The 72,089-nt window shown below is 36.5% G+C and overlaps 3 protein-coding genes, 2 long non-coding RNA genes and 1 pseudogene across 5 annotated transcripts in view; 3 read left to right on the top strand and 3 right to left on the bottom strand.

The window, feature by feature from the left end:
* The window catches only part of LOC116174420 (methanethiol oxidase-like), a 7,417-nt gene extending 7,387 nt beyond the window's left edge, over positions 1 to 30 (top strand). Inside the window, exon 7 of the mRNA XM_031492337.1 lies at positions 1 to 30. This exon is cut by the window's left edge and continues 107 nt beyond it. The gene's annotated coding sequence lies outside the window, so the exon portion shown is untranslated.
* A 3,154-nt stretch (positions 31 to 3,184) lies between these two features.
* LOC116174191 lies at positions 3,185 to 5,273 on the top strand (annotated as a pseudogene).
* A 3,541-nt stretch (positions 5,274 to 8,814) lies between these two features.
* LOC116174677 (methanethiol oxidase-like) lies at positions 8,815 to 16,299 on the top strand. Its single transcript, XM_031492623.1, has 6 exons — positions 8,815 to 8,977; positions 14,580 to 14,728; positions 14,781 to 14,978; positions 15,032 to 15,495; positions 15,541 to 16,092; positions 16,143 to 16,299. Exons 1-6 carry the CDS (start codon positions 8,965 to 8,967, stop codon positions 16,189 to 16,191), a joined length of 1,425 nt encoding a protein of 474 aa, XP_031348483.1. The 5' UTR covers positions 8,815 to 8,964; the 3' UTR covers positions 16,192 to 16,299.
* Positions 16,300 to 21,582: 5,283 nt separating this feature from the next.
* LOC116173952 lies at positions 21,583 to 22,955 on the bottom strand. Its single transcript, XM_031491692.1, has 2 exons — positions 22,721 to 22,955; positions 21,583 to 22,671 (listed from the first exon to the last, which is right to left on the bottom strand). The coding sequence occupies exons 1-2, from the start codon at positions 22,901 to 22,903 to the stop codon at positions 21,610 to 21,612; spliced, it is 1,245 nt and encodes a 414-aa protein (XP_031347552.1). The 5' UTR covers positions 22,904 to 22,955; the 3' UTR covers positions 21,583 to 21,609.
* A 5,129-nt stretch (positions 22,956 to 28,084) lies between these two features.
* LOC116173917 lies at positions 28,085 to 28,852 on the bottom strand. Its single transcript, XR_004145989.1, has 2 exons — positions 28,320 to 28,852; positions 28,085 to 28,264 (listed from the first exon to the last, which is right to left on the bottom strand). It is a non-coding gene; the product is annotated as an uncharacterized LOC116173917 (long non-coding RNA).
* Positions 28,853 to 30,696: 1,844 nt separating this feature from the next.
* Positions 30,697 to 31,011, bottom strand: LOC116172925. Its single transcript, XR_004145806.1, has 2 exons — positions 30,922 to 31,011; positions 30,697 to 30,871 (listed from the first exon to the last, which is right to left on the bottom strand). It is a non-coding gene; the product is annotated as an uncharacterized LOC116172925 (long non-coding RNA).
* Between the last annotated feature and the right edge of the window lie 41,078 nt (positions 31,012 to 72,089).

Here is a 72,089-nt window from a genome sequence, read left to right on the forward strand (position 1 = left end):
ATTTATTAAAATTGTAAAGCATAACAGAAATATGGATATTTTGGTATTTTTGTATATATAAAATATTACAAAAATGAGTATAATTCTTGTTTGAATTGTAATTTCAAAAAAACTGTTCAAACAATCAAATTTCATGGAATTCTCTTCATTTTAGTTGCACGGCCAAGAATTGCAAGTGTATTTTTTCGAATTTTCAAAAGACTAATTTCAGATTCGTGATTTTCATATTCAAAAACTGCCAAATACCAAATTTCGTCGAAATCAGAATTTTTTCGCAGCCCCATGTAGGGCTGCCCCCTTTCTAGGTATGAATTTTGAAAAAAATTTTGCAAAATCGGAAAGGGCGTACTTCAAAATCTATTGAAAGACCTGCCACAAGTATTTGTAACTCTACCACAGAAGTCCACCACTTTTTTGAGAGTGGCGCCCAAACGAAACACGCTGGACCCTCGGTGGATTTGGAAAAAATGCTTGTTTTAATCCCCTTTACTATCAATTGTTAGCGCATTTTTTAAGAATTAAAAAAATGAGCTATTGTTTGCGTTTTGTTCGTCCGTCCGTCCGTCCGGACCCACTTCTACCGGTTTGAACTACTTCTAGGGAATGGTCCTAGAGTCCTGGAATTTTTTGCAGTAGGTAGCCTATAGTCCTGGAATTTTTTGCAGTAGGTAGCCTATCCTTTGAAGGTGTTGCAGACAGGCCATCAAAAATTCGCTGTCTAAAAGCCACCCCCCCCCCCCCCGAATTCTTTTCTGAAAGGCTGTTTTTGAAAGTAAAACTTTTACATACAACAACCAATTGGTCTTAGATTTTGCATACGCATTCCTTTAGTGATGCCAAGTTAAACTCTAGGAAATGAGAGAGAGGGGGGGGGGGGGAAACACATGTTCTACCCTTCATGGTATTCTAATGAAAGGTTTCATCGAAATAAATTGGTTTGTACAAACTATAACTCTCCCGTGCGACTCTTTTTCAAGATCAGTGAGCGACGGGGCCTGAGGGGGGCAGGCGTTAAAAATTTATTTTATCTCTCATTGTATTCTAATTACAGGTCTCAACGAAAGGAAACGTTTTCTACCAACCGCTGCCCTTCTTTCTGTCCTCTTATCAAAGTACGGGGTGGAGGGAGAGGGGGGGAGTGGAACAACTAGTTTTATCCTTCATGGTACTCTAATGAAAGGTATTAACGAAAGGAATTAATTTCTACCAACCATAGCCCTCCTACCCGACCTCTTATCGTGATCGGGTATATTCCCTTATACCTCAACAACGGATTGTCGGAAGAGGGTACTCACAAAGGGTGATTGAGACGTCTGCACAAGAGTTGTGCACCATTTATACTTGTTTTACATACTTATATGCAACACCCTGTATCTCTATTCCGTGGTGTCTTTAACCTAAAATTTGGCGTTTTAGAAATAGAGTATTTTGGGTATTTGACGTTTATAGTAGAAATTGGTTTTGACTTTCATGGTATTCTAACTATAAAAGTATCACCTAAAGCAGTTGTTCTATCAACTACCCCCATTCCCCCTTATCCATTATCAGAATGGAGAGTTGGGAGGGAGGGGGTACTGGTTTTACCCTTCACGGTACTCAAATGAGAAATCTCAACGAAAATAATTACTTTCAACCAACTAAAGTCCTTCTCTCCGATCCTTTATCGTGACCGGTTATAATCCCTCAAATCATAAGAGCGAAGTGTCGGAAGAGGTACTTATCAAGGGCGATCTGGAGAAAATACATCCATTGATGAAGTCAAAAGTTTAAGAGCGAATATCTCGAAAACGACGTGTCGGAGAGGAGCGTAATCACAAAGGCAAAATGAATCCTCTGGACGAGACATATTTATTGATGAGGTCAAAACGAATATCTCCAAAATGAAGTGTCGGAAGAGGGTACTCATACTGAGCAAGTGGACACTTCTGCTGGTGTTGTATCTGCCTAATCGCAAGTTATTACGAAACCTTGATAATAATCGTTCTTGTAAATTGCTCAGATATATCTGATTTTACTTACGCGGCTTCTGTCGTTGCTGAAGAACATTACCTACGACTATTTTTGTGATTGCGAAGATTTATTTGTAATTTTGCTTTTGTTTAGGTATTTATTGAGTATTAATTACGGTTTAGTATTCGATTTGCCTCCGTGTCAGACGTTAGAATTGCTATCGCAATATTTTTAGCGGCGCGCTATTCATTACCCCCCTTATTTGTCTATTTGAGCTATTATCTGTTAAAGATTAGGCAGAACGCGCCCTTTTGAGTTTACAATGTTGCGACCTGAACGTCAAGGGTAATTTTTTTGATTTTCGACGACTCCTTGATATAACTTTTGATCACATACTGGTTTTCGATTGAATCGAATTGTAATCACTACATTTGCTTAATATTCACTTAATTATAGCGTCATTGTTCTCGGAGGAAGCCTGTTTTGATATTAATACTTTCTCCGTCTACGTGTTGATCCCCTTTTTACTAAAAACTTATTTAAATTTAAATATTGACATTTCAGATCTAGATATTACAGCCTCCTCTTTGTAATATTTTTATCATTTATTAAATCACTCTCGATTGTGACATCAATCTACCCCTATCAAGTATTTTATTTCTTTAGCTTGTCAAGACCAGAACACGGATCTCTTAGTCTACCTTGTTTCCCCCTTTTGGTAAGTATTCTCTTTTAAAATTTACTAAAGACTAAGTGATGCCTATCCGGTTTACTATTATTACTTCACCCTTTTGCTTCGTTTTTGCTAGTGTACAACAACTCCGATAGTCACCCTGACCCACTTCTACTCTTCCTGAGCTTACCGTGTGCTTATCTCAAGGTAATTTTGTTACATTTGGAGAAGCTTCAGTACTTGTAGATTTAGTGTGGCAGCTGGCAGCTGGGGTCAGTCGTGTGGATGTAAGTTATAAAGCAATAAGAAACACTAATGATATAATCATGTACCGTCGTTAGTGCTTTGCTAACTTCACGGATACTCAAAAGGCTGTTGGAATGTCTAGTCTACGGACGATGTGAAAACTTGTCTACGTGTAACAGAGACTTGCTATAATAATATAACAAGAGACTTGCTATAATAATATAACAAGTCTCTGATATGTAAAGAGCCCTTTCATCACCTACTAAGAAGATAAACATCGATAAATTATTTATCTTATTATTCTACTTTAATCAGTGAAATTCTGTGTGTATTATTCTAATAGGTTCATTGGTTCCTTTTATCAATCATTATACAGTAATAGATAAGTGTACATGGTATTTTTCTACATTTTATAAACATTGTGTGGCGTATCATCATCAAAATGACGGAAAAGGGTAAGGCAAATTTAACACCTTATACTTACAGTATACCTTTTTGTGTAATGGTTGTGCTAGGTCCTGGATATCCAACCGCTTTAGATGCTATGAAAGGTCCGCGTGAAGAAATTCTTTACGTAACGTGTGTCCAACCGCAAAATAAAAACAGTAAACATGACCTTCTAGCGACGATCGACGTGGATCCCAACTCTCCCACATACTGCAAGGTATATGACAGCACATTAAGACCCAGTGACCCATTCTTGTCATAGATCATACACAGAACGTACACTCATCATGCGAACGATGAGCTGCACCACTTTGGATGGAATACTTGCTCCAGCTGTTATAAAACGAAGGGATGTCAAGGTTCAATTCCAAAGCGGGACAAACTAATATTGCCTTCCATGAATTCGAAGAGAATCTACGTAGTGGACACCGGCAAAGATCCCAGACGTCCCGAAATTTGCGAAGTTGCGATACGTCCGTATTGTAACAAGATGATCTTAGTACAAATTTTAGACAATTGAACCGTTTCAACTCAGCGCCTTAGATCTGTCCTATCCCCACAACACTCACTGTCTTCCATCGGGCGAAATCATGATATCAACGCTGGGCGATAATGAAGAAAACGGAAAGGGCGACTTTGTAATTCTTGAAGGACTAACTTTCGAAGTAAAAGGTGAAATAAACCAAACTTAGAGGCGGTTTAGTAGTTTAATCGGTAGGTGCGTGGACCAGGGGAATGACGGCAAAGTTTGGGTATGACTTTTGGTATCAGCCACTGCATGACGTGATGATTGCGTCCGAATGGACCGCTCCAAAGGTATTTAGGCGCGGTTTTTGTTTTCAAGACGTCGTAGACGATAGCGTCTACGGCAGGTGTTTAAACGTTTACTCTTGGAAAAAGCGCGAATTGACTCAGGTTATTGATCTTGGCCGAGACGGATTCGCCCCACTCGAAATTAAGTTTCTCCACAATCCTAGGGAGTCGCAGGGTTACGTTGCCTGCGCTGTAAACGCGAATGTGTTCAGGTAAACTCCTCCTGTCGGATTAATTGAATAGACATTGCCTTAGGTTCTACAAACGGGACGATGGAACTTGGGATGCCCAAAAAGTAATATCCGTTGCACCTAAGAGAGTGTCAGGTTGGACTGCGGAGTACATGCCAGGCTTGATGACTGATATTGTCATTTCTTTGGACGACAGATAACTTTACCTCAGCAACTGGTTGCATGGCGATGTTAGACAATACGATATCACTGATCGTGAGAACCCTAAACTCGTGGGTACGTTCACCCTGCATACAGACAAACGTACAAATTATGGATGTAGGTCGAGCATTCCTGGGGGGGATCACTTGTAAACGATGGTCCGGTTACCATTCTAAAAGATGAGGATTCGCAACCCAATCCGTTGTGCTTAAAGGGTAAACGTATGCATGGTGGACCGCAAATGCTGCAATTATCCTTGGATGGCACACGCTTATACGTGAGCTCAAGCTTATACTCCTCGTGGGACCGCCAATTTTACCCAGACATGGTCGAAAAAGGAGGGTACTTGGTTAAACTTGACGTGAACGTTGCAACTGGAGGAATTACGTTGGACGAGGATTTTTTGGTGGAATTTGATGGAGAACCTGATGGACCTCTTTTGCCCCACGAAATGCGGTAGGTTCCTCCGATTTCAAAAGGTTGAAGTAATTGTGATGTAATTTTAGTTATCCTGGTGGAGATGCTACTTCAGATATTTGGTTAGTGGATGATTGTTGACTAAGCATCTACGTTACACAATATAAGTAAAATTAATCTTGTACTGCACTGTATTGAGACAATGATAATTACACTTGTTTATTATACCACTCACCTCCTCCCCGACTTAGACCTCCTAGATGATAATGTTAGGACCGTAGATTTTACGTTATGTCTTGTGGTATTTTAAGTTAAATAAAACATCGTAATGCAAATGTAATATTTCAACTGGATAAGTTTCCCCCATAACCTTAATTTCAGGTTTAATGATCCCCGACATAGGTGTTAATGAATGCTACACTGCTTGTTTGGGTTCCCCAATAAGGTCTGGTAAGGTTCAACCTTACGAACGGCTCTTAAAGTGGAAGCTTACAAACAATTTCAACGACTACTCATCTGAACCAGTTGTACTGTCAGCACTCAGGGATGATACACTATAGTCGTGTTTGCCAGATCCATCGATCTAATGCAGGACGGCTAACACAGGTAAGTAAGATGGCAACGGTATGTAACTGAATATAAATATTACAGATCTGGTAAGTAAATAATAATGAAACGGAAATAAACTAAAATGACTTCCGGTTTTTCGGTCGGGGAGTAGTCTGGGAAAGTCTGAGGAAGAGTCTAGGAAAAGTGTCCTTTTGAATTACAAAATCATGTTTTTATAGGGACAAGGAGCGGTACGAGACAAGTGGGGAAATAAGAAGAGGTTTAATTTCAAAGGATAGGGCGACATCTAACGGAGGAATTTTACAACACATAATACAGGGTGTTTACAAATAAAATGTTGAGAATGTTGGAGTTGCACTACTGCCATAACCTCTGCTACTTTTCGGAATATCTTTATAAATTGCCCCGGTTTCAGGGCTATGGCTACCCTTCCTCGGATCCGTCGTTGTCTGCGTGTTAACCATTGCTGAGTATCGGCCTTCTTTTATGGTGGAACGATGCAAAGGTTCAATTCCGGTATAGGTATCCTTATTATCGCAAGCTGTCCTATTGAAAGTTTATTATCCCTCTCTTGTTCTGGGCCCCCAACAGGCATGCGCCCAATTACAGAGTGGCATAATGCTATTTAGAGGTCCCTCTGCAGAAGGTCTTAAGTTGGTCTATACTACTCCGGTATTTACCTTACGAATTAGGAAAACTGCAGGAAAACCTAATTCGGAGTAGCCGGTAGAATGCTCGGAACTGGTCTAAGGTAATTTCCATCTCCGCCACAGATGAAAAATTCACCTCAACCCAGGTTCGAACACCCGACCTCCGGATTTATAACCCAATGCTCTACCACTGAGCCATAAAGCCGGTTGTTACTTCCTTGGCCGTAGGTAAAACTACTATCCTACTGGAGGTGGTCATTTCTCCGCATGTGTCTATGATTTCTGGGGTAAAAATGCTGCCACTTGCACCGGAAATAAAGGTAATCATTCTAATGGGTCTGCGATGTTCCGAAAATCTGTAGTCAACCTGTCGGCTTCACCAGAGTTAAGTGTTGGTGAAGGTAGAAAGGCGGCGGTTCTGAGTTGTGGTGGTGTGCAAATCACTTGAGGGTGGGTGGGTCACATCGAGGCTACCAAATAATTTTTTATCCAACTCTTGCACCTTGTTAGCAATTGGTGATACCATGGATCCACTCGACTTTGGATATGTTGCCATCGGAGTGTTTTGGAACTTTTGCTAGCCGGCTAAAGTTCCCCGCAGGCACAACACGGTACAGATTACAAAGTGGCGCTCGAGCAGAGATGACAACAGGCGACATCTAACGGAGGAATTTTACAACACATAATACGTGGTGATTACAACTAAAATTTCGGCGTTACTCCTAGATTTTCTGACCAACATAAATTACAGAATTGGTACATTTTTCGTGAGCATGAAAAATATGATCTCCTGGTAGTCAGATACGTATGCAACATTTTTCTACCAGATACTCTATGGATTAGGGACAAAAACACCTCCTCGTACATTATATTCTCCAGATACAACGGGCGTTTAAACGAAAATTAAGCCTTGAGACGATTCTTTTTGAGTATAAAAGAACAGAAAAGAAGACCCCCTCATGGACAATGTTCTTCTGGTAGTCGGGGAACGTTATAACAGTGATCTCGTAAATTAGGAGCAGAAAAACCTCCCCGCACATCACATTTTTCTAATACAAAGGTTGAGGTTCCGAAATGATGCTTCTTTTCAAAAGGAAAAATCGACTGTAATTTTGAGAAAACGTCGACTAATCGATAAACGTAAGTTATTTGAAATTTTTGCACTGAATAAAAACAGGACTCGATCGTTTTGAGGATTTTGGGTAGCAATTTATGCTCAAAGTTATTTTTACATTCCTGAAGAGGTCGACCCACGGAAGTGGAACAGATTTCTATATTTTTTATGAATGAGAAGCGAATCCAAATAAAAGATTTTTTCTCATTAATTGTGGAAAAGTGGAATTTTGAGTTCATTGATACCATCCTTTTGTGTGGGTTAAATTTTATTTAGCATCCAGAGATGCGTAAATCTTGTGAATCGAAAAATGTACCATGCGTTGGATTAATTGCAAATATTAAAAATTCTAGATTACTACTTAGATTTGAAATGTGATCATTAGACAGAAATTGAAATTTTATTTTGCTTTTGTTGCATGAATATTTCAAATCATGAAAAATGTAAAGAAAAGTGAAGTTGAAACGATTTTATTTTCACCATTCTATCCCAGTAAGCTAGTTTTCATGAGTATTTATTTAAGAGTGATCAAACCAGAGCATCAGGGTTTGATTTTCAGATTATAAGGGGAAATAAAGAAGGGCTAGGGTCAGAGCCGTGAACGTAATTATTTCATTGCAAAAGATTAATTGTTACAAGAAAAATTTTACCAGTGCCGTAGAGATAAAAATTTATTTTATGCGAGAGAGGCTTGCAACCTCTGCAAATGTAATTAAACCGAAACAAGTGGCAGCCAGGGAAAATTTACCACACTTCTAACAGATACTTTGTGAATTAGGAGACTCTTTACACGAAAAATACGCCCAAAACCTACGAGACCAAAATTCAATTAATTAATAATTAATTGGTGGCTCTGGTTTTATGTACGTTAAATTTTGTCGTTATGAAGGATTTACTCGTGCTAGCTTAATTGCGTTACAAATCAGTTAGTTTAGGTTTGTTGTACGAAAATTTCTTTCGAATTGTAAATTATCTTCTTAAAGTTACATTCTATTTATTCTTGCCGATATTGTATCGACAATTCATTTTCGAATCCAAATTTTACTTCTACTTTTTAACGTCATTTGAATGATTTTATTTGTTGTGTTATTTACACTTTATCGGTCGACCAAAATTTTTTTTAGTACACCACTGGATTTTACGTAAAAATATCTAAAATAATTTCTTTTTACCTTTTTTCTATCTTACATGGATAGTAAGATATAACATCCCGAAAAGTGAAACTTTTCGTTTTCACCCTGTATCTCAGAAACAAACGTACCTAGATTGATTCTGTTCTACAAAAAAAATGACAAAGCGTCGCAAAAAACGCAAGTCTCGTTAAAAACAGCTGAGGCACACGACAGTCTCAACCAAAATAGGACGCACTGTATACTATAATTTACATTCTCTTATTTTGTACTTTTGTGCTCCAGTATGCTTCTGTGGAGATACCATCAAGTGATGAATCTTTCAACTTTCACCATACATTTGAATGTATGCCCCACTTTTCTCAATTAATTCGACGGAAATCGTTCCATACGAAGGCTAGTTAAAGTTTAATAGATAACCGCTAACAACAGTTATCAAGACGTAGTGTACTCATACTATCATTATTATCGCACTGTAAATGATAATATACAAAATTCAATGCTTAATTTAGTGTACGAGCGTAGCTAGGAAGAGGGGTCATATTCAGTGGCTTTTTTTACAATGTCTCCAAGAGGTAAGTTAATCAAAACTTAACTTGAATTATGTTTGTTTAAAAATGGTGTACCTTGAAAATTTGATTAACAATTAAAGAACGCTTATTAACAGTAATTATTAAGTGAGTTCCTCAGTCTATGAGTACAATACACAAGACTAACTTATTCTACACATGAAAGGATATTTATAACCTATAGATGAGTAAACATATACAAAGTTCAAAAAAATAGAAACTATGTGAATTCGTTCACAGTACAGATCATTTAACAATAAAAATATAATTAAGGCCTCCATATCACAACTCTTGTTTTTTAAATTGCGAAATTGTTTAGTCACGTTTGTAAGTCTATTAAATGCTTAAATCCGAGGTTTTAGAATAAGCTGGGGATCTATGTAAAGTAATTTTTTTCAACTGCGTTGATTAGCAACAATATCTAAAATAATTACAAGTCTTGTTTACGTCGAACTATGGTAATGAAGGTAAAAATAGGTGTTAAAAATCAATTATTCAGTAGCAGAAATGAATACAAAAGGATTGCGTAACGGGTAGTGTGCAATATCTTTTTACTTTGAGAAATAAGAATAAAAAGAAAAACATTTATCAATAAATGCGGTTTATATTTTAAAAATTTGTTTGGAGTGCAATTGACAAATCTGCAACTAGGCCAATTTGATAGATGGAACTCTCTAGGTCCATATCTACGCCCTTGGTGTCCTTTTTGCACCCGTATATTCCGGTAGTTGTTTTGTTAACTCTTACGTAGGGATGATTTCAATAATTAGCATTGTTTTATTTTTATTATATTTTGTAATTGTGTGCCACATATCGTCTAGGCCCTTTCGGTCAGATAGTTAAGAATTCCTACGCGCTTACCCATACTATTGCTACCTTACGCGTAAAAGTCATTTGAAAACAACTTGTGATTCGTGTTTAGTACAAATCAAGAGAAGGAAGTAGAAACCTTTATATATATATACAGGGTGTTTTTTTGGGAGCTTTAGTTAAAAGTTTCTGGGAAAGTAAAATAGGTAGGTTTTTGAAAATTTGTACTTAGGAGTTACTCTGAAGGCCGAATCGATGTAAAATATTTTTGAAATGGCCGCACTTCCGGAAACACCGGAAGTAGATAGTAACTTCGTTATTTTAAATGGCAACCCCTATTTTATTATTGCATTTTTGGATTCTACGTGAAATTTCACTTCTTTTGATACCCATATGTCGTATCTATCATTTATGGTTTTTAAGTTATTTTGACTTTAAGAAAAAAAATGGCGGATGCAGATGGTACCTTGATAATTGATTACTTGAAAACGGTTGTAGTCATGGCAACCTAATTTTATCAGTGAATAGAGAATGAATAGGGCTTTCTTTTAGTGCACTTAAAACAAAGTTAAGTTGCATACAACCGCACCTATGGAGATCCAAATTTAAGAAACTTCAAAGTCTATAAACTCAGTTTTTTTTAATGGAATGACCATGTTCTTAATATTGCATGAGATAGAGAATCGAAATTGGCATATTTTGACTATACATGTTCCTATAGCTATCTTTAACAGTTTCTGATTTATTCCCATTCCATTGAATTGATCTCGGAATTGATGCCATTTTTTTCGCATTTTCTTTTTAGTAGTTGGCCATGATTTTATAACAATCGAATTTTAAACAAATCAAGGAATGGATTCTTTAATACCATTGATTCTAGTTCTAGTCTAAATAATTCATTAATAAATAACTCATTTATTAAGGATATAGGACGGAAAATTTTTGAAAAATCTAAACAGAGTCGTTCAACTGAATTTCTTAAACAAGTCTGGAAATTAAGAGAGGTAATGTGATATTTGTTCTAGCAACAATTCCATACCAAAAATGTTTCAACGAAGTTTTTTATATTTTGCATTGAATTTAATATGTTAATCTTGCATTTGCAATTCAATTCATTTTCTTAAATATTCTCTTGTAGAGCTTTGTATCACTTGTGCTTCAACGGTTTGTAGTGCATTAGGGGTACAAAATTTCCAAAATTCATACAATTTCGTTCCAGTTTTTGAATGAATGTACGGAAAGCACGCGCCGCGATTCTGCCCATTTCACCATAAATAACAATTAAATTCCAAAATAGGTGAAACCACTGCGAGTCATTTTTCGATTTTTGAAAAACTTATGTTAACCTATAACAGTGGGTGATGGATTAGTGTCACTAGATTTGTTTAAAATTCAATTGTTATAGAATCATGGCCGACTACTAAAAAGAAAATCCGAAAAAAATAGTGTCAATTCAATAAAATGGGAATAAGTCAGAAACTGTTAAAGATAGCTATAGGAACATGTATTGTCAAAATATGCCAATTTCGATTCTCTATCTCATGGAATAGTAAGAACATGGTCATTCCATTAAAAAAAACTGAGTTTTTAGTCTTTGAAGTTTCATAAATTTGGATATTCATAGGGGCGGTCGTACGCAACTTAACTTTTTTTTAAGTGCACTAAAAGAAAGCCCTATTCATTCTCTATGCACTGATAAAAATAGGTTGCCATGACTACAACCGTTTTCAAGTAATCAATTATCAAGGTACCATCTGCATCCGCCATTTTTTTTCTTAAAGTCAAAATAACTTAAAAACCATAAATGGCAGATATCGACATATGGGTATCAAAAGAACTGAAATTTCACATAGAATCGAAAAATGCAATAAAAAATAGGGGTTGCCATTTAAAATAACGAAGTTACTATCTACTTCCGGTGTTTCCGGAAGTGCGGCCATTTTGAAAATATTTTACATCGATTCAGCCTTCAGAGTAACTCCTAAGTACAAATTTTCAAAAACCTACCTATTTTACTTTCCCAGAAACTTTTAACTAAAGCTCCCAAAAAAACACCCTGTATATATATATATATATATAAATTAAAAGGGAAGGAGTTCAGAATAGACCCTTGAGGAACACCTCACTTTGGTGCAATTTTCATTGCAATTTTCATGCGCAATCCACTACACAAACTGATACTTAGTCCATTGAAAAGTTACATTTGGGGTTGCGTTTGTCAGAGGACGCAATTTTATTTTTTAGGTATCAAGGGGGGTTGGTTTAAAGTTAAATCCGAGTTTGTGGGCTTTGATACCTAAAAAATATAATCGCGTCCTCTGACAAACGCACGCTAAGCCCAAAAAAATTTAACATTTCAATGGGCTAACTGATTAAATTTATTTATAATTATAATTTGTATAACTCGGAGAAGAATGTAAGAGGCTTTGCAAATTTGTAGGTTTAGGTGATTGTTACGCTTCCGTGGCATCTTTCTCCTTATAATTGATAAACGAGACTGGCTGCTATTCTTTATCAACTATCAAATATACTGTCTCACAAAATAAATCGCAAACAAAATAAAGTACAGGCAGGATCTGATTTTGTAAAGGCTTCTTAGTTACACTTACAGGGATTCATAAAAATTAATTTTTTGTCAAATTTGACTACTCGTTGAAGATCAATTTTGAAAGATGGGCGAGGATCTGAATCAGGAGCAAACTTGGCTTCAGGTTTTTCTTGAAATTTAATAACTTTTTTAACACTAGAATAATTTACCAATGTTCCGTAGTATGGAAATGTCAATTTTCCCCTTGTATACTTAGGGTTTTACCTCTACACTACACTAATTAATCGTCTTTACACTTAGTACCGGTTGCCGTTTAGTCCAGAATCTTATATTGCCCCGTATAAACAAGAGAGTTGCACAAGTTTGGTTAGTAAACTTAGTATAAACGCAATGAAAGTTCTATACCTTTGACCCCAATGCTTTCGTGGTAAAATTTATTTAAACGTGGTCACGCTGATCATCATGCAACGCGTCGCGTGTTAAAAATGCACACATTTGCCTATATTCACGATTGAAAATAAATCAGCCACCCTGTAGATTCCACTTTATATTTGTTTTACTCGGAATGGCAACGCGAAATAGATCTAAACGCACACATAAAAATTTCGTTGAATTGACGGCACCTTTTTTTGGTTCATTCGTCTTGAAGGTTCAGAAGAAAAATCGCTCTCCCAACCAATTTTTCCTAATGCCGTTTCCAGTTGCAAAAACTAAGCTTCAGCTCTTTTTTTTATACATGTAAGGGTTCGTCCCCCATTCACCTTAAGAACGATGTTTAGAACCGGCTCCACTGTGGCATTTTAAGTCTTATCTGCTTTCACACTCGCTTTTGATCTGAAAGGGCTTCATTTTAATGCATTTTAGTTCCGTTCTTTTTCACTATAAAGCGGTACACGTATATCATTTCGAAACCAAATCATTCCAAGCCTAAAACGACCACCTGTTACAATATGTAAATTCATGTCAATTTTCGCAGTGCAAAAAGCCCATTTGTTTTCTTCACATTTAAGGGTAGTTTGTAATTATATTCCCATATCTAAAATAAGTGTTTTTTATTGTTAGTTGGCTTGATTGGTCAGGAACGAGAATATTTTACGTCACCAGTACCACTTTTTTTAACGGGCCCCTGGTCATCGTGGAAAATAGTCGATGGAGAAAAAGAGGGATTAAATAGAGGTTACTTGGGCACTGGGTTGATTTCTTCGTATAGGAATTTTGCTGCTTGTGCAGGTTCATTCAAAGTGTTCTGCTGGAGGAGGAAGGTAGTAGCATTCGTGCCTTCTCTGTACTTGGAAAGGTAATGTCACGTATTCTTACAAGAGGAAATTACTTAACAAACTTTCCCAACTACTTTCTGTATTTGGTGGCGATAGTTGCAACACGAATGATATTTTGTAGCGCCTAATGTGACAACCGATCATATTTTCTTGGTGGCGGAAGAAAACTGGCACTCGGGTATCTTTGCAGAATTTTTTCTCAACGCTACAGGCTACTCAGATTTGCCGGATTCGTCCGTTTCTTTGGATGTTTGTGATTTTTCACTTTTACAGATTCATCAGATTTTTTAGACTCTTTCTTTCATTATTCGAATTTGACGATTCCTTTTGAGCTTTCAGTCCTTCTGATTTTCTGTTTCTTTACGGTTTTCATATTCTACCGGTCCATAGAATTTCTAATTCGAAAAGCAAATCCCAAACAACCCGCTGTAGTCCTTAGACAAAAATGGCACGGAAATTCTGCTGAAATGGTGACGTTACTGGATAAACATGCATTTAAATCGTGACGTCACCATCACCTTCAGCCAATTTTTCGGAAATTCATACTGATCTGCCCTAAAATACATCTGTTTTCTTTTCGACGCGCCACCTTGTACTACCTACGTCATGCGGACGTAAGCTTATCTCCGGGCGTTGCGATAAGAGGTGTTCGCGCTGTTTGTTTAATGTACTCAAAGACGCGTAGAAAATTAAGGGCGGAGAAAGGAAAGAACACGGAAGCGGAATTTGTGTTAAGGGACGTAAAAGGGGCTTATAAGTTGAAAGTGAGGAAAATGTATAGGGAAGCGTTTTTATGCACTAGAGCTAGACGAACTAAATTCTTTTGAAACATCAGCACCTGTTAGTATGTTTACTTTTGTACACTAGCAATGCGTTCGGACATTGTGCTAACAAAATTTGCATGCTAATTCTATTTTCTGATCAAACCCTTCGTTTCTTTTATTAATGATATTAAAAAATGAAATTCCTCCAGGTCCAGGTTACGCTACTCCTTTGGAGGCAACGAAGGGTCCACGTGAAGAAATTCTGTACGTCACATGCGTTCAACCGAATGGTGGCGAAGGCAAACACGACCTGCTGGCAACGATTGACGTGGATCCGAAATCGTCGACGTATTGCAAAGTAAGCTGAGCCCAACACACTCACAAGAGTTCAACGCATGCGTACATTTTAGATCATTCATAGAACCTACACCCATCACCCCAACGAGGAGCTCCACCACTCAGGTTGGAACATATGCTCAAGTTGCCACGAGGTGAAAGGATGCCACAATGTTCCAAAACGGAATAAGTTGTTAATGCCTTGTTTGGCTAGCAAACGGATTTACGTTGTGGACACAGGAAAAAATCCGAGAGCACCAGAGATATGCGCGGTAGGTATTGACTGCGAGTTCCGCTGCCGCTGAGTTCCAATTTCAACTTACAGACGATCGAGCCCGTCGAATTTGACGCTTTGGATCTTTCGTATCCGCATACCACTCACTGCCTCCCGTCAGGTGAAATAATGGTTTCCACCATGGGGGATAACAAAGAGAATTCGAAAGGCGATTTCATGCTTATTGACGCTGAGACTCTTAAAGTTAAAGGCACCTGGACCGTTGGAGAAAAGGCGCACTTTGGCTATGACTTTTGGTACCAACCCTTCCACGACGTAATGGTGGCTTCAGAGTGGGCGGCGCCTAATGTATTTAAATGTGGGTTTTACCCCGACCATCTTGTTGGGGATCGTTACGGAAAATCTTTGAATATATACTCTTGGAAAGATAGACAGCTAAAACAGGTTATTGATCTGGGACGGGACGGTTTTGCCCCGCTCGAGCTAAGATTTCTGCACAATCCGAAAGAGAGCCAAGGATACGTTGGATGCTGTGTTTTCGCGAACGTGTTCAGGTAATTGCCTTCTCGTATTTGGTCAATCACGCTATTTCACTTCAGGTTCTTCAAGAAGGAGGACGGATCTTGGGACGCCCATAAGGTTATCTCGGTGCCAGCGAAGAAGGTGTCTGGCTGGGTTGCGGACGAAATCAACGGAATGATGAGCGACATCCTTATATCGCTGGACGACAGATACCTGTACTTCAGTAATTGGTTGCACGGAGATGTAAGACAGTACGACATAACTGACCGTGAAAATCCGAAACTGACCGGTCAAGTGTTTCTCGGAGGTTCAATTTTAAGCGATTCGGGCGTTACCGTCGTTGAAGATCGGGAATTGAGTGCCCAGCCGGATCCCGTCTTTATAAACGGCAAACGCCTGTACGCTGGACCACAAATGCTACAGTTGTCATTGGATGGGAAACGTTTGTATGTTAGTTCCAGCTTGTATTCGCCATTCGATCGCCAGTTCTATCCTGATGTGTTGGAGAAAGGAGGATTTATAGTTAAAATTGATGTTAATGTGGAAAATGGCGGGATGACATTGGACAAAGATTTCCTCGTGGAATTTGACGGAGAGCCTGACGGTCCTATTTTGCCCCACGAGATGCGGTACTATCCAAGCGCAAGCTTGTTCGAAGTAATTTTTGTTTTCATTTTAGTTATCCTGGTGGCGACGTCACGTCTGATATTTGGTTAGCAGATGGATAATAAATGACCTCAGGAAACATTATGGTCGAATGCATGTTCTAATTCGTGAACAGTGAATCTTTGAGAAAAAAACCGCTTTAGTGATAAATAAATATTACTAGAAGAATATTTAACGCAGTTAGTTTTGTTTTGTTTGCAAGCCAAATTTCCCGAACTCATTTAGAAAGGGTTACCGTCGAAATTCAATAAGAATAAATTCTTAGTAGAAACATCGAAAAATTATAAAAGTACGAGCGGTCTTTTCCGGAAAATAAATCAGAAGTTAAGAGTGGAAATATCAATTATTAAAAAACTCCACTTCGAAAGCGGAAATTACAATAAACAAGTAAAATCAGTATCGGTTTGGCCTTGCAGTGCACTTATACTGCGAAAGTGGAAGATTGGTTGCAAGCAAACCATAAAAGTGGACAGTTTAATGGCCGAACAATTGCACAACAAGAGGTAATGGTGCAAAAAAATTCGGGGCAGCACTTCAGCAGTATTCCTTCCGGGGATCCAGGTTTCATTCTATATTGTCCACTTTAGGGGACCATCCCTTCGCGAAAGGGGGCATCTATTTCTACCATAGGGAGATCATCGATTCTAGAAAACGCTCTAATTAACGTAACGTCATTCTGTATACGAGATAATTATCGGTTCCCTTTTCATTCGATTTTTTTGAAAGTAATCACAATAGCTATTTGTGTATTAAGAGCGCAAAATGATATATTGTCGATTGAAAGAGACAGTTGACGCGTGACGAAGGAGCGCGGCAATCTCTTGAAATCGACAATCAATTTGCGCTCGAATTACACACAAGATTTTTTCTACAATCGATCAGTTCACATATTTCCAGAAATTTAAATTTCTCACTCGAATCATTTTAATCTTATTCCCAAATGAAAGATGTCATTTACTCGTTGTCATTGGATACTCTGAGCAATGCATATTTGATTTATAGTTAATAATTGGGAGAGCGAGCGTTTTTTTTCTATTTTGTCGCTTATAAGCGACAAAGTGACATTCCTCGAAAAAGATGACGTTTGCGTTGACAAATACGAGCGCAAATGCCTACTTTGGATATCGATTGTAGAAAAAAATGTATAAACGAATCGATTATGTAAATTGGCTGAATGGGGCAGAATTCTATAGTATAAAATAGTCGTTTGAACTCATTTAGAAAGAATTTTGGAATTTCCCTTTGAAATTTGTTTTTTTCTTACGAATTATGCTCAATTCCATTTAAGTAATTTTTCGATTGATTCTCTTATTTAAATTCTGACGCCAACTATGTATACCTTTGTAATATACTAGTTTAAATGTAAGTTATTTCTGTAGTAAATTTTTATTGCCCTAGTTCTTCATTTTTGCCACTAGAACTCATCCGACTGGTATTACTCTTATTACAATAGTTCTTTGCTTCGCCTACGGAGCACCTGCAGATGTACCATGCTTTTTTTAAAATTTGGTCTTACGTATAAGCCGTACTTCTCCCTTTTCAGCGAAGAGGCATATTCATATGTCTTCGGTACGCCATTACTTTTCTACTAACTGATGTCTACCTGCATAAGGAATTTTGGTTTTGGCTGTCACCATGCATTTGTGGAGTGATTGCTCTTTCTTTCTTTAGATGTCTGTGGCTGTGCTCCATAGAAGAACTATAGGCGGATTTGTATTTGCACTTAATCAGTACGAGGTAGATTTATGAATTAGCATTTTTCTTAATACGTGTTTTTTGTGCTTTATCTTCCCTCAACCTATTCTTATAGCTTTCTCACGGTTTTCTCTTTTGGGTTACCGTTTTACGTTGTATCTACTTACGCAGTACGTGACTGGTCTTCTAAATTGCTCCAATATATCTTGTTTTACTTACGATGCTTCTGTCATTCCCGAAGTATATCTGTTCGAGACCCGATTTGATCTAGATTACCCACGACTACTCCGAAGATTTATTTGTATTAGCTGAAATACGTTTCATATCCTTTATGTTAGCTGTATTGTAATACTACGTATTAGCTACCGTTTCTTTGCGAATTTAAAGTTACCGAGACTTGGTCCGAGACTGATATCTACAATTTTTAGTTACGTCACTTATTTTACTTTGAAGAATTTGTTCAGACTACCTGATTTACATTTTGAATTAATTAGATTGCATTGGTGTTGTATAGAAATTTAGTTGTCGAATTTAACGTCACCATCATGCTTTTATATAAATATAAACACCGATTGTAAGAGCAACCGTGGTTGAGTCACAATTTTGCTTTTGGTTAGTTAACGTAAGTTGAATTATTGATTCTTATTGAGTATTAATTACGGTTTAATATCCGATTGCTGACGTTAGAATTACTTTCGCAATATTTTATGTGCCCCGAGATTTATAACCTCTTTTATTTGTTTGTATTGCTATCTGCTACCGATTGGCAGGAAGCGCCTTTCTTGAGCTCAAAAAGGCCGCTTCGACCTGATGTAGTTCAAAGGTATTTTTTTTAATATTCGACGGCTTCTTAATATTCTCTGACGATCTTTTTGTCTCCCTTGTATCCCTCTTTTGGTAAGTATTCTCTTCTCTCTTTTGAAATTTACTAAACACTAAGTAACATAGATCCGGTTTACTAATACTACTTTTCTCTTTTTGATTCGTTTTACTAGAGTACAAGAACACCGTTATTCACACTGACCCCCCCTATAATTTGCCTGAGCTTACCGTGTGCTTATCTCAAGGTAATCTTGTTACATTTTACAATTTAAAATAAATTAGTCCAGTTTGTGCTAGCTATAAGGTGATGCTTTTTGTAAAAATTGCCATATTTATTTTATTGCTATTGAAGGTTAAATGGGGATAAATTAGAAAGGAAACGTGGCCACGGATTACAGTCTGCGTAAAAACTTAGAAACTCGGATCGAGATTTATTGTGTCAATATATTCAATCATTTCAATCAATTTGTATTATTTATTGTCTGCAGTCAATCAGGTCAAACAAGAGTGCAAAGTTGTGATTTTCAAAATTAAAAGAAACCGCCAATTTTTCCTGGAAATGGTATTAGAATTTGTTTTTTTTAATGCTGCGCAATACTGACTTCCGCTTCCCTCTACGTAAAAAAGTTCAGGTTATACAGGGTGGCCATTTGAAAACGAAACAGAGCCTATTTTGGGGACCTTAAAACATTTACGAAAAAATCCTAGGACCCGTCAATTTTTTATTCAATGGGGACCCATTTTTTTGCTAGTTTCACCCCCCTGATGGCAAAGCCTTAGCGGGGGTGACAAGCGACCCCGGTCGAGGGATACCTTATTTTGAAGGTATTTTTATGTGGCTTATAACCCTTAAGTTTTAAATCGCTACTAATTTGCCTAGCTGATACAGGGGCTAATAAAAGTTACAAAAACGTGTCAACATTTTCTTATGAAAAAAAAAATGCTTGCAATAACAAAAATAAATACAACAATAAATACAAAAAATGTCGTTCTCCTACATTCTGACCCGTACTCTTTGTTGTTGTTTTTTTCTTTTTAATACTCTAATACTTTATTTTGAAGTTTAATAGTGATTATCAATGACTGTTTCCAGATCATAGTAGTGACAAATAGTGCTTTAAAGTTCTTTAATTGCAAAATCGGTACATTAAACAGTGATAATGGTTTATACACTTGCTGAAAGAGTTGAAATAATTTCTCTTTTTTTTTGCGAACAATGAAAATGCTAGAACTGCCAAGCTCTTTAATTAATTTTAAATAAACACCAGAATCGACACGTCCATCGTAAGTACATTTCGGAATTTGTTCAAAATTTAGGGAAACTGGGTCTGTGGCTAATAAAAAACGTGGAAATGGATAATTCAGTAGTAAATGGAGCTTCAGAAGTGGCTATTGTAGGCCATATTGTGGAAGATCCCACACTGAGCACAAGTAAATTGTCAACCTAGTCTGGTATTAATAAAAGCAGCATTCAGAAGAGTACAATTTTGTGAAACTATAGCTGAACAAACCATACATGATCAACACTTTCTGTTTAATGTATGTTTTTCTGACGAATGCTCCTTTTTCCTGAACGGTACTGTGAATCGTCACAACTGTCGCTATTGGGCTGATTCAAATCCCAGAATATTTCATGAGGTGCATACACAACATCCCGAAAAATTGAATGTTTGGGCTGGCATTTTTGGTAACCATCGTAGGCCACACCTTTTTACAAGGCAATTTAACAGGAGAGATGTACCTGGAGTTATTATAAAATACGATTCATCCAGCATTAGTGGAGATACTAGAAAATAACGAGTACTTGGAAAATCGTCTAGCATTTCAGCAAGATGGTGCGCCACCCTACTATTCTGTGAAGGTTCGTCAATATTTGGACCAAACGTTTCTAGGACAATGGATTGCAAGAAGAGGAGCTATTGAATGGCCTCCTTGTTCCTCGAACTTAGAGTCCGTTAGATTTTTTTTATAAGACCATTTAAAACTAAAATTTATGCTAGTCGGCCAACATCGTTAGAACTTGCGACAAAGAATAATTGATGAATGTCGAAAAAACACCCCAGAAGTTTTTCAAAATGTACGGGAAAGGTCTGAACAAGACCTGTATTATTGTATGGCAGTCGAAGGCCGACATTTTCAACATTTAATATTTTTAAGCACTTAAAATAAGATTGATTTATTATCCACATAAAACTACCTGCAAAATAAGGTATCACTCGGCCCCCCATTCGATTTAAAATTTCTGGGGCGCTTGCCACCCCCGCTATTGGATTTGCCCTCAGTGGGGCGAAACTAGCAAAAAAAAATGGTTCCTCCTTGAATCAAATGTTGACGGGTCCAAGGATGTTTTCGTAAATGTTTTGAGGTCCACAAAATAGGCTCTGTTCCGTTTTCAAATGGCCACCCTGTATGTATATAGTGATGTAATTACAAGTTGCTCTTATTTTTCAGTGTATGGGGGAACAGAAAAAGGGCGTTTCCATTTGAAAAATAAAGTTTTTTTATTTCGACGAAATTAGGTAGTTCTAAACACCCTGTGTAACTTTTTTGGACAGTTTTTACATGTTAGGTAGGCCTATGTTTTATATAAAGTTAATAAGTATATAAGTACATCGGTCGAGTTTTGGGGAAGTTGTCCGCAAAAACTCATTTTTTTGCATTTCAGATACTTAAAGCCGCCACTCCGAGTTTGTCAAAATAGGAGTCATTTGTAAAAAGCACGGCCGTTACATAGACACCAATCTCTCCACTATAACCGTTTGATTTGCAGAAAAGATTGTATGTAATAATAAATCAAATACCCACGAGCTAACCGGATGCCTGATATCTGTGACTAATACCCATAATCTGAAACTCTTGTGGAAAACGTTATGTAACTGACCAACATTCAGGAAATGCATAATTTATTATCAAAAATTTACATTATTATTTGATATGGTTTGTTATAAAACAGGGCGCCTACTTTAGAAAACTGCTGGAATCAGGGTAGCACTTGCATTTTCTGGTGCACTGCCGGTAAAGCACATACATGGCCTAAAATTGCAGTTGTTCTTATTTTGAGGATTCAAGATCATCATGTTAAAGTCCTTTAAAACGCTATATCCAAAGCCCAAATTGATATCGGCCCCGTACCAGGATAGCGATTCACACGAGCACTGCAGGAAGTTCTCAGTGTAATTCAAGTAAGACGCCACATTCCTATAAGTCTCGATGTCGGGACGAATTCCTTTATCCTCCACATGCGCAATTGTATTACTCTTAAAATCGTACACGAATTGCAATTTGCCAAAATGCGTTTGGGAGTCGTGTAACAGTCCAGGACTTATTTTACCAAAAGCGCCAGATTCGACGTTCTTGAAATAGTTGAACTTGATAAGGACAGTTTGACACAGCATCGCTATTGATCCAGATTGCATATTATTCACCGTGTTGTTGGTAAACACAAAGTTGCCACTTGTGCCATTTAAACCGCTTGGCCAAAGATCTTTTATTGTTGTGCCCCTCACTGAAAACTGATCGGCAGTGACCTGAAAAGCTAGTGGCTCCAAAATACCAAAGCTGCAATTTGTTATGGATCCCACACCGTCGTCTGCAAATCGAATGTTTAGGGCGGCATAACTTATTTTGTCAACAGCAACATTGATCCACTCAAATTCTCGTATATCGGATAAATTTCTGAAGGCGGCAGTTTCGATGTTACCAATAAAAACGTTCTTAAAATAAATTCCTTCCAGCTCATTCGTTGCAAAACCGCACGATGGTCTATAACGCAAATTCTTCATTTGGGAAAAGCTGTCCGCTGGCAGTGTTGCTATACTAGTGATGTTTTCAAAATATACTTTGCGAGGATTTTGCGTGACGGTAGGCTGCATTATTTCCAGTGTTTCTACATTTCTCACTTTGAGCCATTGGATCGCCTTGTTATCTCCGCAGGCAAAGTGGAGGTGCACCTTTTCACAATCTTGAATTGTCAATGAGGCTATGGTGTTAGGCGCGTTGAATGACCAGATGTAGATCTCAATATCCTTAAAAAATGATTCTAGCATATTCTATCGACTAAACGAGGAAACTTACCTGACCCGTCACAGTGCTGTTGCATTGAAATGTTACATCGATCCTTTCGGGTAACTCAATTGAGCTTTTACAGGTAAATCCTTTCCATTCGCATTTTTCGAAAGTCACCCGCACGTTTCCTGATGCGGAAAATTGTAAAAGGTGGTACAGAAGCAAAATTACTTTAAAGCAGTTGGTCATCATTATACTTCACTTTGTACACATAAGGTGAATCTTTGCTAAATAATATTCAGAAGAAAGTGCCGCTGTTATATCATAACCTGAAAGGATGTGGGATAGATGACGGGGAAATACTAAACTTTATTTTTAAAATACCACCATCTTTTTAAATGTGGTATTCGTAATCGCCTGGAAAGGTGGCAATCTAATCTAGGTATAGACGCGAACACTGAGTCAAGATAAGGATGTCTACCACCTTAGTGCTGTAAAGAAAACCAGAAGATTCCGATTGCTTCCAAAGGCTAAATGGTAGTTATCTGGATGATATGATACTCCATACATAAATTTCCGAGTAGATTTGAGCACTAGGTAAAGTTGATTGGTGATACTCACAATGGCTGAGACAGATTTAAAAGGAATCCTCTTGAGGCATTTTGTATTTAAAGTAACATCCTCGCAAATCCATCGTGTGATGAAGGTTCCATTTTGCTTATTTTCCCTTTTATTTAGAAGCCGGCGAGTCGTAGGAGGAAGTAAGAGCTTATTCGATCCGCCCCTACATATAGATATTTTTGAAAATCTTAATCGTATTCAATATATCGGCCGTCGAGGGATGAAAATGGTTCCGTTAATTAATTAATTAATTATTTATTATCCCTCTCTTGTTTTGGGCCCTCAACAGGCTTGCGCCCAATTACAGAGTGCCTCTGCAGAAGGTCTTAAGTTGTTCTATCCTACTCTCGTATTAACCTTGCGAATTAGGAAAACTGCAGGAAACTCAAATTCGGAGTAGCCGGCAGAATGCTCGAAACTGGTCTAAGGAAATTCCCATCTCTGTCACAGATGAAAAATTCTTACCTCAGCCTAGGTTCGAACACCCGACCTCCGGCTGTATAGCCAGTATTGTAAGATGTTATATCAAGGAATCGTCGAAAAAAAAAGAATTATTTTGAACCAACCGCAACCTTGTGAGCTCAAAGGCTTATCTGTAGCAGACAACAACACAAACAAACAAACAAGAGGGGTAGTGAATAGCGCGGCACAGAAAATATTGCGTAAGCAATTCTAACGTTAAGTTAAATTCAAGAACATTACTCTACACAAATAACTAAATTTCTGTATGACAGCAATGTAATCTAATTAATTTAGAATGTAGATCAGGTAGCACGAACAAAGTAAAACAAAGAACGTACTAAAAATTGTAGATATCGGCGTAGGACCAAGTCTCGGCAACTTCAAAAACTAATTTACAAAGCAACGGTAGCTAATAACTCAAATAATTGTGACGTTATTTTCTTTACCGTGTAATCTTTGCTTTGGCTTACATTTGAATTACTATGTGGAATCCTTCTCGAATAACATTATGCGAACTCTTACCTTTATATAGCAATCCTTTCGCCATCTAGGTGTTCACCTTATAACCCGATCCTTTATTTGCGATATAGTTTTCTTTAAAAAAAAACCTTTTGTCTAGTTTTCTGTTGATTGGCGCGGTTATCTTCTCCCACTCACTGTCGATGCGCGCAGTCCTTGTTGAAGAACTCGATTCGATCTTGACTTGTATTTGAACTATACGCCATTACACTTACTTGACATATTTGTCTACCTTTTTTTGGGATTATTAGTGGTGTTGTACTAAGATTAGTGAAGTTTTCTCTTATCATCTTACTTCCAATTTCGCTGATGACGCATTGCTGCGGATTTATCTTACAAGTTTAAGACCGTTTTGCGGTATGTTGTCTATGACGCATTATCTTTTTTATTTTAAATAATCTATTCTAGGCTACTTTCGTACTCCCTAAGTTTTACCAATTGCTTCCTGACTGTAGATTGATATTTTGACGTGGAAACGCGAATACCCGATTTTCCATATGGTGCAATAGAATTCCATTGAAGTTTCGACGCCATTACAATCAAAAACGCTCTACATATTTCTACCTTACCGACTGAAGAATTGACTGAAGAATTACCGCCATTTCATGTGAAACCGATATTTGAACTGATGACCTAATTTTACGAAGTTCGTTGACCTACGATTCATTCTTCCGAAACGCAAGTACTTAATTAACGAGACGTGTGGAGTTAGTACTGTGTAAATTTTTTAATTAACGATATGTATTTTACTTTGAAGAACTTGCTCGTGTAAGTTTGTTTTCATTTGAATTGATAAGATTGCTTTGTCATTGAAGATAGATTCAGTTATTTTGTTTGTACATTTTGTAGTATTTTTCTCTTACAACTTCATGTCACTTTTTGATATCTCATACCGATTGTGAAAACCAACCCTTAGTCGAACCAAATTTTATTTTGTTGTAAAGTCATTTGAATTTTTGATTCTTTTTAGTATTGATTGCAATTCTACGTACAAGAATAACCATTCGTGTCTTACGTTAACCATTGCTTATGCGATATATTGTGCAACGCGAATCATTACCCTTCTTAAATTTTTTTGTTTTTGTGTCTGTTTCAGATTTGCAGTTTCGCGTCCTCTGAGCTCGGAAGGTCGCGACCGGAGTTCAAGGTAACTTTAGTTATTTTCGTCGTTTTTCCCTTTTAACGTTTGATTACATTTTGGTTGTTGATACTAACGAGTTGTGATTATTACTTTGTTTGAAAGCCACTTAATGATTATAGCTCCGTTGTTTCTGCGGAAGCCCTTTTGGATAAATATTTTCCCAGGCTACGTGTTGGCTTCTCATTTGTTTTATTAGAGATTATTTTAAATTCCCAGTTTGATATACTAGATCGATATATTACAGTGTCAGATTTGTGATATTTTGAGATCTTTGTTATTAAACTACCCGCATTTATGACATCAAATACTGTTTGTTTTTCCCAATAATTGTGTATTCCTTTGAGTTTAGTAAGACGAGAACAAGGATCTCTTGGTCTGCCTTGTTCATCCCTTTAGTATTCCTCTCTCTCTAGATTCATCAAAGACTAAGTGGCGCCTATCCGGATTACTTTTACTGTTTCCTTCCCTTTTTGGCTTATTTGTGTGTGTATAGAAGAACCCCATTTTCACCCCGACCCACCTCTACTTTGCCTGAGCTTACCGCGTGCTTATCTAAGGTAATTTTGTCACGTTGGCCCAAAGTGAACGTAACATAATGGAAAGCATCTGCACGACCTCCGTCGCCAAAAGAAAGAACAACGTAATAAAAAATCTATACCACTTGGAACAAATTTACTACAGGAACAACTTACATCTAAACTAGTGAAGAAAATACCTAGATGGCAATAATCCCTTTACACAGGTATGACACGATGTCAGTAATTAATGCAACGGGAGAAACTTCACTGCGGGGAAAAATACAACTCGTAGCCAAGATAAGCATAAGAAGGGATAGAATTAAGTACGATGCACCTGCACAACCTCCGTCGGCGAAACAAAGAACAATGTAATAACACTTGGAACAAATTGACTACGGGAACAACTTACATTTAAACTAGTGACTTACAAAGAAAATACCTAGATGGCGTAAGAATCTAAATAAAAGCACAAATCAAACAGTTACTTAAACAGAATTTCAATCCGGAATGTCAATCCGTAAGGAAAAATCGTTACTAACTTGTTGGAAGTTCCCGTATAGAAAGCGTTGTATAGTTTACGTTTGTTGTTAATCTTGTGAGCATTTCTTTACATTTTATTAGTGCCCTGTATACAGTTTTTTTGTTCTTAAAATTGACATGATTTAACATCAATGCATAACATGTGTGGAAAATGTCCTATTATTGTTTTGAAATCGTTTTCATTTTTGGTGTAAGTAAATGCTTACTTAATTTGTGATTATGTTTTGATTACATCCGAAGTTAAATTTTGACCATTCGTTTAAATTTGTGGAAGTTATTTAATTGTTTATTGTGTGTATGTGTATTAATTTGTTTTTAAACTAAAACTCTCCGTCTTGAATAGAGAGTTACAGGGGTGGTAATAACCTGCAACTAATTAATAACGACACCTAATGCTGAGAACTCTGCTAACACAACAATTCTTCGATGTAGAATCTAGGTGATAACACTACAATTACTCACGCCCCCACCCCATTCCTACCCCGATTAAAAAATAAAAAGTTACTACTGTTACTACCAACGTATTTATTAAACAAAATTACAGTTTTTTTTTCATTATGGTGACTCGGAAATTGTAAGAGATACAAAGCCGTTTGGGGCAAATTTATGCAAAATTGTATGGTGATTAATTTTCCCTTCCAAAAAGTCTTGAAAGTCTACAAATAGCGAAGTTATGGTCAAAAAACCGAAAAATGTCATTTTCGAGAATACGTTGGCGTCCATTTATTTTCAAAGATTCCAAAAAATAATATTAACAAAAGCTTTTTCTCAAGTTTCTGACGGTGCTAAAAAAGTTGTTATGGCCCATGAAATATTATGTTTTTCGATCAAGTCGGATATTGCATCCATAACATCCACGGTTTTTGAAGTTGTTTTTAGTTCATTCGAGATCTCTTCTTTTATAGCACATTAGCACACTGGCAACATTGTGCAATTTCAATGCTTTCATCAGCATAAAAAGGCGAATTTACCGAATTGTAGATACCTTCTTGTTGGTGTAAGAATTGGTATTAATTAATAAAGGTAAATATTTTCCTCAAACACATCAGGGATCTCGCACCCCCCTTAACAACGCCTTACGCCCCCCAGTTTGAGAAACACTGGTCTAAAGCGGTCGATACAGATAAAAAATGTAAGCGGATGTGATTTTTTCCTTGAAATATGATACGGCAATTCGAGCCTTTTCTAAAAACCTTATCGTTTCGTCTATAAGCTAACTAAATTGTGTTTAGTCTTAGTCTTAACATCGATGCCGATGTGTACAGTGGAAGAGAAGGTAACTTTTCTTATAGTTTCGTTTCGTGAAATTGGATTTGCGCACGGAACACCAGTAGAAGGTTTTTGAGAACATTGTGTCACAATTGGAAGTTCGATATGGAGATAAACATTTACAGCAGGTGTATTACGCTCAATTAAAGAACCGAACCGAAGTCAATAGCATAAGTGATTTCCAGACGATTCTTGTGAAACATGTGTATTAACATATAAAAATGTAAAAATAATGGATGACGCGTGGTAGTGAGTTCCAGAACTAAATAGAAGATGGAAGGAATTCATTTTTGTACCTTTTACGACGATGTATATTTTTCTCTCTCTCTAAATGCTAGATGCAAAATCATGAAAATACACCAATCGCAACAAATATTTTTATTAGCTCTTCGAAAAAGAAAATAGTTTACTTTATTTAGTTAGTTTTTAACTTTTACTGCAGGTATAGCCTTGCACAGGCCCCATGGCAAGCGGCTTGTAAATGCATTGGTTGTAAACGGCACCCATTAATTTCAACGCAGTCTTCATATTTACCGCAAATCGCTGAAAGTGATGTACGTATTATTTCCTAACCTTTTTTTTTCATTAGCTACCATACCTTGGTTGACAAACACCAAAAAGACCAGAAGAACAAATACACAATAACGAAACATCTTGCAAGACTTTCTAGAAGATTCTGGTTCAGTGGAAAACTTTTCACACTTTTATATCGCCTACGATAATCTCGTGTATAGGAATACCGATTGCGCACTGTTTTTTTCTACAACTGAATAACAAACACAAACTGATATGGAAAAACCATTTAGTCAGGTCTAAATATATAAACCATGACAAAATGAGTTAATAATAAATGTCAGTGGCACAGTAACTCGTAATTCAATTTATTGCACAAATCCGCAGTACCCCCAGCTGTTGGTGATGTAGGATGATTTGCAGCAAACTTCCTCCCAAATTTATTCTGCTCGTTCCAAGTTCCAATTACATATTGATTTTCCTATTTAGATGAGGTGGTTTACTAAAAGTAGAAGTGGTTTAGGCGCAGATCTAATTCGAGGCTATCCAAGATATTGTCGGTGTTTTACCTTTTTAAAACAAAGTAAGGAATTCTACAACATTAAAAGTCCCTTATCTATTACTCTCAGTGTGGACTGTCCAAAGAAAACACATCGAACTGATTGGGCGGTATACTTTAGGTGTGGAGTAATCACCTTTGCCAGGTTTGGGTATAAAGGCAATTTTTATCTCCCTCTATTATGTATCTGAAAGCGCTACATCCCCTCACTAGGCAGAGGAGGCGGATTCTATAGAGCTACAAAACTCACTCAATGCCTCTCTCTGACGCCTCCTAATATTCTTTTTATATAGCCTTAGGTTTAGCTTATAGGCCTTATTGATCAGTTTTCCCAATTGATATTTCTGCTTTTCGAGCGCCCTGCTCCATCAGGGATGGTTATACAGCGGCTCGGTAGTCCTCAGCGAACATGCCTGTTCGGATTTGGCAAGATCTACTTTGTCCTGTAGGATGTATCCCTAAGGTTGACGTTAGTCCTCCCCCGTGTAGTATGGTGAGCATTTGAGTCACACCCTATAATGAAGTTCTCTCAGTTCTGCCGTATCATTACTGGGAGGCACGTTGACAAAATCTCATGAGAGATATACTGATGCTATTGCCACTTGAGCTTTACCCCGTATGTCACAGCTTAGCTGTATAGTCGTGATATCACGGCCACACAGGTGTGGCAGCAGAAGAGCTTTAAGGTGGCGAGGGACATAAATAAATGTTCAAGGGTTTTCTTGGCGTGTATCAAAGAAAACGGTTTCTGTCGTGCCCCCAAGACTAGAAACCTTTGATTTAACAACTCAGGGTTCTTGAATGGGGGAAATATTACTAGACGCCTATGAGTTGCAGGTTTATATGTATCACTGCAGCTCCCATGAGCTCAATCTCAAACCATTGAAACAAATACAGGTAACGGCGCTTGCGATCATAATTTTCGTAAGAAGACACCATAAGATTCCACTAGTGGATAATAGACTAAGACTAAACTTACGCCCGACGATTTCCGAACCGAATCTTCAATTTACGAATCATTTAAAAATAATGTTTAAGTGAACTGAATTGTTACCAAAAATAATTGAAAATTTCAAATGGAAATTGTTTTTGAAACGGCATTTAAAAAAAACCTAATTGAAAAACCGTTCAATTTTAACATAGATTAAATGGATCAGAGAAGGAATGTACAGGCTGTCCCATTTTCAATAATCTTATAGGGTATCTTCGTTGGTGCTACCAAAAAAGTAATATACGCCTCAAGTGCTCTTTTTGTGTCAAACTTAAAATGATAAAATTAAAAATTGAAAAATTTTTGCTGTCATAAGAGATACGGAGGACAATTAAAAAAATGCCAATTTGAGAATACCCTATTATTTTCCTAGTTAAAAGAGATACAGAAAAATGCGAGGAAAAATGTTTATTACAAAATTTACTTTACAATGATTGTTATAATCTGTCGTTTTCAAAATAACTATACGGGGATCAGGCAAAAAAACTGCAACTTTTTTTTAATGGAATACCTTGTATGTTTTAACTAAAGAGATAGATATTAAATTCTCTTCTCAAAAGTATAATACTAAAAATTCAAAAAATTCACCATTAATTTTTTTGAATTTCTTGAATCTTTTTTGAATAGGTATCATATCCCTGGTGTGATACATTTTTCAAACAGTAAATGTAAAAATAGTGGGTGACGCGGTGCAAAGAGTGTCAGAACAAAAATGTTTAAACTGAGGGTATAAACAAGAGAAGGATTTCATTACTTAAAATGTATGTTGCTTCCATTTTTCTAGCACTATAGAAGATGGAATAATGGTTTTACATATTTTTTGGGTTTCATTTTTAGACCTTTTACGATTTTGTATACTTTCCAGGATGGTGTGCTATAAATGATAGATGCAAAAGCATGAAAATAAAAAAATCGAAACTAGTTTTTTATTAGTTCCTCGAAAAAGGAAATAGTTTATTTTATTTAGTTAGTGTTTAACTTTTCCGCAGGAACTTGTCACATCCCTCGTAGCAAGACGGCCCGGAAAGGAATGGTCGTAAGTGGCACGCACTCATTCGAATGCACTCTTCATATTCACCGCCAAACCCTGAAAGTGATATATTATTTCATAACCTTTTTTTTAAATATCTTCCATACCTTGGTTTACAAACACCAAAAAGACCATTAAAACAAATGCACAATAACGAAACATCTTACAACACATTCTACAAGCTTCTGACTCTTTATATCTCCTATGGTGTAGTGTATGGGAAATGGGAATACCGAATAACAAACATTTCAAATTGATAAGGAAAAACCATTCAGTTAAGTCTAAATATACAAACCATTGCAAAACGGATTAATAATAGACAACAGTTGCATAGTAATTCATAAATCAATTTACCCAAAATCGCCACGAAACCTTCATTTTCATGCCTACTTTCTGTCAGGAATTTTAGTTTCCTTGACAGAGGCAGAGCAGACTACGTTTATGCCGTTGCTTGTCACTTTACTGGCCGCACCTGTGACTTTGCGAAATGTCATTATCATTAATTGAAAGATGTACATAGACATTGAAATTTTATATTAAAATACGGGTACAGTTTAATAGAAAACTCGTCAGTAAAATGAAATTACCTGACTCAGAAGTTAACAGTACTCGGCCCTTGTTCAAAAAATGTGTCCATAGCGCATACAAATCTATAAAAACGCTCATTTTTTAATGGAAGCCCCAATTATAGGTTACTCTGCATCAGAACATTTTTGAAAACAGTGAAATAAACCTTTTGGATTTTTCCAGAGAGACCCTGGGTAAAAATAAATGAAGGGGAAGAGAAATTACGGTTAGTAAAAAGTTAGGGAAAAATAGTAAACTTAAGAAAAATGTTGATTTTATAGGTGACCTAAGTTGTTTAAAAAAAATTGAGGGTAGCTGATGGTCTAGTGCAAAATTACCTTTACCTCATGAAGGGCCTTACGTAATAAATAGGCGATTTGGAGATAGTTACGTGTTACGGTTTGGGGATAGGGTTAGGGGTAGATTTCATTTGAGTATTGTTGTACAAATATGATGATAATTATGAAGAATATGACTAAGTTTTTGAAATTCAAATTTTGGTTTTGGTTTAGTGTTTAGATTAGGGATGATAGGATTATTTCCCGGGCATTCTTGATTGCTGGTGCAGCGGGAGAGTTGATTTTGATTAGGGAATTTATTGTTTTTGTGCGATCGTGTTCGAGTCTCAAAGGTAAATCCTGAAATATTCGAGGCAGATTAGTGGTAAATAGATTAAAAAAAAAACCTTGTAATGCGATTTATTCTTGTTGCTCAATTTAAGAGGTGATAAATGCTGTGTTAACTACGTCCGTTAGGACGGGGTACATTTGAAAAAGGATTTTTAGAATGGACTTGAGGGTCTCGTTATTAATGAAAGTTCATTAGAAAATTTGTTTAAGGTCGTTGGTTTTTTTACGAAACAACACAGAATACTTCAGTTAGTATTCAAAGTTAATTTTGTTTACGTTCCGGTTAAATGTAAAGGAATTTCCGGAAATTGTTTAAAGTCTCTGATTTTAATTTCCTATTAAATGTGAATGCTTAGCCTAATTGTGCGTCAGGATAAATAAGGACGGGGACTGCCCTTCGGAGCGATTGCGCACCAACTTAGGGGATCCGCGGTGTCATCAGAACCACACAGGATATTAACTAACAGGTTTAGGGAAGAAACAACATCAGGGAGAACCTGGAAGAATTCTATCCACAATTAATAGGGAACGTAGTGGAATTAGGATGATCAATAATATACTAATAATGAGGAGAAGTCGAAGCTTACATCATGGATAACAGAAAGCAGGAATTCTGGGGAGGATACGAGTCCTTGGTGGCAGCGACCAATACATACAACGGACAGATAGTGGTTAACGAAGAAGAAGGGGGGAAACATATCATCGAACCGCGAGCTATAACGGGGACCACAGGCCACTGCTACATAGCATACAGACTAGGGAGCAACAATGTCCGGAACCACTACGGCAGCGTGGTGAGGGCAGTAAACATGATAGAGGAGGTAATAGGAGCTCCGGAGGACAAGGGTGCTGGGGGAATACGAGGCCGCCATCTCTAACGAACATAGTCAGAGCCACGCCGAGGAGGAGCGGAAATAACCAGGATAGAAGCCAGGATGCAGAAGGGGGAACAGCATGAGGGTAGCCACGTGGAACGTACAAGAGGCAAACGACCCAAAGAAAGGGGGGCTACTTGACGACGAATTAAGATAACAGGAAATAGATGTAGCCACCCTACAGGTAACCAAACTAACAAGTGGGATTGCTGTTACAAGGAACTACGACTTGTGGATAGGAAGAGGGAAGAAGGAGAGAACCAGCAGCAATCGTAATCAGGAAACACCTAGGCATTGAGATTGAAAAATTTGAAGAAAGAAGCGAGAGTGTATCTATGGCCCAAATCAAGGGGAGCATAGGAATACTAACGGTTATAGGATGCCACATCACCTCGGACAAAAGAGGATAAGCGAAACTCAGGAAGCTAGGCGAAATAATAAAGCAAAAAAGCGGAAGATACTCGGGCATCATATTAGGTGATTTCAACGTGCAACTAGGCAGACTAGACGGAAGGGAAGGAGAGGAACAAAGGATAACCAATGTGCTCAAACACGAGCAAGACAACGTGAATGGTAACGAGCTAAAGAACATGGTACATCTACATGGACTGAGGGTGGAAAACACATTCAGCAGCAAATCCAAAACAGCGCTGACAACTTGGACGAGAGGAAACTCTGAATCACAGATCAACCACATAGTAAGGACCAAATCACCAAATCAAAGAAAAGAAGCAGTAGGGGTATGGGTCAGAACAGTAGGATCGGACCACAACATTGTAAGGGGAAAAGTAAGGGGGGGGGGGGGGGAACGACACGGGGAAAATCTGGGGAACTGAATGGGGGGATGTGAAACTTCTGACAGGGAAGAAGAAAGGGAGAAGAGTAGGACGAGATCAGGGACAAAAAGAGGGAAGGGAGACCATCTTCGAACAAGATCGCCGAAATGCTCAAGGAAGTAGCAGGGAAAACGCTTGGAGGACGCAAGCCATGGACAACCACAGCAGAACACTGAAGAGGTCTGGGCAAAACCCACACAAAGCTGAATCAAAGAAAGAGCTAAGGAAGGCCAGAGAGGAGAAAAATAGAGCCTTTGAACAACATGAGATCAAGGAATTCGCCGAGTTTGTAGAGAAAATCGCCAATCTTAGCCCAATGGAGAGGAATGCGCAAATGTGTAAGCACATAAAAAACAGAAGGAAGAAACGAGGGGGGAACCAAAAAAATATGTACCAATGACAGCATAGGAGAAGTTTCTGAAGGAAGAATGTAAGCATAGGTCCAGCTAATGGAGGAGAACGATTACTGGCCACCCCCCCCCCCCCCTAGATACTAGGAAGACTGAAAAAGGTGAAAATGCCAGGGCAGAATAAGGTCCAGGCCAAATTGCTACAACGCACATCACAATGGCTACTAAAGGATCTACACGAATTATTTCAGGAGGTTCGTAAAAGGCAGATCTACGGACGCCCATATATTCACGCCCAGTAGGATTCTAGACGAACACTGGAGAGAAACAGGGCAGGAACCAAAATATGACTTCAGCAATAGACCTGACGAAGGGCTTCGACGAAATAAAGCAAGAAGCAATAGCCACTTCACTGACGCTGTTGGGACCGCCGAAATTCCTAACCAATAGAATTATAAACGCGTGCCTAAGGGAGTGTACTAGTATACAATGGTTTGGGAAGAAGACCGAGGAGCAAATGAAAACCATAGGAATCAAGCAAGGATGTCCGCTCTCTCCAAGGCTCCTCGCGATAGCACTGGACAACGTCATAGGGCAAACAAGAAGGGTGGCGAGGAACTTTAGCACAGATGGCCAATTACAACTACCGACACTATTGGTGTACGTGGACCACCTACTCGTAATCGCGGACAAGATAGAACACGTCGAGGACTTCGTCAAAACCAGCGAGGTATACCTGAAAATGACAAGCCTATATATAAACAACGAAAAAAGTTACATGATTATAAGAGACCCCGGAAGCAACACCCAATGCAAAGGAGGAGGAAAGATCATAATAGCCGAGAAGAAGATAACCATGAAGCACAAGATAAAATATCTGGGAGCGTACCTAAGTAGCACACTCAGTAGGAACAACGCAGTGAAGGACAGAATAATCAACACATTCAGAGTCACACACGGAACCAGCTGGAACTTCATACGAGAGAAGAGAATACCGGACAGCTTGAAAATGCTGCTGTAAAACACGATCATAGCTCCAAGGAGTCAACACCTCAGCGCTAACGGAACGTAAGGCACTAAGGATAGTGATGGAAAACAGCAACCTCACAAGAAAGCACATAAGGGAATTACTAGAAGGAAAGACGATCACCAGGCGACTGAAAATGAGGCAGCTGAGATATTGGGGGAATATAAACAGGAGGAACAAAGACCACATCCTGCAGGTAGCCAGAAATCTACGTGCCTTGAAATGGAACGTAGGCCGGCCCTGCTTCACATGGAACACCACTATAGGAGATGGGAGGAGTGGAGCAGAGACAAAGACAAAATGAAGATAGAAAGCAGACGAGTACAGGAGGTGGAGGTTGAATCATATGTAATTACGAGCAACCAAGAGGAGGAGGAAGAAAGGGAGGCAGGGAGGACAACAATAAGGATGGGAGAAACAAGAAAGAAGGGAACGAGATTACTAGATGAAGGCATTGGAGACTAATGGAACATCGGGGGAGAGGCTATCACCAGTGAACAGACCTCCCGCTAATGCAGATATTCCAGTGGCGTTTGGCATATGTCGTGGCCCAACGTAATGGCAACAAAAGTGGTTGAGATACACCCCAGTTAGTCCTACCAGGGACACATCCCCACAACAGTTTATTATAAATTCTGGGAGAGGAGGCTACGCCAGGCATATGCCAAAGTATTTTTAGACCTTTTACGATTTTCTATACTTTCCAGCGTCCTACATCAGGAAGGCGTTCCCTAAATGATAGGTGTAAAAGCAAGAAAATAAAAAAATTTAAACTACTATTTATTTGCTCCTCAAAAAAAGAAATCGTTTCCATTATTTAGTTAGTTTTTATCTTTTACTGCAGGTACATATCACACCTCTCATAGCAAACGTGCCAAAGGAATGGGGGTAACCAGCACCCTGTAGTCCGAAGGCAGTCTTCATATTCACCGCCAAACCCTGAAAGTGATACATTATTTCCTAACCTTTTTTTTTCAATATCTTCCATACCTTGGTTTACAAACACCAACAACACCAGTAAAACAAATACCCAATAGTGAAACATCTTACAGCACATTCTACAAGGATCTGACTCTGTGGAAGGGTTTTCACTCTTTTATATCGTCTATGATGGGAATACCGATGGCGCATTGTTTTTATTTTCCGTTATTGAATAACACACAGTTGCACAGTAATTGGAAATTTAATTTATTGCACATATTTACCACAGCACTCCTAGCTTTTGGTCGTGTAGGATTTGCGGCGGAGTCTCCAACTCTGCACTTCCATGTTGAAATTATTACTGTACTGATCGATTAGTCATACTTATGATTAACTTTCTTATTTGGATGAGACCGTTTATTTATACAAGTTGTAAATCAGCATATGCTCGATGAAAGCGCTTTTAGTGAAAATTTGAAGTCTCTAGCCATTGTAACTGCTGAGACCTCAGCCGGACAGCCAGCCAGCCTAACGAAAATAAAAATAGGTGCAGATCTGACTCGGTTCCATCTAAGATTGCGTTTCTACAGCTTTTAACAGACTGCCTTTGGTTATAATTGTTAAGAAATACAAGTGAATAAGATGTACGCGAAACAATTAATTATTATCCGGTAACCTGTAAAAGTGTTTGAATCCAACGAGCCATAAATACGAATGTGTAAGGTGAAAGGTTCGAAAAGGTGTAACTGGGATCATAGAGTCATGACATTTCAGTTACCAATAAATATGTCTCGTTTAAACAATTTCACCTTAGCATCTCATATGCACATTAAACAATCTAATGACTATAAATGAATTAATATATTTTGAAAAAATTAAGGCACATAACTGTTTACCTTTAGATATTAAAATAAATAATATTCATATTCACGACTGCCAATTACCGAAGACATGCATTCACAGCAGTACGCCAATATGTTATGCACAAATCAATATTTATTACTAAAATGGCAAAAGGTGACAACAGAGGTAGTAACTTCTGATAGTTCACGCTTGCTAAAGATACGCAAATTATACATTGAAACATTTTCCAAATTAAAAATTGCCTCTAAGATTCTATTGAGTTGCTAATTTTTAATGGTTGGCCTATTAGTTATGAAACGAGGTCGTCCTGAATCAATTTCAGATGTTAACACCTTGTGGGGATTTAGCAACCTCCTTCATTATTTACACACAACGTGCTTTAGTCACATATCACGCATCGAAATTATTTCCAAAGACCAAACCTTGATGGAGAAGTTTTCATATCCATTATCTATTTATCTATTGTAATGCCAATGCATTAACAAAATTAAAAAATAGTTATTTATATAACAAGAGCGTGAAGTTTAATTTCGCGCATTGAGACTGAAGGTATTTTGACGAGGCGAAGCCCAGTCAAAATATCAGCCAAATGCGCGAAATAACTTCGCGCTAGCGTTATATACAATATTTTTTCTACAACTGAACCGATTGTTAATTAAATTTGTTTTTAAGTTCAACTTTGTCATGTGTGCGAAATACTTTTTTTCATTGTTGACGGTTTCGCGCACGTTGTCAAGAGCAACCTTACAATAAACGTTGAGATTACGTATTTAGACCGTAGGTACAATGTATTTCACAAAATATAAGTTCTTGGAGCAGAGTTTCTAGTTTTAGTTTCTAACAGAAGCATAACTTCCATAAGTCTCACTGGGCAAAAAGTTGTACAACCTAAAAATCCAATCGGGTTTACCAAGAAAAAGTAAGCAACTTGTTTCTAATCCTATTCGTTATTTTGAAATCTGGTATTGATGAGAAAATATCACCTTATAACAATTAATTTTTTTTTAATGTAACAAACCTTACTTTATTTATAAGATGATTATCAATACAGAGTGACCCACATTACTGTTTCAACGAACCTCGTAAAGGAAAATGCAATTGGCCACCGCTAGCCAGGGGAAATGGGCCTTCGTAAGTACCAGCGGGGTTTGATAAAGCTCATATAATTTTTGAGCGCCAGGATTGCACAAGTTGCACCAAAAAGTAAATAAAACATATCAACTAGAAATAAAATAAGAACACAAGCTTTCTGAACCCTCGGCCACTGGTGGGTATTTACAAACAATCTCGTCTTGGCAATGAACAATCCAATATACACAAATAATATTTAATTGCATAAAACAGTAAATAAATTAGCAATTCTGGGCAAGGATACACTTAACTAAATGTAAATAATAATCAGCCCAGCCGATAGCTCATAAAGTAGGTATAACTTAATCTTACCTCGATTATAGGCAGAAAGATAAACAAATTCTCTAACTGAATTACCTGGCGTTAACAGTAACGAGGCAACTTCTGTATTCAATTCACGACATTAGCAAAGATAAACGGCAAGATAAACTAACGGCAAAAGCGATTACCAACAGGTTACCTGCACGTTTGCAATTTCTGGTAGTTGAGGTAACATTCCCTTAGTGATTCTGCAAGCTTACATATAATGCAATAGATCAGCTAATCAACAGGTAGCACTCTTCAATTCGAAAGCGAGTGTTTACATTTTATCCATATCTTTAATACGATCACCCCAATGCTCGTAACGTTGAAAGAAAAATGTATCCAAAAACTACAATGCCAAAATCAGGCCTAATTCCAATTAATTCGAACCCCAATAGTAAATGGGTTTCGAATTGCGATATAGGTAAAACAAAGATAGGTAATTAAATTAACACGTATATGGCATAACCTACAAAGAAACTGGTTAACAAAGAGGAATTCTATTCAAATAACTTCACCTAAAAAAGATAAAACCACCTTCTCATTCACGTAAACACGCGATAATTAATTTAAATAATTTTAGCGTGATGACACTGGATTTTCCCAATTCATGTAAACATTTTTCGTACAGGGAATCCTAAAGTCATTACCGATTGTGACTACTTAAGAATCTGGGGATAGGATCTGGAACTGGAACTGTGTTGAGAAGAGCTCCATTGATACGTTGTAGTATTGTAGTGTAGTGTTGTGGTGGCGTTTCCATCATGATTCAAGTGCGAAGTGGAATAGTCGAAAATTTCATGGTTTAAATAGTCAATTTAAGACCGTAAAGAAGAATTAGTTTTTCGTGAGGATTTTAGAGGAAGAAAATTGACTGTCAAGCCTACAAAAAAAATTAGTGCTTCGACACGTTCTTCAGGTACCTAGCATTCCTTCCAAATACCCTTTGGTTATTATAGATTTGTTCGATATCTAGATTTTCGGATTCATCTGACTCAGATTGTTCGGATTATTTAAAATCTTTCATTTTATTGAATCGTTCTCATATGCACTTTCCGGCCTGTCGCACTCTTAATTTTTTCAATTTTCCAGTTTCTTGAAATCCTTTGAACTCCTTTTTCTCTGCTCACAAAAGCGGGAAGAACGAACAGCCGTTTTTTCTCAGTGTAGCGTGCCCAAAACTTTTATATTTGCATTTCCACGAATCGTGGTCGAGTAACGTATTAAGTAATTTTCCTTCCGTATTTTCAAACTTATCCCATTCTTAAAATTCTTGTAAGAAAGCACCCGTTTTCCGCGCTGAAGTTCATACCCGAAGTTATGACCACACCGTATATTTGTGAACTCGACCAGCATTGCTGAACACCCGGTATCTAGAAGCGATTTAAGCTGGCCGCTTTGTTACTAAAAATTATAGTTTCGGAATTTACTTATTAAATAATATACCGAAACGAAACGAAACCCGTCGAAACCTCTCTTGTCAGAGAAGAAGAAGGCAAATTAATATTTTAGAATTTCAGACATGATACGCCATTATTTTATCGTAAATTTAAAACGAGCATTAAAAGCTGCAAGTTCGTGCAGTTTTCGTAGATACCAGGTGTGTGACCTCGCTGATTGCACTTAAATTACAAGAAACAATGCATTCAATTAAAACTCTGTTTTCGGAAACTTCCGTCCAGCAAGTCAAGGGAGTATAATTAGTGGCAATTAATTTTAATGAGTTGCAGTGAACGTTATCAGAAGTAGTTGGGAGAGGCTACGCTGGATGCGTTCTAATTTTTATATATAGTATATCGATTTTTTTATTCCTCGAATTCTCTTTACTGTTTAAATTGCTTCAGCGATTCTTACTGATCTGATATTTTTCCGTTATTTTTTCGAATCCTTCTGACACTTTGGATTCTACAACATTTAATTTAAATGCCCCAAAAAAGTTGAAGGGGGCACACGAATGTTTGGCACTGAACGGGGGTAAAAACTCACTTGCTGATTGCTTAGTGGTAGCGGGATCAAGGTCAGCATTTTTTTCCAAAAAGATCATATGTTCGTTTGGGAACTACGACCACAAAGGTCGCAAAATTTGCGTTTTTTTTAAATTATTTTCTTAGCAAGCATGAATAGCTTTCCCTTTTCAATTTTGTAAACACTTTTCCAAAATTGAAACCACACAATGTACAAATCAGCATAAAAATTCTTCGTTGAAATTAACACACAAATCGCGAGCACAAAACTAGTACGAATTAATGCTCCAAAGACATTTCGGATCTTGTATTTGGCGGAACAACTAGTTGCACGTGTAAAAACCCACATTGGACCTGAATGCTCAATGGGTATAAATATTAAAGACATTTACCGAATTACTCAAAGCGCGAATAAAAAATCAATGTCCATGAATCTAGCAGAGCAAGGTCAGCAGAACACAAACATATTGCATAATTAGGTGCTAATTAAGTGCCCTATTCCCGAATTAAATGCTCTTTTTTTTGAAAAAAATTATTACATATTTTGCCAGGTTCATATGAACTCAGCAGAACACTACCTCAAAAAACCAAGAAAATGAAAAGTGATCTAACTATAAATAGGTGCTAATTAAGTGTCCTATTCCCGAATTAAACGCTCCTTTTTTTAAATTATGAACCTGGCGGAACATGTAATCATTTAAAAAAAGGAGCATTTAATTCGGGAATAGGACATAAAAAATCAGTTGCATTAAAAAATCGTGTTAAAACGTTTGACTGTTATGCAAGAATGGTTGCAGGGCAACATAACCGGTAGCGGTTACAACCTCGAAGTCTAACAGCACCATTTCGAAGAACCATATTTGGCAACCCTTCCTTGTCAAATTTGACATTTCGGCACCCAGAAAATGGCAATTATTCTTAAATTGATTAATAAAGAGCGAACACGTAAAGGATCAAACGGTTTATTGGGTGGAAAGTAAGGCTTTTTTGCGACCAGCTAAAAAATTAAATTTCAAATTAGACGCCTGTAAAATATTCTCTCAGTGTTGAGTGTTTATTATTAATATCCTATTTGTCAAGTTGATTGAATTTTAATTACAGTATTTAAGCAGACATGTAGCTTCGTGATACGAGAATCAGTGCCGGTTATATACGTTGCTCCATTTACGTATAGAAAGAGAACCATCTAATAAACCATTAACGGGCAACATAAATTACGAAATCGACTTGCCTTCCCATGTCTGTTGTACAGAAATTATTAAAGATGCGGCATTTGAAATTTAAGGTGCAATCAATTTGCCTAGGAACTAATTTATGGTTTATGGTAATTAGTATTGTACGTGGTGATGTTTGCCCCATAAACTTAAATATTTGAATATTAACAATATCAAAGATCTTGCAAGTCATCCTGAGGACTATTACCACCACTTCTGTTTATTCCCACAACCACTTGCATTCGTATCGAGACACTTAAGAATGATGTGCAAGTACACTTTGTCCAAGTGCGATGGGCCACACAGAGAAAAATGGCCCGAAGCGAAAATACTGAGTTATGAATTACCCAATTAACCAGTTTCATATTTTCTATTAACATCGATGTCCATCTAATAAGAACACGCGAAGAATTTCATTCACGCCCCGATATTTTATGGATCCATACGGACAACTGCCTTAATAGAAATAACGATTTATGTCTCTTCATCATTACAAGTTTACTTATTGGGCCATTTTTAAATTGAAATTTGTTTTACTACTTAATTAATTAAGATACGACAACCACAAAATTGAGTTTTACCACTCCTCGCGACTTGCTACGATTTTCGATAATTAAAAAATTTCTGGGGATTTTTACCCATAATCTACGAATTAATTAATTATTAAACACGGCACGCTATACGCGCGCCTGATGATATTTGAGACCGTATAGAAACGGAACTCTCAATTATTTCGGAACGTGTAGGTGGGACCGGGTTATTTTTGTAAATTATGGCCATAAGAGTTGTAAGTTATTAAATTTGTATACCCTGGACCATAATTAACGTATTCAAAATTGCAAATACACAATCTATAATATTAGCTCGATCCTAATGCCTTTAATTATAAATTGATCATATAATTATTAATTTATTAACGCCACAAATATTCCCCAGTCACTCAGAACTGATTGTGATTGTGCGAATCAAAATTTTAAATTATGTTAAATTATTTATTTTTTTAAAAACGGGCGTACGTGATAGGATTATACTAATTTAGTATCTTTTGAATGTCAGGGTCCTGTTGGTGTGTGGTGAATTATTATCTAAGAATTGTAATTAAGAAATTATTTATGTAGTTAGTAATTTCGGCTTTAAACAAATACAGAATTCTTTCACATTCACGTCACGCTTTTACCTATCCACCTTTTTGGAAGAGTGTTCGGATAATTTAAATATAAAATCGTGCGGCACATTTTTTTACTATTCCATCCATAGCGTCTAACTAAAAAGCAAGGTGTATTCCAAGTTATGAACTGGAGGATGTAGGTAAAGCAGCAAAGGGATAGGACCCAAATTCGAACCGTGTGGCACTCCCAATGTAGCAATTTTGGGAAACGAATGATGGGCGTTAAAACGTTCATCTTCAATTTAATGGATACCTAAATTATTAGCACCATTAGAAGAATATGAACCCATATATTTGTAAGGTTATTTTCTTGCCGATTAAAATTCTTGATTTAAATTCCATTTAAATAATCTTTGTAAGCTGTAGTCAGTTTGTTATTACAATACTTCTTTGTTTTGCCGTCCGAGGTCGTGCAGAGTTTTCTTTTTAATTATATTCGGCGTAAGCATTTCTTTGTGCGATATTCAACAATTTTACTTCTAACAAGAAAGTATGTACACGCCGTATTGCTACTCGACATTTTTGTCTGCCTTTTGGGATTTTTATATGGCTCTATAGGCTTATTGACGTTTTTCTCTTGTTATTTTGCTTTCGACACTTCGCTGACGCATTTGCGGATATACTTCTAAGGCCAACGAACGACCAGGGCGAGAAGGAAGCAATCGTACTCTTCATTAGTGAGAAGCGAGCCTCATCGCCAAGATCCCGGGGGAAGAGAGACCGAACGAGGCGTTCCAGGTCAGTATGGTATATGGGCTCCTCCACCATCGCGTCCGAAAAGCCGTTCCACGAGCCACTGGCCACGTTCAAAGAACCAGTTACCGAAATCAGAAAGATGAGAGACTGAACCCGGCCCGAACCCTCCATTTCCGACGGAAAACGCTCCAGGTGCGCCTACCTTAAAGAAGACTGCCGCAAGAGGAGAGAGCAAGAGCACCTTCCTGCGGCTAATAGCAACGCAAGAACTCAATCACCCACACCCAGGGCAATCGCTTCTGTTACCGCTCCCACAAGGATATCCTGTTACGGGTGCGGAAGAATAGGCATCTTAAGGAGCCAATGCAAAACCTGCTCAGACAGACCAAACACCCAGTGCAACGAAGTTAGGTTATTCCTGACCGACCCTATGCCGTTGCCCCCACGGAGACGTCAACGCCCCATACTGAAATTGGAAATCGAAAACACCAAGGGAGGTGCATACCTGGACACGGGGGCCAGGCAGAGCCTTACGGGGAAGAAACTGTAACCTCTTTTGTAGGAAAAGGGGTACAAATTCCTGTGAATCCGAGTTAACCTCATCTTGGTAGATAGAGAAGACCGAGTGCAGGACGTTCTAACCATCACAGTTCCCGTGTGCCCGATTACCACAAGGTAATCAGAACAGAGAAATACACTGCCACACCGAAGTGTCGTCGCCGCCTCGCAGTACCGATGGTGAGTTTGAGTCCCTGTACGCTGCCATCGCATTGCAGCCACCACTAGACGTATTTCCCCATTCTCCACGATCTCGGGGAACCATACCCTAATCTGCTCCACAGAGAATGGACATCGCCACCATGGATCTCGAAGGACAAGAACGACATTCTCTCGAGCGGGACCGAATCAACAACCTCCTAAACGTGTACGCCGCCACTTTTGGAGAGAGGACAGAAACGACCCCCTACGGCGAACATTCTATAGTACTACTTGAAGGAAAACAGCAAAATTTACGTTTGAACTTGAATAAAGTTAGTGAATCGCGCTGCAAATAAAATATTGCAAAATAGCAATGCTAACGTCTGACACAGAGGACAATCGTATACTAAAACTGTAATTAATACTCAAAAAGAATCAATAATTAGAATGACTTTACACTAGCAAAAGCAATTTTGATCGACTACGACTGTCTTTACAGTCCGGGTATAACAGCACAAAAGTGACGCTTAATTCAAGAGAAAAATACTTTACTACGATGCACAAATAACTAAATTTCTATTCAATAGCAATGCAATCTAATCAATTCAAAACATAAATGACCCAAGTCTTTGGAGTAAACAAGCAACGTAACAAACAAATTGTAGATATCGGCTTCGGACGAAGTCTGGTAACTTTAGAACTAACCCATAAAGCAACGGAACTAAAATCTCAAATAGCACAAACTAATATAAAAGATATAACGTAAATCAAACTATCTGAAATGAATTATCGGAGTAACAAAAGTAATCATATCATTGGTAAAATCAAATCTTCGCTAACAACAGAAATAAACTACGTAGCGTCGAGTATAACAGATGGATATACAACAGTAATGTTCTCTAAAGTTTCGTAAATATACTTGCAATTACAATTCAAGAACAATATCAAAGTGTAGGTCAACAAACTTCAAATAATTAGGTTACAGGTAAAATCAGCGGTTTGGAGAATTGAAGTAGAATTTTCGCAGCCGGTAATGTAGAAACTCATCTATGGCGCTCTTGACTCGTTAAAATGGCGGTGGACTTTCACAAATCCAAATTAATTTGGCGTTACAATCGCGCTACTAAAACCATTTCGCACGAAATAAACTATTTCACTACTACACTACATGTTTCAAAGCGAGATAAGGTGAGGAACTTTGAATTCACTCGATTATCAACAAAGCCTCACGTTGACATCAGGAAAGCTGAAGCCATATAAATCCAATAAAGCAATCTACATATTATGATCAATTCGCACTAAATGCAGCACTTCCTGTGGTCGTACTGCAAACAAAGTGCTCATGCGGGAAAATAAACTTACCGAACTTGTTAGGTAAATAACTATATCACTCCTTTAACCTCATAGATCTCCCATTCGAATGATTTAGGCATTAAAAAATCACACCTGCTTGATAATAATAAGCAATTTTTTATTATATTATTATTAAATTAATTTTCCTTAGTTCACTCCGACTCCAAAGGTCCATTTTCCATGCTAGTGTCGCTTTAAAAATACATTTTTCGTTTTTCGTTATAATCGAACAGAAGTTTTGTACAATAAACATAGAAATGACTAAAATATACTTAAAAATGGACCAGTACCATAATTGTCATGAAAATTTCGAATGTACAATACACGGTACCAAGCAAATTTAGTGGGCAAAGTGTGTTCGTTACTTTTATTACGAAGACCCCTGGACAATCGTCTTTACTGCCTTCGAAAGTCGAGCCATAACCCGTTTAATGTTGGGTAGCTCAGACACCACAACATTGAAACAATTTATTCTATAATTAAAGCGCGTCGAATATCGCTAGTAATTGATACTTTTAAAGACATTCACCGTCACATACAAAAAAAAACCGGGAGAAATTCAAAATTTTATTATTTATTAACCGTTCAGTGCAACACCTGTTCCGGTTTTAATTTTAGCTTTGGATTATTAACCTGCCCGAGGCGTCCAATTAAGAAAAATGAATAGGGTGTGTGTGATTTAAGTATTTCTAATCGTCCGCACGTCACTATTGGCACCCCATAAACTAACGAATTAACGCGCCGCGTTCAGAAAAACGATTTTCCAATTAATTGAAGGTCTGTTGTGCATCGTCCGATTGACGTATGCCACTTTGACATTCTCAGTTTTGGTTGCGTATCACTTTTTCGACGCGCTCGCGGGGACTTCTAAACGAGCCGCAAAAAAGTAAGCGAGAAATAGTTTTTATAATAAATTAGATTGGTGAAAGATCAAAATGCTTCCACTTGCAACGTTTAATTATTGCGCGAGGGCTAATTTATGTAAATTTATTGAACACAGGAGTTACGCAAACTCTTTCTCACCTCGTGTATTTACAGTTTTAAATATGTTAATTTCGCGGCTTAAGAAGGCAGCACTTTAGTCTGATATGTATATGAAGTTCGGTATTTCACAATTAATTTGAGTTAGGAAGAGTTACAGTTTCCGTAAGAGCTATTTATTAAACGTTTCCGTACGTCATATCCCTAAACATTAACTAAATCCAGCATGCATCCAGAAGATTTTGCCTGCTCAATAAATACCCACATTTCTATTTTCAAGGGAAACATCAGGAATTTTGCTGAAATTTACCCCTAGTCACATTGCTTTGTTGTTTCTCTTTAATTATATTATAGCCTGAACAGATAGAAGTAGGCAGGATATTATTCAAAACGATAGGAAGGCGTAAATTTGAGCAAAGTATCGTAGGACGTAATATTTTTTTTTAATTTGAGCTTAAACAATTAGCTATAACTACAAATCTTCTCTAGCGACATAACATTTCTTACAACTTAATATTGAGATGTAAATGTAGCGTTACTTCGAGTTTTGATTTTGCATTAATTTCCAAATTCAGTTATGTGCTGTAACAAAAGGTAATGTACTTAGTTTTAATTATAATTATTAGCTTTACTGTAAATTATGTTGCCTTTAGCCAGTGGTGTAGTGGGGTGGGAACCGGAACCGGCGCGCAACAACAGAGAAATGTGAAAAGGGGTCAATTTTAGCAAAATTAAAATATCTAGATTCTTGCTGATTTTTTCCTTGAAAATAGAAATGTAAGTATTTACTAGACAGGCAAAATCTTCTGCTTTTTCCAACACAGGGTGTTTGTTAAACATGCGGCAAAAATTAAAGAGGTCATTCCTTGCATATGTTATCATTTGATGATTTTTGAAAAAGTGCTTTGTTGCAAAAATACAAGACCAAAAAATAGGACTTGCTAGCAACGTTCCGACTAAAAATTACATGTATCATTTCGGCTATAGGAAATCATTCAATGTACACTCGCCTAGCTTTTAATGAATTGCCCTGAGCAAGTCCATAAATCTTTTGCATGTCAGCCACCTCTGCATTCGTATAGTGAGCCATGCTAGAGAACGGCAGAAATTACATGTCTGATAGCCAAACGTCAAAATGACAAAAATAAAAAACAAAAAAACAAAACAGAATAATGAACCAAAAGGAATTGAGTAATATTGCTAAGATAACCAGCCCGATTTTTCACCCTGTATCTTCGCAACAAAGCGCTTTTTCAAAAATTCTTAAACGATTAAAATATTCTTAGAATAGTCCAAGGAATAATTTTTGCCGCATGTTTAACACCATGCATACGAGGATTGTCCGCAAATTAACCACTGCTTTTTCACATAGTAAACACCATTTTATTTCGACCTGTTACAGATTCTGAAATATTTGACTTTTTAGCTATTTTTTTATGTATACAGGGTGTAGAAGCGATTGACGCACCATAGGGAATTCAATGCTAATTTCTTTATATCGAAATATATTCTCCGCTAATTAATTTTGAGCAAAGTTGTACGTAGGTTTCTTGTAGCTTGAAACATTTTGCGTTTGATCATGTCCTCATTTATTAACGAGCTCCTAGAGTAAGTTCATAATTTTGCGGTGTCTGTCCGTCTGTCAGTCCGTTAGCACGATATCTCGTAAACGAATTGACCGATTACGATGAAATTTTGCAGGTGGATTCTTTATCAAATTTGTAGATCGGAGTTCGTGAATTGGAAATGTAGGCCAAAAAATAAAGAAAGCCTTTTTGACATCTCCGTTAGTTATGAACCGAATTGCATGAAATTCAATATGGGCATAGCTTTAGCCATATAAACGCAATTCCAAAAGTTGAGCCTAATCGATCAGCATTCACAGTGCTCTCTTCGCATCTCGGCCATTTATAAACCGAATTGCAAACTTTCTTGTGTATGAAGATATTTAAATGAAATTTGATACATAGGTACTTTGAATAAAGCAAATTTAACGCTAGTTTCAAAATTTGGTTTTGCACATGCTATAGCCATACCTAGGAGCTCGTTTTCTGTATTTGTTTACACGTTTACTATTTTTCAATTCGGGAAACCGGAAAAAATACATAAACTAAGTTAGTATTTTCGTAAAAATCGTGCCGTATAATTATTGAAACAAAAATTAAATTTATAAATATAATTGTAATTTATAATTTCTTTAATTTCTCCTATTTCCCACAACAAAAAATTGCATGAATAGACGCAGAATTTTCTGTTGTAAAATAATTAGGGGAGAAAATGTTTCAATATAAATAAATCACCATTGAAATTCCTTTATTGCGTAAACCGTTTTTACACCCTGTCACGATACCTCGTCGTACCACTCCCCCATCGACCTGCACAGAAAGGAATCGACAGCTGCCTCGGCTCTTCATCGCTTGAGACTTTCATTCCCTCAAGTTGGGGCCCAAATAATAGTGACTGAGGCCCAAATCATGGTTGCACAGAGGATGGTCAATGATTTTACACTCGCATTTGTCGCTCAGATCCGTTGTGGTGTGGCTAAGAGAAGGTGAGGTGTTACATCTGGCAAAGGTCGAGTTCTCTGTATCGATCACCGAGAGAGGAAACCCGGGCACTTCCTGCATGTTTCATATACCAATTCGTTCGTATCGACTGCCAATTAACTTGGAACGCCTTTTCCGTATGAGCCGCTGCTTAGCATCCATCGCCTTATACAGCCGAGAGGGGAATGAATATCTCTTGCATCTTTGTTAGCGATGACCGATTAACTTGGAACGCTTTTTCCATGTAGAGAACGACTTACTGCTATTGTGGTAGGTATATAATTAAAAACACATGTATAATAGTTGTACAGCACTGTTTAACGTTTATTAAATCGTGGAAAAATAACATAACCTCTTAAAGTTCGCACTCAGTAATGTTAAGAACACCATTACCAACTGAGAAATAATCATGAAATTTACAGTAATATAACCTTACTTTTGACGAAATGAATTAAACTTTTAATTAAGATTATGGAAAATTTAGGACTTCTTTCGCAAATTTTATTGTTGAACAAGCTTAATTAAGGTGCCCCCTATCCATTTTTATTGATTTGATGATCGTACCTGGGGGGCTTATTAGCGTCACGTCACGTAACCTTTCTTGAGTGTGTTGGTTTTTCTTTTCTCAATATGCAAGTCAGCTGCCTCAAGTAAGGTGTGACTAACAGAAAAGTTACCCCTGTTGGCCTTGAAAGAGGGGAACAGACGTATCGGTCATGTGTTATTGTAGTTCAGTTTTAAAGTCGAGCTGTCAACTTTTAACTTTTTTAATATTAGACGTGACTTAAAATTGCCACGGTCTTCCCTGAATCCAAATTTTAATGATCAAACCTTATAATGCTATTAAATTTGTGTATTGCTATATGTTGATATTATCTATCGATTCTTCTGGGTCAATGTGTCTTTCAATGCGCCAGATCACCTCGGTGAGATAATCAGTTATGGCCTGCTTAACACATTCAATATGCGAATAAAAACCGCAACTGAAGGAGAAAGAATTCGGTTTAAAGTAATAGAGCTTTGTGAAGGAGCATTTAATCAATTTTAGACGCGTGCATTATATATTGTGGACAGCTACTATCAATAGGGCCGCTCCTCTTACAGTGGAAACAATTTAAGTCATCGTAAGTGAGAAATATTCTGTAGCGTATATGGTAGGTCTGTCTTGTTAAAATCACAAGTTTCCCTCCGAAACTAATTGGATCCCACCTGAACAACAAAGTATTAGGACTACTTACTTACGTTGTGTTTAAAAAGTCGCTATTCGTTGGTCGAAGTGAGGATTAAGTAAGGTAAGCAAGTTAGTAAAACGAGTAGGTACACAGAAATTTAATCAGAATAAATCACATTGTAAAAATAACTTGTGAGGGGAGAAAAAAAAGAACTCACCAAGAAAAAAACCAGCAACAAATGAATATTAAACTGTATAGCAAGATGAATTATTATGTTTGTAATGATATGAATGCATAATAGACTGATTGCCAAGTAAATTTATGAAATGTCGGATCATAGGGCCTACTGGAATTCCTAAAAAATTAATATTTATAACATAACATAAAAAGAACAAACACTAAACATTATAATAAATTCAAGAACCGAATGCGAATATATGCCATAGCGTGTCAGTCTTGTATGAAAACGCTTAAGAGTTAGTCTCTCTTAAGAGATTTTTACATATAAAGGATAAGTAAGTGGATAGACATCTTTGTCTTGGACACAGTGTACCTACCTATAGGTAATATTAGAATGTGAGAGGTATGAATCTGTCATCATGATAAGATGATTTCCAATTAAATAAACATAGATGGGTTAATAGCTCTGTACAAAAAAATGAAATAGATACATATTTATACCAAAAGGATACTGCAACTTTTCGATTTTAAAGGAAATCCTGAGCGGCAATTAATTAGGTACCAAGTGAAACCATTTTTATCATTCCAAAATTGCATTTACCTATCAGAATAATCTATAATAGGCATGTCTTGAAAGCACGCGTACTTACCCCAACTCATCTATCAGCTTTTGATGATAAAAATATACCTATTCATGTAAAGTAAGTGAGTATGGTATAGTTATTGTAGGTAATACACCTATACCGTGTGTGGTCCATAAACTGATCAATGAAAAAAATCGCTCGCCAATAAGTGAAAACTTCACGAGCGCAACTGAATTAGATTGTTTCCTGTTGCACTAATAAGGAGAATAAAGGAAACTGATCATTAGAAAAATGAGCCCGATTGCTATAAATTTGTACAAAAAATCCATCTGCATAAGTGTCTAATTAGGCTTGCTCTAAGTACAAAAAACAAATGATCGACTTTCAGTTCCCCAGTAAATTGGTCACATTTTTTGGCGAGTGAAATCACAAAACGAGTTTCACCCGAACATTTAACCTAGTTGTGACAAAGCTGCATTACAAAATAATAATGCTCCACAAATTTTTCACTTCCTACTTTGGTATGCTCCAAGCTCGTCCCAAGTTTCGCTACAGTCCAACCCACGATACCTTGAATTGGTCGACGGACGGAACATTGGTATTGCTTCTCGAATTATTCCCGCGCATTTCGACGGGGTGGAACTGTAAAACGAGTGGGGATTGTAGGCGTAGATAAGCGGCTTGCAGCTAGCGCCGCTCGCGTTGAATTTTGTAAACTATTAATCCTTGAATTAATGCTGAAGAAGATGCTGTTCAGTACCTGCGCGACTCATCTGCCGCTCACCTGGCATGTTTCGTGTAAAGTAAAATCGGGATGCCGCGTTCGTTCTTTGCACCAATTGGAAAAGGTTAGTACAATTTTTTATTCATTTTACCGCTCATTCACTCCAGCCTGACCTAGCGTTGAAATCACCAACGAAAATTATAGATCTAGGCCTTCTCAGTAGTAAATATTGCAGTTATTACATGACCTGTCAATTGAAAAGCACAAGAGCACCATAATTAACATCAATTGGCCTGGTAACATGATACAGTAATGTAACTCTATACATATTCCAAGCTCTATATTGCGCTAATGATGGGCAGTAAATTTGCAAAACATGTTCACATGTGAAGGGGGTTATAAATTTGTTGTCATAATCGTTTGCCGCGTTTATGATCCGTGTTAGCATTTATAAATTTTGCATTGAATAACTTGCCGAGTAATAACAGTAAAATCGCAGTTTGGTTTCATTATAATCAAATGTGGTTTATATTTTATTGTGCTGCCATAAATTCCGTAATTGCACCGAAGCTCCAAGTTCGCAATTTAGAAATTTCAACGCACTCGTAAAACCACAGGTAGTTACGCTTTAATTAAAATTAGTGCTTTTGCATATACAATTTCAGAAGCATGATGTATGCACATTGTGTGAAGAATTATTGGAGACGCACTCTACCAAAAGGCTACCGAAATTTATGGGCACTTATTAAATTATACAAAATGTTTAACATTTTCGATACGTCGGGTTAGAAAAACCGCGGTGTCTTTAATTAATACCTAAATCCATATATTCCATATGTATATATTGTGGGTTATTAATAATATTAATAGACGATCAATTCAGGCGTCCATGGAGCAATGTTTATTTATATGGAGAAAATGAAGATTAATGATAAAAATGCAAATTGGAAAATTCCCCACTATATAATATCCCGGGCGTAAATTTAACGCCCATTTACCTCTAATGAAGCTGATAGCTATTTCATCGAGTTCTCAACTTTGGTCTACCTATATGTTATATACCTAAATGGGTTATTGCGAAAAAGAAAATATATCGTACTTACAATTTAACGATGTGTCTTAGGTTACCTATACTTAGGTTAGACTTAAATTCTCTATTTGGAGCTCAACATTTAACAACTAAGCTCAATGCGAGAATATTCCTCCCTCAGCGGTTACAATCACCTGAAAACAACGTATTGTATATTTCAAAGACCAATTTTTGTTACACTATGTAGGCTAAGCTAGTTTTTCACGACCACAAAGTAAAATGCTTCATCGTATTACTTCGGCGTCTTCCTAAAGAACCGCATTCGGAAAAGGATTAGTTGCTCCTTTCGCCGGAACAGTTGGGAGCTCGCTTTATGCGGTTACTTTAAAACGGGGTTGCTCGCATTTAGTGTCGGGTCTTCGGGCAGTTCTCATTATACTAACAAATAATAAGATGTTTTTGCTATTACCTATAGATGGTGCAGTTTTTAACGAAACCTAATTTAAGCTTTTCTTTTATAAACGAAATTAGACAACAGAGAAACTTCCTTTTCGTTTTTGACCTATATTTCAAATTATTTGGAAGCCTGGGAGCCTATACACGTTTACTCTTTAAAATTGGCTTCTAGCTTTAATCCCATTGATAGAAACATATACCTACTGCTTTGGCGCGATCGAAGTATGTAAGTTATTTCAAAGAATGACCACAATCTTGTCATCACGCAGTTTTAACTTTAGTTTACGCCAGACCTTAAATGTGTTTTAACCATAGTCAAAGTATAAGTAGAAAAGAAGACATTTTTAGTTTCCTAGGTTGAGCTACGTGACTATTGCGATTACCGTTTTTTTTGGACCTGCCAAAATTGCATTAAATGTCGACGTTTTAGATGTTTTAAGTAAACTTTTAATGACATTTTTTCCATCTGTACCTAACCTGAACAACAAAATATTAGGAACAAGTAAGGTACACAAGTTAGTAAAACGAGTAGGTATCTACATGCTTTAAACACGGAAATTTAATCAGAATAAATTACATTGTAAAAATAAATTTTGAGAAGAGAAAAAAAAGCACTCGCCAAGAAAAAATCAACCAACGAATTAATAGTTATTTACATATGAGTATGGTAAATCAAGGTTTACGTTAACGAGTGAGATGTTTACTGCCGAAACGTAGCTGAGGCAGGAATTTCGAAACGAGTAACGTAAACTGATTTGACATACAAATAATGTAATAGTATTTTATATTATTAGCCAGGTAAGTGAGTTTTTACTGGCGATAGGAGAAGTTGACTAGCGAGCCGTATAATGTACAATATTTTATTTGTTACTCATTTGTAAACAATAGTAAACGTAAATCATTAGTTCTTAAATTAATCTTGTAGAAATGTCTAAAATATCATGTTATCCATGTAACAGAGACTTCGCATTAATTCTGGCCAATGAAATTACTAGATTACTAACTTGTAAAATTTTTACAGGTCTGCTGTCAGTTTTACAGGTCTGCTGTCAGTTTTACAAGTCAGTAGCGTTTAAACATGACGTTTACCCGTTTGTGTTTTGTCTTGTTAATCAACGTTTACAACTGAGTAACAAATAAAACATTTTATTTCATACTGCTCTATTTCTATTAAAATACCATTTTGATTAAAATGTTGTAGGTACACATTAAAATAAAAGCAAAAGTCGATCACTTGATTTGTTTGATGACAGTAGTTTGACAAATATCAATGCATACGTTTAGATGGATGTCAGTTGCGGTTGCTAGGCAAAATTTCCAGTCTGGTAAAAATTTTCAGTCTGGTAAAATACGATTTACCAGACTCAAATCAGTCTGGGAAAGCGGCGATTATACTAGATAGTATGAAATAAAATTAAATTTTATAGCAAAATTAATTGTTTACGGTGACATGAATGCATATTAGACTGATTGCCAAGGATTTTTGATAAAATATCGGAATTTTTAAACAATTAATACCTATTCATAAAATGACAAAAACATTTTAATAAATTCACATGGTTTGGATATTGAGTGGCCAGTCCAAATATCTCACACATTACAAGCGCCTGGTTCAACAAGAACCGAACAGACATTATTAACTAATATAAGTATGCTTATAACATATCAGCCTTGTATGAAAACGGTAAGAGTTGGTCTCTCTTAACAGATTGTTACACAGTAAGGATAAGTAAGTGGATACATAAAATAAACGGCACAACGAGAACATGCCATACACTTTTGGCAGGTCCCTGCTAAACTTGAGGTCGGCCGCCACATGCTCCAACTTCAATTATTTCATTCTCCCATCTTTAGACAAAATCTAACACACTAGCCGAGTTATAAAAAACCGAACTCGGGTTGTAAACATTAACATGGCAACTCGATAAAAACAAATCATGAAATAACATATAATTATAACAATAATATATGATTACCTATATATAATAGGGCAACCATCAAAATACCCGTACATAATCATAAACAAAATATATAGCATATATATTAATTAATTAATTTATTAATATGTATAATACAAAACTTTGTTTCATAGCAGAAGCTATACAAATCACTGTAAAGCTTCTGACAATTCTGAATTTAATTTAGAGACGTCAAAAATAGCAAGCTTAGGTTTTATCGTCGCCACCGTTTCCATAGAAACAGAATTGTCATATGTTCGGAACGTCATTTTATATCGTGCATTTGAAATAAGAATGACAGATGTCATTAGAATGCACAATCATTTGTTTCACTTTATCTACCCTTACGGTTAAAGTGATCACTTTATCTACCCTCACGGTTAAAGAACGGCTTAGCCTACTCATTCAAACCTATTACAATGCAAATTGCCATAAATGCTATAAAATAAAAAAATTAATTTTTCCCTCGATTTTTCCCTAATATGATAGAGGGATGAGTGAGTCGGATCGTCCTTCTAGGATAGGTAATCGCTTAATCGCCCGCCCCCAGAATACGCGCCCACCTCAGTACCTTAGTTAATCCCTTAGTTTTCAGTATCCACGTGAAGATCTAGTGGTAGCAGACTCAGAAGGACTTCAAAGACGGCTGTGAGGGTTGTTCGCATCGCGCCCGTGCAAGCAAGGCACGCTAGCCTTTGCACATGATTAAGCGGTGTTATGGTTGTCGAGAATCAGGTTCTGGCCACCAGATAAAGTACAAAGCGAAAATGTGATAAATTGAAACCAAAAACTTGGCCTTTTTTTACATTGCAGGTTCTTCATATTTTATCCAGCAGTTCATAGGGGATTGAAATTTGATACCAATTCTTCCAAAATTTTGTATAAAGGATGAGGGTATTATCGGTCCAAATAATTTGGACTCGGATGATTAGAATCTAAGCACTACCCCCATATAATAGGTTCCGAAAGAAAGCTTATGTCAAGAAATAAACCGCACTTGATGACCTCATACGATTCTTAATTACCCACGGGCGGGGTGGAAAGGGGTTCCATAACTGCTTCAGTTGCTTGCTTTTTTCTCATTGGGGGAGTTTATAGCTATGGTACGTAAACTACACAATCTACAATTATTTACTCTTAAGTTTCCCTAGTTGATGTTAAAATAGTTATATGTATCCTACGACCACGGGCGTTTGAATCCAAAAATGTGAACATTTTCACTGATTTTGCTGAAAAAACGTTGGAAAGTCAAGAAGTGAACAAAGTAAAATTTAATTACAATTGCCCAGTTTGAATATGGAATTGAACATTGAGTTTAGCTTATGTACGTAAATCGTTTACATTTACATATACACTTTGTTAATCTGATCGTTTTTAAATGTGTTGGATTATCTTGCATGATAAATTTTTGGGATTGGGATTGGGACTGCAGAAGGAGAAGACAAACGAAATTATATTCCTTAAATATTAAACTGCTTAAACTGTAGATAGCATGCTTTTTATTATGAAATTACCCAGAGGCGTAGGATCCAAAATTGTTTTGAGGAGGCAAGAATTCAGAGGCGAAGCTCGAATCGACCTTCCGATGTCAAAATCAAAATAATTTGCAATTAACAATATTGGATAATTCGAATGTGTATTTACTGACTATGATTACGATTAGTAAATATAAACAAATTGAAATTCATACTATGCTCAGTGAAAATTATCACAAAATGCGTTTGTATTTAACTAATTGTCAATATTTTTTGATAGAAGTTTTAAAAATAGTGATTTACCGTTTTCGAAGTAAAATATAATAATACGCATTCACTAACAAATTTAATTCAATTCAATTTCAAGCAGCACAAGCAATAATTTTCAACAGGTAATTCAAATAATGTTCTTTTTCACATATCCTCGGTGCTGTCAATAAATAGCCTTCTGAACAGCATAAATTTTGTATTTGTAAAATATTATTTTTGAAGTGAGAAAAGGCAGATTCAAATTTACTCTGGGTTTGAGAATTAAGAAAATAATTAAATTAGTTGTAATATTAATTTTACGTACAAATTAAAAAAAAATACAACCGAATGGGGGGGGGGGATACAGAACTCGCTCCCTCAGTAAAAAATATCGGGGGGGGGGCTTCCCCCTCTGCCCTTCGGTTCCTACTCCCCTGAATCTACACCATGTAAGGGAGCATTTAAATCCGTTTCTTTTAATTTCAATCTTATGATATAAATAATTTTCAGACTATAGAATTCGTTTTTGTACTGTATCGTATACAGTTTTTTTTGTTTCATGGATTTTTATGATATTCATTTTTTGCTCAAATCTAGGTTTCATGTTCTTTCATTGTATTGTAGTAGTAAATATACCGTTCCATTTTCATTTTTGAAGAATTAAAACGAAATCTAAAAATCTAGACGAATTACTAATTTGATTTTACATATAGACACACGTTTTTTAAATGTCTGTGTTTTGGCTTTAAAGGCAAGTATATGTAAATTCAGAAAATAGAAAAGGAGATAGATCTTTTAGATTATCACATCTAATCCTCTTTTTGCTCTTATGTAGGAAATAAGTTCCAGAAGTTTCTGTTTCCCACAACAGGTACCGCTTATCGTAAACAATGCGAATGTATAGTCTGGAACTATCGCAATAAGTCTTTTAGTAAACGTTTTTGAAAAAAAATCCTCGAGCACGTCAATTTTTATTTTAAATGAGACATATTTTCTTGTAATTTTCACCTAAGGGTCGTCCATTGTTTTTGAGATACCTATTTATTTATTATCCATAATTTTCTTTAATGAAAACCCTATCTTTTATGCTGAATTTGGAAAGAGCATGGATTTCCGATTTAATTTCTCCCAAAAAGGCACTTCTTAGGTCATCTTAATATATTTCGTAGGGACCAAGTGAACGCCTCCCCCCATAACGGTTTTTGCTGCCGGTTTCTATTCTAACAGATAGATCTGGTTATGCGCTCAATTGCACCACTTGAATTAAAGCTAGTGCCGTCACGGTTGGACCATAACAAATTTTTAAAAAATGGGGAGGGGGGCTAACTTAACGTTTTCAAAAATTACGTTTGTCTACCTCAAATGCCCCGTAAATGGAAATGTGTACGCCACTGTGGTATTTTAAAGGGCAGTCCATTATTGTGAAAACTGGCGGGGACACCAAAAAATGATTTATTACAAATATTCTTCACATGGAGGGGCCATATTTAATGGTGCTATGCACAAATCTATACTTTTTATTGAATATTGTTGTTCTACATCGGAAAATAATAAACTTTCAACGTTTTTTTCCTACAGTTAGTTATATAAAAAGTAGGTATCAGACTGTTATTTAGTTTAATCTGCTTAAGGGAGAGTTATGTGAAAATTTACATATTTCTGTAATACTTGATTGTCTCTAAATATATGAACCAGTCTGTATATGGGTATGCGGTTATGTTGTAATTATGCGCCTAATTGTGTGTTACCGCAGTATTTGTCATTGTGCATGCTTCATGCACAATTTTCCATTGTTAAAACATTCTTAAATTAAATTGAGCTTTCAATGTGCTCACCATTAAAATAACTTTTATCCTACCCAACTATCTATCTACTTTGCATTATATTTTACGCACGTATTGAATAATTATCGCGAATGAGCATATATTCTCGGGAACAATCCATTTTTGAAAAAATAAAATGTGCTAGGTATTACAAGAGTTTTTCCATCCATTCGTGTGAGGGGCGAGATCTCGATCTGGATAAAGTTGACGATCTTTAATTTTATTAGTCATTGGGTTTTATATAGGTACGTTTTGATCTGTTAATGGATTTGGGAAATTATTGGCGTCAGTCTGGTGGTCTTAGAGTGTAGATAACCGAAACCGAAATTGCTGAGGTAGAATTTGAAGTATTCACGTGAATTTAAATGAGTCCAATGAGCTAATGCTTAAAAATGGGCGATTTCATTAATAAAGGGCCACTTTGGGATCTTAATTAATTCCACGGCGTGCGAAGAAATTTAAAATACAACTCGTGCAAGTATCCTCCCGATTTTAATCCATCCGAACTCTCATCATATTGCGCACGTTAACAAATCGGAAAAAAAGTGGCAATCCACCACCAGCTCCAGTTACTCAGACTATTTTGGTAAACAAACTACGCATTTAAACGCCGGCTTAGGTCGCCTTGGAGTAAATAATACTATTTCAATCAACTCGATCATTCGATTATGCAACACCGTTCATAACCGATGCCGCTACGGGTTCAATTTCCATTTCTTAGAATTATACTTAGTGATCAAACCAGTATTTCCAATGTTGGACGACTAAAGGGTAGTTTAGACGTACAAATAAGAAGTTTTATTATTGAAATGTTGAGTTTGGAACCGTAAAAATAGCGATAGTAATATTGTAGAAACAACATTTTTCCTTTGTTAATAAAATTCCGGTAGAGACCCGGTTAGAAGAACATTAAATAATAAAAGTCTCTCAACTAACTCAACTATGTAAATTATACATTTTTAAGTGTCTGGTAAAGAAGAGACTGATATTACATTTCCGTGTTAAAATTGTGTCACTTAAGGGGTGTTAAGTGATCATGTATTATTTCGTAAACGTATCTTCACTAACCTTCCCTACTGTGAAATTAGATTTTCTTCTGTGATGAAATAATTTAATCCACGGGTAGCTCGAACATGAATTCTTTTTCTTTTTGATAATGGTTTAATGAGATTTTTTTACTTTTCTTTTTTCCTGAAATCAAATCTGAACCTCACTTCTTGCTTCCTTGATAATAGACAATAAATATGCAATTGTGGTAAATGATGTGACTACGTTGATACGAAAAATGTTGGATCCGAATTCCACCTACATTTTTTCTAATCGGAAATGTTAGCAAATATGTTCTAAATCATGCCCACGCTCTTTCCTAACTACACTTAACTAAAATTAAAAATATACTTGACTTTCCTTACAAAAGGAACACTTTATAACGAATAAATTTGAACCCATTTACAGGGAAATTCGCACTGATGAACATAACTCGAAATTAAGGGAAATTAAGTCAACTAAATCTTTGCTTAATGGGTTCTAAAGTAATAATTTTTTGTACAATAAAATAAGGTACACAGATTTTTTAATTATAGCAAACTGCTGTAATCTCTTACAAGGAACCAGTTGTCAATTTTAAACAAATGAAAAATGAAAATTACAGTACCTCTTAAGTAATGTTCCCTAGTATTAACAGGCAAAACATGCTTATCGATTGATTACTCGCACTGAGCACTACGCCGCGCGCCGGCTCAAAACCGAATCCCTACAAAAATTTTCTCCCGATTAGTCCCTACCTATCTTTTCGATTTATAATACACCCACAAAATGGTGGCCTGATTGTTTCATTTAACCACTACGCTCCCTCGCCCGACTGACCGATGCCAAGACCTTCCGAAACACATTTAGCAAAATTTACCAAGAATTTATGATCTTTGAACTTTGGAATAATTGACCCTATAATGGAGACACTTTATATTCATTTTAATATCAATATTATAAAAATGTGAAACCTTAGCGAAGATCAATTTGTAGCCCAACAAAAATTAATCCTTATTAAAATGCTCCCGTTGCACGATATGTACTGGGGTTCAAAGATATAGAACAATTTGTAAGCTCATACTTGTCTTTCTATCTTCAGGGGCGTAGTTGACCCATATAAATATTATATATGCTTACATAAAAATATGTAACAAGCAGGACAATAATTTGGTTCTGTATACGAAAATAAGGTCGTCTCTCAATTTCGTGAAGCATATAACGCGAATTAGTTCATGTCGAGTTTGCATCAAGATAATTAACAACGAACACTGAAAAGATGATTGTTGATTGATTTTAGTAATAAGAAACTATGCGTTGAGGTTGTTAGTGGACCCATTAATGTGTAATATTTAATTAACGTTCGAGGCTCGCCGTTAGCCATATGTTTTAGAAGAGTAGGAAAAAAAATAGATTTCCGTCGTCGGCGTGTATTTACAAACTAGAGAAAGCAATTAAAAAAAAGTAATACTTTATTTAAGTCGTGCAGTTATTTCTAAACTTCAGACCATTGGTAGAATCTTCACAAATGAATACCGGAACGTAACCAGTACGACACGTAACAAGAATCGAAGATATTCGTATGCGTTAGTTAGCGATGGGTATATCTGGCACGTAGATTTAAATGGAAATCTTATAAATTTTTTTCACGATACTTCAAGTAAATGTATTAAACACCTCTATAGGTCAGTGTATTCCCACGAGCGATCCAGCTGTTCAAGAGGACCATACATCCTACCATCATCGTACCATTAAAGAATGACAACGGTAGGGCATACAAACATCACACGCACGCGGCGAAGTGATGCAATTGATCCGTATGCAACGTGCATCTCGGTAAAAGACACTTAATTAAATCAAACTATTGAATCCGGCCAAGTGATGCGCATTAATGAGGCGCGGCGGCTCTTGTGACTGACATTTCAAGCTGAGACTTCTGGACTGATGATTGCTAATGGGAAATCGCGAACGTCCACTATTTCACTTTTCTCCATTACTGATGATCGCCGTCCGCATAGTTTGTACGTTATTTAAGTGCAACTACGGTTTCAATTGCCCATTCACGATAATGCTAAATGCACCCAAGATACCACTACCATCCGATATTAACATTCAAGGCGATCATCATGATGCGAGATATACTAGTACAATGACACCCTTGATGCGCTCCTAGCATCAAACACTTTCCTAGACAACCAACAGAAGATAAATCACCGCTATTCATTATTGCCCGGTTAGGCGAAATCGCTGCTAAATTAGTATAGGCATTCAAATTAATTTAGAAACCGTTTTAAGTGGCGATTTTTTACAACAATAAATAACAATAAGAAAATTTATCCTTTTTCCTCATTTAACTGGGTTTTTTATTGTTGCATGAATAGGATACTAATTTTCTATAGTTCTATTATTTCCTTTTATTCGCATTCTTTGGAAAATCATGCAAATTGGTTTGCTAATTCTGTCGTAATTTATACGTATTTACGACCGCGATCAATAATTTTAATAATAGCGCGTCAATGTCATTTTTTACATACGTGCAATCACACAAGTGGCAACTTATTATTGCGCACTATGTACTTTTAACACAGGTGTCTCCCAGAAGAACAGTAGCGGTCATCAGGTTTACCTGTGCAGAAATTACAGTAAATTACAATAATTAATAATGATAGGTGAGATGCAACGTGGAGAAATGAATCCTACTTACGTAATTGGATACAGCCTGATGATCTTTCCTGTACAGGACGTCGAAACGAATTGACTAAGAGCTCTTGTTGGCATTGTCGAAGCTAAGATCAAACTGATGGTACTTATTCTGTAAACTCCATTAACATACTTATACAACTAACAGTTGATGAGATTCCACTTGGCTATGGCTGTAATTAATATTCTCAACGATTGATTATTTGTGATATCTTGTTATTGTACACTGATAAAATTTTTATTATCGGCACAATTTTTCTTGATATGGTCGATTCTCCAGAACACTCTGGAACAATGGAGGGTGCATTTCGATGGAAATCACTGGGCGTGGCTTATGCAGTGAACATTACAGGAAAAAGTACGCTTCTACCGGGATGGAGCTTTTAGGTTACACTGTCGGATTCTCGCATTGTTCCCTTGTAACTTTCCATCCAAGAAGCTGAAATAATTGACGGTGTTGCTAGGGACCTTCACGATACATTCAAACTTCCACAATTGAAGTTGCTAGTATTTGCTGCCTACACCAGACAGTCCTAGCTCTTTTCATGCAAGAATAAAACACAAAATTAACGTAAAGTTTTTGATATATTGCCGTGTGCACTGGTCCGTAGGCCAGAAAGGGCGTACACAAAACACCAAAACGAAAACCTAGCTAGCTCTTTACCTTCACTTATTATCCCAGCACAAAACTTCTCCCCAACAAAGAGGAGAGATTCGACTCTGCTCTCAGTTAACCTGTTAACTTCTAACGGATAGTGGGTCAGACCAAATACCTTAAACTCCAAACTGAACCTCAAAATTTTGAATAATTAAAATGGACCTTGGGCAAGCCGGGAATTGTAATCCAAATAAACGGTATCCTTACACAAAACACAAAAACAATTTTCAATTAAGCAATTACATTTTAACGACCAGGTAATCGCAGCATCTTCTTTTCTGGTAGACAAGGACGTTCCAATAAAAAAAACTCAAACTTCCAACTGAGTCACGTTGACAACAAACTTATGGGGGCGTCGACAAACACTCCTTGCAAAATCTTATTAGATGGCCAAAACTTCAAACTTCACAACGTAGACAAATCTTTCAATACTGGCCGTGACTTCAACACAAATAATCCACGATGGGACTCGCCAGAAGCGAAATAAATTCCTCAACAAAACATATTTCGATGCTGCACGTAGCAAAAAACTGACTTCAAACTCCAACGATACGTAATACTGCGTAATTTTGCGTAAAGCCGATTTTTAAATCTTCCCAGAAACTTAGTTCCGCACTGAACTTGGCCAAAAGCTGATTTAAATTGGTTCACGTCTGATTTAAAGCGAAACCCTTCTTCCGAAAATCAAAATTATAACAACCAATCATACACAGTTGAGAACAGAAAATATCCCCTCAACTTATGTTAATAGACCAAAATAATAGAGGTCGAATAATTTTACTAAACAATTTCTTATCAGACTTAATTAACTAAAATACTAGGAAAAATAAAAATGAATCTCTTTTAACTACACAGAAAAGGCGATAAATCACATCCACCTGTCAATTAAATAAAGCATTTACAATTGATAACAGATCAACCAAACAAAATTCCCAGAAATTCTACGTTAAATAAAATAAAAAGGTAAACAAAAACAATCTTGACCGCTTTCTCGTATGGCAATAATTTCCGTACTGTTACATAGACCAACAACAAATTAGTAAAATTTAATTATGAATGTTAATTACACAAGAAGCAGACCGCCCTTGTCCATCTTAATTAAGATCATCCTGCCGGACGAAATAAACACAGCAATATTGACGTAAAAATGAAATAGTTTCAATTCACAATTCCGATTTACGTTTTCACTAGTAAATTCAACTTAACTAGAGCCATTTTCATGGCCACGGCCTTTGTGAATTACCCTTCATTTAATACCAAACCTAACAATATACGGTACAATTTTTTATACACAAATTACCTTCTAAATAATCATAATGGACCCATGGGTTTCCAGGCTTTCCTGATAGAATTTTGAACAAACTAACTTTAAATGAGAATTTGATCCAATTCTAATGAGTTCATAAATGGTAAAATACATGGAATACACACGGCTTCAAATTTGCCCAGAGGTTGATATCTTTAAAAAAAGGGATCCAGTTTTCTTTGATAATTATCCACCAAATATATTTAGAATGAATTTTGTTAAAGATAAGCGACCTTTAATTTTACATAAATAAAATAACGATACCTCATATAAAATTGTCCTGCTGCAGATGATGATGTTGATACAAACAATAGGCTAGAGACGGTTCTCTTTATATCGTATTTTAGTCAGTCATCGGTGGTTCAAACGCAAATGAATTCAAAATCTCTTTGAATAACCCCTACTTAATCAATTACTATATAATATAAAACGCGTTTCTCAAGATGGCTTCTAGTACCTAATTAGAGAAAATCAGAGTTGCGATACTCTCGGAAATGTAAATTATTTATCACTCGCTGAATTTTCTGTAAATTGAGCAGAAACGACCGTTAATTCCACCAAATACTTACGGACTTTTACAGTTCCACCAGTCATACAATTTATTGGAAAATTTTACCCTCCAATCTTTACACTCTACAGATTCTATCATATGATATATAATGCTCTAACCCATAAAATCTCAAAAATTTCAACCACACCTATCTCTAGAGTCAAAAAAATTACGTGTTACGCTGATTTTCGCTTTTGTTTTTAACAAAAATAATAAACAAACATCAGTGTATAATACACAGAAACAGTTTCAAGAAGTGTTATTTAAAACATTTTTTGATAAAGTCAATATTTTCAGTTCTGTAAGAAATAGTTAATGTGTAGTCCCCACAAAAACGGTGAAATTATTACATAAAACATAAATTGTTCACAATCGTTTTAGATTGTACTTTACAAATAAACTGCAGTAGTTGACAGACGGTGCGGTAGTCTTAGCGGAACGATACGGAATCTCGAGCGCCACCAGGAGGTTGTCGAGCCTTGCGCCTGATCAATGACGATCGGTTTCGGAACGGTTTCGGAAGTCACGGGTAATTAGACCGAGAAAAAAAAAACTCCAGGGAACGGGCGATCGGTCATTGGCGAATAATCTAAAACAGACTTACGGAAACGGTAGCGATTTCCCAAAGCGTGAACATAAACACAAATTAACTAACGATGCAAAACAGATTTAATGACTAAATTGACACGATGACGCCAGAGTATGCAAAAAGATCCCTGTAAACCATGCTGTTAGCTTATATAAAATTCCCAAATTTGGGGAAGGGACCTCTGGAAAATCAGTCGCACGCCAAACCGAGTACGAACGCGCGCAACTACTCGGTCCACGGTTATCATACCCAACTAAACACGCTTCATTTGACATCAAATACAACCTAATCAGACGAGATTTTCTGCAACACATCTGATAAGCTACTGATTCATTCAAAGGCTTGGCTGAAATTCCAAAATTCTACGTATAGTGCAGTTAACACCCATTGTTACTTGGAATTTTCGAGTCGGGCATATCTACCAGTTAATCTGCATAACTGCACGGCCTTAATACTTGTTTTCATTTAACATTGGGAAACCAAAATCGACATTTAATTAATTAGCGGAACGGCAACCACAAAATATTAATTTTATTTCGTATTCTAAAGTGCGAAAGCTTCCGGAGGCTGCCAGAACAATTAAAATATCTGTACGGGATCAATTACAGTTTCTTCATGAACCGGGTGCTCATTAAATTTGGTTGAAATCATGCAAAACAGGGGTGCTTTGTTACAAATGTCAAATGCCAATATGTATTTTTTCTCTTCAAAGTTCAATAAGTTAATAGATCTTCTATGAACTTCTGGCAAATACTTGCAGCAAAATATGTCTCTACTTATTAATATCTTCTAAGATTGGGCCCAGTTTTTAAAGGCACATCTTGTTCAGTATGTGACTAAAACTAGTTGTTACGGTTTTTTTTTTTAAATTCTTACAACCCAAATCAGAGCTCTGTCTGATATTTGCACCAGTGCATCTACTTAGTATGTTCTTTTATATGTATGTTGCTATGTGTAACGGCAAAAAGTCACTAAACCACCCAAAGACACCTGCGCAGCTAGGTGAATTAAACGAAGGTACTAACAAAATTTTTTATGCTAAATAATTCATTTTTTCAGGACATGCCCAGCATCCGCTACTAGGAAACATCTCTTTAAGACTTTAATTTTATTAATTTGACAAAACTAATCATCATTTAAATTTATTCGACATAAATCATCAATAATAGCTCTGAAATAAATAATGGCGCTCAGGGTCAGCAGCAAAATACCACGCACAAGCAACCGATTGAACAAATTAATTTAAAAAATCTTAATTACCTTAAAGTGTTAATAAATCTTTAAAATTCGGTCATAACTGCGATTCTCCTGAAACATACGTACAAACACAGACACCAATCTATAATACATCGTTCCCGGGGACAGAGACTAACCCACAGATAGCGTTATTAGTAATAGCTAGACTTCGTTTTTTGAAAGAACGAACCTTTTCACGACAATCCGACCATAAAGAGCCAAGCTATTGTGGTGAAAGTGATGCTACTTCTGCAAAATCATCGTTTGTCACTGGGTTTGTTGTAATTATGGATGTAATATTGGCTCTTTAATGGTGGAAAAACTCCCTTTGACGAGTACCTACTGGGAAACCGTATTTATTATAACCGTCATTATTTTAATTTTAGGTGTACCTACTGGGAAACCGTATTTATTATAACCGTCATTATTTTAATTTTAGGTGATTAGGCTTTAAAAAGATTTAGATTAATAGCAAGATGCAGCCTAATATAACATTCATTTTTTAAACCTTTGAAAACTGGACCCAACCATTTTTTATGGGAGATAGTAAGCAATGAAATATTTTGATTCAAATAGCGTTTTCTCTACAGCTGGTAGTCAAGAATTCTATAAAAAAAGGTAACTTATAGAACATTGTTTATTATTTGAACACATTTTACGTATAGAAACGATTCCCAAACACTTGGTGAGTATGGATATGCTGTAGGACAAATATTCACCAGAGGTTTCATTTGCCATTGATATATTTCGCCAAAAACGCCCATATGAGCAGGTATTATTGATTTGAATACAAGTAGATACGATAGTAGGCATTGGTATTAGTGTTAGTAATAACATATTCTTTTGTAATTTATTCGTAATTAACTCAAGTGACCAAAATTTAAATTTTACATACTGAGTACCTACCTAAATGAGATCATGATTTATTTTACTTATTGGTGTAATAATAAATAATAAATACCTACACAATAAATAATAATTTGTGGGTATCATTAATTTAATTATAACTCTTACATTCCAGGGTTTTCACGATTATCTAATCTTTTCGACTATATCAAAATTTGGATTTATAGGAAAAGTGGATTAACTTATTTCATGGCATTTTTTGCACGTAAATGACAAAGAGTCTGAGTTACTCCTAAACGGACTTTAGCTCTGTACTTCCACAACACCAGTAGGTAATGTCAATGTAGTGTTACCTTTAAAAAAACTGTTTGATGGTATATGTATATTGGTTTTACAGATCTGCTTAATGATTATTTATTAAACAGTTTCATCCTGCCGTGACATTAAACCAAAAAATAAAACCATTTGTCATACTAAAATATAGTATGACAGTATGATTACATAAACCGGGGATTTATCTTATGAATTAGTAAAATAAACTATAATAAATTTAACGTGTTACATTAATACCATCGTCATTAGCGGCCTGCCATCTCTGCCATAATTAATAAGCTGCCCTGTCCAAATTCGAAACTGTCCCAAATAGATTAGAATACAATAAAAATAATATCCTATAATAAATTAGATAGATTTGAATACCAGTTTTGTGCGCGCGTATCGTCCGACTGATCACCTTTTATCTAATGGCTCGGATAAGCGAGATGTCGTTATTAGCCAAATAAAAAGATGGATCGTTATTTTGATAACGCGGATTACAATAATGAATTATGTCCGTATTTTAATTTAGCTTTATAGATTCGATCTAAAATTTGTTTATGCATACCTTTTTTTTTGTTGTTACCGTTGATGGTATTCCGGTTCGGGCAGTGCTTCAGATTTCATTTCTCGTCACGATTTATTTATACGCTCAGAGGGATAGAATTCACGTCTTAATATCCATATAATCACTTTGGACAGATTGAATAAGGCTATTTTACGTCGTTACCACGTCCATATCTGTGACCTAGTGAAAAGTGGACGTATAAATTTCCGTAATTAATTGCTGATCTTAGTTCTAATGAAGCCTTTGAGCCAATTCATTTATTTTCTAAGTAGGTTTTGCTTTCGTTTCATCATCGTATTGACCAAATGCCAAATTCAATTCCCAGGTTGTCGATAATATCTAAGGCTTTTTCGAGGATCTCTCGATTAAAGAAACTAGGCTTAAACGCTCCGGGCATGCTATACACTATCACTAATGCAAGCACAATAAATCTTTACGTGCAAATTCGCAATCAAGACAACTTATTTGTATTTTTAATTACATAGTCATAATAAATTAGCCTTAGATTTTCTTTTCGTTTCTCGTTATGTTGCAAGACCAGATCTGTAAAATAATTTCGCACACCCTTCTTGGTAGTAGTGTTGTAGAAATACACTCGGAACATGCTTCAAGACTTTATAATTAATTATACATTTCTGTTTTGATACAATCTATCAACCTCTCTTATGTTGCCATGGAATTGCAGTGCATTGTCAGTTAAATATTATCAATAAATTAGTTAAAATATTCTTGACTCAAATTAAACATAACACAAATTGAAATATCCATCTATGCTTAACTGTCATATGAGGAATTTTTTGGATTTGCGGGCTATCCGCAGCTCCTCTTTCTGGGAGACATTATTACTTAACGATCTCATTGAGCTCCGAAAGGGTGCTGTCTGCCAAAATCTGTAATTAGATAAACCCAAAGTATCACCAGCATGGCGTATAAGGGCGAAGCAAATTAACGTTTGTTTCGGCAAGCGATCTGAATACTATAAATCGTAATCAATTGTAACGTAAATAAAAATCGTAGATATTTGTATCGGAACGAGTCTCGTAATAGCAATAGTCTCCAAAAGGTATCGTAATATTTGCGATTAAAATTCACGAACATTAGTCTTCAGGTGTAAATAATTTGTATATAGGTAGAGCAAATCACGTGATGTTCTTCAACTTGAACTCAAAATGGTAATTCCACATAACAATGCGATCATCCAAATTTTAGGTAATTCAGGTAGATAATAACGAAGTAGATGAAGGAAAAAGAATGAAGAGAAGACAAAGCCCTAAAAGAATTAAGCAAAGTCAAGGTTACTACGCCATTGTAGGTACATACCGTAAACGGAGTTTGAACTTGTAACTACATATATCTGCAAAAATGCGTCAATGAAGCTATCAAGCAACAACACAAACGGAAACTTCAGAGAAAATATCTCACGACCATTTAAACCCTGTTACGACAAAAAGGCGAAGAATATAGCGTGTTATGTTCTTACATGTCACGATTGAATCCGTTGTTCAGTACAGGGAGTGCGCACGAAGAAGAAAATCAAACGAAAATTTAACCACGGAAGCTACATCTGCACGACCTCTAGCGGGAAAATAAAGAACTATGAACTAAAAACTCTACCAAGAAAACTACACGAGTTTATACGAGAAATACACAGATAGCGTAAATGGTATTACTTAAAAGAACATTCTAAAAATTTAAAAACTTTACAAATTTTAGAAGCAAAATGCAAACCTTTCTGAAACCCTTTTAGGGAATCGTCTTAGAATATAAGTTAGAGCTCTACGCATAAGAGACCAAGGTCCTTCTAAAAATGTTCTTCAAAACACGCAATTGGAGGTTGATGCGACTCTCTCGATTCTTGTTTCTATCTCTCGTAGAGGCAGTCTTAGTAACATTTCATCTTCGTTCATCAGAACAAAATAAAAACCTTTTTTCATAGAAATATCCACAGATAAAAATTGTGTGAGAACCTTTTTGGAAAATTTCGTTAAAACCTTGAAGCTATTTTTGAAATTGTTTACAAACTTTTTTGAGAATTTTCCTAATTATATTTTTAGGGAACCGCATACATTGGTTTTGCAAGGATTTTTTTCAATCTAAAAATAAATAATCCAAAATTATTTATTTAATTTATTTATTTAATAATAAACGCAACCTACAGCTGTTTAGGCCAATGATTGGTTGCGAAAAATATAAAGACATTATAAATTAAATATACACTTATATACCTACATAGTTATGCATACTATACATAGAGTTATTAGTATTGGTTTAAGATCTGCATCTGCGTAACATGCCTGTATGACTAGGTTTAGGTTAGAATAGTACCAATATCAATTGTGGGATGCTACTGTGGGTAGCTTGTAATTAATATCAGAGCTGCTGTCGTAATATATCCTTGATTTTGATTTTTAATTTCGGGAGAGATGTTGAAAGTATGTCTATTTCGGATAACTTATTAAAAGTGTGGGAAATTTTGTGTAGAGGAGAATTTATGAGGTAATTTGTTCTTGCTCTAGTTGTTACGAAAAGAGGAACATGACGGTGCGAGTATTGTGGTACATAGAATTTAAGTTTCTGTAGGAAGTTAGGAGAATCTATTAAATTATGAACCAGTTTATGTACAAAAAGCGATAGCGCTAAAGTTCTGCGTTTTTCTAATTCTATAAAACCAAATTCATTTCTCAGAGATGATGATGGTACATATGTTGGGTAAATGCCATGTTTCCTGAGGTATAGAAATCTTAAAAATTTTTTTTGTACTTTTTCTATTAGATCGATGTGTGTTTTGTAATATGGCGACCAAATTACGGCAGCGTACTCCAAATGAGACCTTACATACACATTATACAAATTTGTGTATGTATTAATGTTTGTGAATGACCATGAATTTCGTAAAATAAATCCCAGCATTTTAAGACTCTTATTGACAATATGAGTGATGTGGTTACCAAATGTAAGATATTCATCAAATATGACTCCAAGGTATTTAAATGAATGCGTTATTGTCAGTTCGCTACCGTTCAGTTTATATTTATAGTCAAATATTTTGTGTTTTCGGCTATATTTGACGACAACACACTTGTCTACGTTAAATGACAATTTGTTTCGTTTGGACCAATCCATCACTCTATCTAGGTCCTGCTGGAGCTGAGCACAGTCATTAATGGAATTGATAGCTTTGTAAATTTTAAAATCGCTGCATAGAGCAGGCCTGTGGAGTGCTGTAAATAGTCTGGTAGGTCATTAATGAGGATTACAAAAAGTAACGGTCCCAAATTTGATCCCTGAGGGACTCCAGATAAAGTATAGAATTTTTCGGAAACCGAACCATGATATGTTACATACTGCTGCCTTTGATTTAAGTATGAAGAGAATAATGCTAACAAAGATTTAGAAAGTCCGTAGATATTTAATTTCTCCAAAATCACGTCGTGATTCACCTTATCAAAAGCTTTAGAGTAATCGGTGTACATCCATCTGAGCACCGGATGCTGAAGTCTCGGCAGCATCTTGTGTAAAATTAAGTAAATTAGTGACTGTTGATCTACTGCGCACAAAACCGTGTTGGATCGGGGTTATATAAGGAGTCATATGAGAATATAAATATTTGTAGATGATTGCTTCAAATATCTTACTCGGTGTCGATAACAACGCAATGGGTCTGTAATTAGTGATATGAGAACTATCCCCGCTTTTCAATACTAGG

The sequence above is a fragment of the Photinus pyralis genome, unplaced genomic scaffold (assembly GCF_008802855.1).
Source record: "Photinus pyralis isolate 1611_PpyrPB1 unplaced genomic scaffold, Ppyr1.3 Ppyr1.4_LG6, whole genome shotgun sequence".
Lineage (NCBI taxonomy): Eukaryota > Metazoa > Arthropoda > Insecta > Coleoptera > Lampyridae > Photinus > Photinus pyralis.

Coding starts and splice junctions, on each gene's coding strand:
- LOC116173952 (XM_031491692.1), bottom strand. CDS start 22,903: ATGATGACCAACTGCTTTAAAGTAATTTTGCTTCTGTACCACCTTTTA. Junction 22,672..22,720: donor ACAGCACTGTGACGGGTCAG/GTAAGTTTCCTC, acceptor TCATTTTTTAAG/GATATTGAGATCTACATCTG.
- LOC116174677 (XM_031492623.1), top strand. Junction 14,729..14,780: donor AATCGTCGACGTATTGCAAA/GTAAGCTGAGCC, acceptor CGTACATTTTAG/ATCATTCATAGAACCTACAC. Junction 14,979..15,031: donor GAGCACCAGAGATATGCGCG/GTAGGTATTGAC, acceptor TTCAACTTACAG/ACGATCGAGCCCGTCGAATT.